General features: G+C 35.8%; 2 protein-coding genes across 2 annotated transcripts; one reads left to right on the top strand and one right to left on the bottom strand.

The window, feature by feature from the left end:
- Positions 1-20,232: 20,232 nt before the first annotated feature.
- Positions 20,233-23,544, top strand: LOC145065547 (ras-related protein RABA1f-like). The gene is made up of 2 exons (XM_079012566.1): positions 20,233-20,616; positions 22,869-23,544. The coding sequence occupies exons 1-2, from the start codon at positions 20,396-20,398 to the stop codon at positions 23,299-23,301; spliced, it is 654 nt and encodes a 217-aa protein (XP_078868692.1). The 5' UTR covers positions 20,233-20,395; the 3' UTR covers positions 23,302-23,544.
- A 30,476-nt stretch (positions 23,545-54,020) lies between these two features.
- On the bottom strand, positions 54,021-57,450 carry LOC145070517 (uncharacterized). Its single transcript, XM_079017455.1, has one exon. The coding sequence runs from the start codon at positions 57,388-57,390 to the stop codon at positions 54,106-54,108; it is 3,285 nt and encodes a 1,094-aa protein (XP_078873581.1). The 5' UTR covers positions 57,391-57,450; the 3' UTR covers positions 54,021-54,105.
- Positions 57,451-72,089: the final 14,639 nt, after the last annotated feature.

Here is a 72,089-nt window from a genome sequence, read left to right as displayed (position 1 = left end):
ACTGTTGCATCAAACTCAGACAGTATTGAATCATATGCACTAGAGGGAATATTAAAATATTGTAAAAGAGAGCGTACCTGAGAAGTCATTGGTGATTTGTTCGAAGATGTCAAAACAAAGCATTTCCCATTTATTTTCTCTTTCTCTTCATCCTCATGCATAGCGAACATCACACCATGGGAAGGATTTCGTGCTTCTTCATCATCTAAGCCAGATGACTAAATTTGGTACCTTCGCCTTCGTCCATACCTTTGACCACCACTGATAAACCTTACGCGTTTGCACACACCTCTTCCATTTTTTCGACATAGTAAGCCTCATCTTTGAGCTTACTTTTCTTCTCATCTCTCTTTCTCAGCATACAATCATTCGCCATGTGATTTTCTCCATTACAATAATGGCAGTCGAATCCTAAGTCTCCTTTTATCTTTTTCTCCTTCTTCTCCTCATCAACACGAACTTCCTTGTTTTCCATCTTCTTCTATTAATTCACAGTCTTTGTAGCGAAGTTTCCTTTTCCATCATTTGTTTTTAACTTTGCATTAAACGGTTTCTTAAAGAACTTCTTTACTTGGTTATTAGAGTAAAATGCTACGGCTTCATCATCTAAATTGACAATGAGACCTTCATCCTCAGAATGCTCTTGCTCAACACTTTCTTTCTCAACTTCTCTCCTTGAAATCTTCGGTACAAGATCCAGTGGACCACTAATACTGATTTTCGACTCTACAACTATTTCATTCACTTCGGCTTCATGAGTTTTCAACAAATTGTAAAGATCATTCAAGGTGAAATAATCAAAACTTTTTTGAGTCTTCACCATCAGACTAACATTTCTCCATTCTTTACAAAGCCCCATAATGAATGTGAGATTAAACTCCATGGTTGACCTGGTGATTCCATATAGATTGCACTTATATATGAGCTCATTCAGACGATCATAATACAATTGAATGGATTAACCTTCTTTCTGTTTAAACTCTCTTAATTCCACTAGACAATGCTTCATTGAATTGATTTTGGTCTTCTCACAACCTTGATACTTTTCTTTCAAAGTATCCCAAAATTCATTGGCAGTTTTGCAAATACATACATAATTATACGCAACTGGAGGAAGAGTGCCTCTTAATTCACGCATACACCTCTTCGCGTTCTTGAACAATCTCTCAGATTGTTCATTGACATTTTGATTTGTTGAAGAAGTTCCAATGTTCTAAACAGCAGCAGGAGGACGAAGATCACCGAGAACACAATTCCAGAGTTCTTCATCAATATCGTTCAAGTAATCTTCCATACGATCAGCCCATTGATCGTACAATTCAGGAATCAGCATAGGAATTTTGGTTGAAGAACAAAGTAGATAGGAATAGGAAGTCATTGTGTTCATGTTGAAATTCGCCATTGATGTACGAACAGAATTTTAGAAAAGCTTCGGGAATTTTGAATATTGACAGATGAATTTTTCAGAAAACACAAACTGAAGACTCGATTAAACAAACTAATCGTAAAATCGAATCAGTACTGAAGATCTAAGAAGATTTTTAGAATCAAAAGAGCAGAAACTTTTGAATCTAGAACGAGATTCAAAATACTTTTGACACAAAAGAAATTCAGATCATTGCAAAATGATTCCTGATCTAATACCAAATGTAGCTGTTACGTAATTAAGTATAGATTATAGAACCAGAATGATATGAAAATGATGAACACAATATCTAAATAATGTCTGTTTGGCTCGATTATGCTTTCAATGAGTACAGAGTGTTTTAGACAATTACATGAAAGTTCTTATCTAACTCTAATACCAAACACCTATTTATAGGGAACTAGAAAGCATACAAAAAAATACAAGGGACGAAACTTGAAAAGCTTCGACTCTAAAGTACCCTTATAATAACATTACATATTAACGAAACTATCCCTTGACCTTCGACACCTCACAACTAATTTCGACATCAACAAAAATATTGAAAAATATTAAATTAAAATTTTAAATAAAATTTATTTAAATAATTAATAATTTAAATAAATTTTGAATTTACAAAACTTGGGAAATTATTCAATCAATCACTATACTTAGTCAAATTACCAAATCACTCCCAAATATTAATTTAAATCGACATTTTCTAGGAAATCGAATTAATCCCGGAGATCACAACTTCACGACAACACATCTCGGTTTTCAAAACGAATCGAAAACCACTCGTTAAGGTGAGTGTTACGGCCCCTCTTTTGTATGTACGTATTTTATGGGAGAATACATGTACTAAGTATTATAAATTATACAAAAATGTTATTACAATACCTTTTAACTGCTTACGATACGGACAATCTGGTTTGAAGGGCCGCATAAGGTTGTTGGATTTCAGAACGACTTAAATGCCAAAATGGTCCTACCCTTCGGTGTTTCATGTCTGGCCTCTGTCTTTACATAGTAGTTGAAAGTATTGTTTAAAACTTATATATTATAAGTAAACAATATCATTTTAAACTTCAATATCCTAGTATGATATTTTGTTATAATTATACAACTATTGAAATAACATATGCCTTTTTCTATAGAGTTTATAAAAGAAACATACTTCGTTATAAGAGTTAGTGCCTTATGCTTTACACACATGTCAAACATACTCGATTTTTATAAACTTGATGTCATGAAATAACATATTCCTTTTACTATAGAGTTTATAAAGGAAACATACTTATAAAAGATAGTGCCTTAAATTATACTTTACACACATGTCAAACATACTCGACTTTTATAAACTTGATGTCATAAAATAACATATGACTTTTACTATAGGGTTTATAAAACAAACATACTTCGATATAAAAGTTAGTGCCTTATACTTTACATACATGTCAAACATACTCGACTTTTTATAAACTCGATGTGATGAAATTCATTTCGCTTGGAACATACCCACAAGTAAGTTAGGGCTGAGAGTTAGTCACAAACTTTTTAGTTACGGGCTTTTTAGTGAGACACTATGTTTTTCATTAGCTGAGTCTAAACACTTAGCATACCCACACTACTATAACCGTTAATCTTCATAGCGAATACATATGTACAGATCTATACGGGGTTGACATCCCCACCTGCGGTTGCTAGCTACAACCTCGACTGATCAATCGAAGCGGGCGATAGATGTCTATAATTTTTACTGCATCGTCCAATGAAGTGTTGTAGTCGGGTACACTCAAGTCACATAGCTCGATTATAGGACTCACTATAAATATTAACTCGAATATATATCTCTCTTACAACAACTTCTACACTTGGTTCGTTTAAAAATCGTTTTAAACATGAAATTTCTTATGTTAGGACACCGTTTGGATTTTTCAAACATTATTTAAATATGGTTTACTTTTAAATAAAATACTTTTTTGAAACGCTTTTAACAGTATTATTAGTGCGGCTAGCAGAAAACCTGTAACTCTTACCAACCTTGTGTTGACCCTCAAAACTACATGTATTCTCAGGAAGTCAGTACTCAAGCAAATTCAGACAACGGATAATCAGGGATCTCAAGCAATTTAGTTTACTACTTTTTATTATGTCTGGCTACTTGTTTAAGGCAATTCATATATTATACTAGAATCTGTAAGAACCATGTACTCAAATGTCACGATGGAATATAAATGATATTTGTTTATTGTTGTACTTGTGCTATATATTTCGATTATCTATGATCCATGAACTTAGTTGCACAGCCCAGCATCTTATGTCGCTTCGGCCGAGGGTGTGATAGTATGGTTATGTGTGGTACTTTGGGGGAACTCAATAATCTCTAACTTATGGTTTAAGTTTATATTTCAGGTACTTCAAATGATCAGGGAAAAGCGAAGGCGTGATTGTACACATCCTTTGATGTTATGTTTTATAGATTTTTGATACATTGATCATGGGAAATATTTGTATTCTAATACTTGAATGTGAGATAGGTTAGCTTGAAAACAATGATTTCCTTTAAATTAAAAATGAAAATTTTAATCGGGTTTTTGGGATGTTACAAAGTCATATCGGTGTTATAAGACAATACTTATTAATGTAAGATCTTTGGTGTAAGATATGAGTAGTGCAACAGAAACATAACCAACCTTATTGATGTTTTCAGGTAATATCCATAAGTAACCTTGGATATATATATATATATATATATATATATATATATATATATATATATATATATATATATATCACCAAGTTTTTGGTAATTGCTCTTGTGGTTTTGGCATTTAAATACTTAAAAATATAAGATATTTTATGGCCCCAACATGGAGGTGATAGCACCACAATGTGGTGGCACCTGATGAAGCACACCTTTTATTTTGGGAACCACGACGTGGCATGGTGTTGGCCATGATGTGGTGGCGGCCAGCATAATAACCCTAATTTTTCAGGCCTTAAGCCCTAAGGATGTTGTAACGTCCCAAAAATATGACCCAAAATTTTTATTTTTTTAAATAAAATAGTATTCCACAAACATCATCGATACAATCCCAGTGAAACTAAATGTATCAACATTATATCAATCATAATAAATCACAAAAGTGAAACTATATGGTGTGCGTAATGCAATCATCTCGATCTCTTCCCCTTGGAACCAGAAGTACCTCAAACATAAACTAAAAATTATAAGCACAAATCTTAGTGAGTTACCCAAACTACCCCGTACCATACATAATAAAATCACATAGTAGGCCCCTCCCTACATCGGGTCCCGTCCTCTATCGAGCCCTGCCCGACATCGAACCCCACTCGGTCTATAGATCTGTTATTCTTAGGCCCAGCCTGACATCGGGCCCCGCACACTATAAACATACAATATATATCACATAATCATGCTAACACATAAAATGAGCACAAAACAATAGCATACGTTTCATTCATTGGGCCTTGCCTGACATCGAGCCTCACCTGGTATACATAGTGGCACATAACACATGCAAGGGTCACGTAGACTCCTAGCATCCTAGCATAAACAATAAGGGCTGGCATTGGTCCCTCAGACCCGCTAAACCCAATGAGGAAACTTACCTCAACTATTGAATCTCACTGAAAATCCTTGGCTGCTAGTCTAACGAATCCCAGAGCTATCAATACAAAATAACACCCGATTAACATTTTGGGTTCCAATCGCAATCCAACAATCCATACTTGGGGTAAAAAGACCATTTTACCCCTCACCTAGTTTGGTCCAAGACTAAGGCCCAAACTTACAATCTAAAAGGCCCAAAAAAATCAACTAATCATCCAAGGCCCATTTATGGCCTAATTTTCCAAATTTGGCCCCAACCCTTACACAGGCCTTACCCTAAAGCCTAACAGATTCTCCTAGTCCAAAACACTTGCACTCAGATGGCCATATAAGAACTCAAACACCCAAGCCTAAACTCGAAGCCTAAAGCATAAAACCCATCTAACTTAGTACATGGGGCGTAGTCAGATGTATGCTAACCATACACATTATATGGCTTGTACGTCGTGCATACAAACTTGTATGCCCAGCGTACTCACCCATTAAGCCAAAATCTTGCTTAAGCACTTAATGCTTAAGACAGAAGCCCAAACCACAGATCTAACTCCTAATAAGCATCTATAACCATAAATTCACTGACTTGGTGACTTTTCATGCCTCAAAAGAACCCCACTTCGAGATATAGCACTTTACTTTCACTAAATGGACATAATCTCATGCATGGGTGATTCTAAACCCTAAAGGTGCCAACTTTGTGGACATTGAATCTTAGAAACACCAAGAGTGGAAACTCATAGCTCCTAGACTGGTATCAAACCACTAGATCTCATTCATGGGACCAAAAAGGGTCCAAAACTCATATAAACTAGATCTAAACTTCTAATGAGCATGGTCATAGCTTTTTACCTCAAACAAGCTAGAAATGAAGTAGAAAATCAGGATCCACAAGCTCTTCCTTTATCAATAATCTTGTACCAAGCTTCTATTTCTTGATTATGGACCAAAACACACCAAAATGGACACAATGAGCTCAAAATACAAAGGAGATGTTTAGGGTTTAAAATATGAGGCTATGAGGTCAATGGAAGCTGAGAAATGAGGGTTTCATGAGCCATAATGTGTTTCTATATTGTCCAACTCCGATATTATGGTTTTCATTAAATAACATGTACGCCCTACGTACATGGATGTATGCCCTGTGTACTTGCTTCACAGTGTGTACGCCAAGCGTACCATGTGGTATGCCCCGCGTACAACGCAAGGACCAAAATGAAACTTATTAAATACATAAGGGGAAATAATGAAACATACCAGGATTCATGTTTTGCAAATGTGATGGCCATAATTTGCTCACCCTCAGCCTCCATCAGCTCCCTTTCAACCTAGAAAAATCCTAGCCTCCATTGTTGACTTTTTTAGTTATTATGGTGGGATTTTGGTACCTTGAAGAAGTAGAAGGTGTCCTTTAAGCATAGTTTCAGTACACAAGATCCCCCACCACATTCGTAGATATATTTTGAACCATTGTAATTCCTTAAGTTCTAATATTTATATGTTATTCTTCTAGATCTATCCTTGCACGCAATTTTCTCCATGTCCGGGTTAATTTGAGTTGAGAGATTCTATAAAATTGATAACTATATTGATCCTTGAAGTCCCTTTGAGGTTTACTGGTCTAGATCTAAGGTTTGTTTGAGTTTTGGTTCCATGCATGAAGTTTTTACCTCATTTTCACCTTGTATGAACTAACCAAGTCAAAGACTCACATTACACATGTATGTCCATAAATCATGAACTTTTATGAATATTTTGAACATTTAGAAGCCTTCTGGAAGTGATGAGTGTGTGGCTTAATAGATTAAGCGCTTAATCTAGTAGGCTGTTTCTGGATAGTTCTCATAATGTGGCAACATGCTCACCACGTCGTGGAGATAGGGTTTATCACAACTACTTTGTCAAGAGACTGTCACATTGTGGCATGGTGCTTGGACACAACGTGGCCACCGACTGAGTTGAATTACTGTTGATATTTGGTCAACTAGAGGGTTTAAGGCTATAGACTATAGATTTTCATCTCATTGCTGTACATTTAGCTTGTAGCACCCGTCTTTCCTTTGTGAGAGCTGTCTTATTGTATGTTACCCTACGAGGTGAGTTTTGTCACTATACTTGTACTATGGTATGTAATGTAGTGACTTGTTAGTTTGGTAGATTTGTTATGATTACTTGTGATTGTTGGTCATGGTTTATTTTTTTGCATATGTTAACATGTTGTGGTTGGGTTTAGGCGATCATGCTTTGTGTTGTAGGTTAAGAGACCTAGGAAATTGAGTTCTTATTGTAGGCTCAAGGAGACCGGTCCAGCCTAGTGTTGTAGGCTCACGAGAGCGGTCCAGGTGTACTGTAGGCCATGCGAGGTAGTCCAGTTAGGCTGAAGGCTTATGTGTGCATTCATTGTATGTGTGTTGCTGTGTGGGGTATTTTGGGGAACTAACAAAGCTTTGGATTATAGTTGTGTATTTAAAAGTTTCGGGTACTTTAGAGGATCAGCGAAGGGCCAAGGTGTGATTGTACACGTCATACAGTAGTTATCATGTTTAGGGAGATAGTATGATTTTATTACTCTAATTTTGATATGTTGTAAAACAATGGTTTTGATGATTTCTGGTTGACGAAAATACAGTTTTTATCTCTTTTACAATCAAAAGTTTTTACTATAGTTTTTGGGATGTTTCAAGCCTAGATCAAGAGTTCTCAGACTATCCTACATGACTACATACAATCCATAAGGAACTTATCTAGATTATCATTGACCTTTTGGTAATCTAACTAACATACCACTACTCCTATATTCTATCATACAAGGATATACACTGCAACACATAGTATAGTGAGGAAACTCACCTGAATCAAAGACCCAAGGAAACACAACAACACCCTCACTCCCTACACTGATCACTCCTATGAACTGACTAGCACCAAATGAATATGAATCCTTAATCAACAACCCAATTCCTTTAATTTTGACCCAAATACAAACCAATCCACGGTCAATCGTCAACAAAAGTCAACGGCCAACCAAGTCAACACTCACCACGATGTGGAGACCTCTTGGCTACATCGTGGGCATGTTAGGAAAAAATAATCGACATACAGGACATCACTATGTCGTGGAATGCCTTTGGACACGTCGTGGTTCATGTCAGAATGACATATTCTTCATTAAGAGCTTAATCCTTATAGATATAAACCCATAACTTCAGATCTAGTCATTTTAATTGACTTAATGGATAAAGTTTCCAACTTTATCCATTAGGACCTCACCCCAAGGCAAGATCTAAACCACTAAGTCCATTAAGTCCTTAATATGACCCAAACTTGATCATGGACACTAGGTGACTTCATACATGACTCTTTTCTCAATCAACAGAAGCTAGAGGCCATAAGATGACCATAACAAGCTTTGGAGTTCCTCAAACTCAAAGAACATCCATGGAAGGGACCAAAACCACCCAAAATGATCTGTAACTTAAATCTAGAAGAAGAACGGCCAAGGTATAAACTTTATACACCCAACAACTTACAAATCTGAAAAGGATGATGGAACTAAGCTAGATCTTTCCTCCCTTACACCAAAATGAACGTCTTCCTTCCCCGAGCTTAACCAAGATCCAAAGAATAAGCTCTAAATCAAGAAAACAAGCTCCCAATCATGCATAGATGCTAGGGTTTCGTATTGAAATGTTGGAGGCTGAAGAGGATGCCCTAAACCTTAAGTTTAAGTGCTCAAATATGGAAGAAACCCTAAAAATCATAGGTTTGGGCTAGATCAGCTGCCACGGCATGACATCCATTTTGCCACATTGTGGCGGCCATCAAATGCGCTTTTCATGGATTCTCCATGCCACATTGTGGTACTGACCAAAAGAATCTTTGAATTTTTGGTTATCATGGTTAATTTATAGGATGAAGTTCACACCATATTATCGGGCACGACCTTGGAGCCTTTGAATTATAGTTAAGGAGTTAGTTTCTCGCAATGTGGCTAATTGAAACATCCCAAAAATCATGACCAAAAAATTCATTTTCAATTATTATATAAAACCATATTTTTCAAAATCATCTCATCAAAAGATAAGTCCAAACATCATAAACGGTATATCCATGTCATAACATCTGTCAAATACATCAGAGTAAACATCTCAGTCTAAACATCATGGTGTATGCAATGCAGTCATCCCGAGCTCTTCCCTTTAGTACCGGAAGTACCTGAAACCAAAACTGAAAATTGTAAGCACGAAGCTTAGCGAGTCTCCCCAAACTACCACATACCATACACATAACACACAACTAGGAGATACGGGCCCCGCCCACACTCGGATGACGGGCCCCGCCCTAAGTGTAACATCTCGAAATATTAAGAGTAGAGTTGAAGGGCTAAAAGTGTTATTTGGGAAAGAGTGACTCGGCGAGTCCATGGCTGGACTCGGCGAGTAGAGTCGCGACTTGGTCGCATGTCAAGTAGCCGACTCGGCGAGTCGATGAGATGGACTCAGTGAGTAGGCGCTGGGTGGAGAAAACCCTAATTCTCGGGGTTGAGCCCTATATAAAGAACATTATGTTTCCTCCCCAGCCCCTTTAGCACCCCTTTGAGTCCCAGAAACCCTAAATCGCGAGGAAACACCATTGTTGAGTGGATTGGAGCTTGAAGAAGTAACTGATTGAAGAAATTTTGGGTGTTTGAAGGTGTGGAACAAAGGGATTTGCTTAGATTCGAGTTTCCTTGCAGTTGGGGCGTTATTTTGAGGTAATATCTCGTTCTTAGGCTATTGCTATCTTGTTCCTTCATTTTGGGGTTTGAAGGAAGCTTATCTTGGGCTACATGGGAGTCTAGAGGTTAGATCTGAGGTTGCTACCTCAGATCTGAGATGGAGAAGGATCAGAGAGCATGAAAGTCCCTATGTTGGAGTATTTAGTGAAGCCTTCATGTCCCAAACCCTAGCCCAATGTGCAAATGGCCTAGATCTCTTTGGATTCACGTAAAGTTTGCCACTTTACGTGATGGATGAGTGGTAGGAGGCTAGATCTAGGTTTTGGAGCAATTGCATGGCCTGGAATGGTTCTGTAGGGTTTCAGACCGGTGGTACTCGGCGAGTCACATGGGTGTACTCGACGAGTTGGTTGAAGATGAGTTGGGACTCGACGAGTTGGAAGAACAACTCGGCGAGTTGGATGAAGATGGTCTGGAACTCGGCGAGTTGTATGAACAACTCGGCGAGTAGGTTGAAGATAGCCTTAGACTCGGCGAGTCTGTTCTTGGACTCGGCGAGTCTTGTCGAAGAGTCCCAATATTTTCTGGTCGAGTCGAGAATCGGCGAGTCAAGGGATGACTCGGTGAGTTGTATGCGAGTGGGCTCAGAGTTGTCGAACTTGACGAGTCTCGGGGTGACTCGGCGAGTTATGTCGCAGATTGAGTGAAGTTCTGATTATGGGAACTCGGCGAGTCATAGGGTTGACTCTGCGAGTAGGGTCAGTCAGGAGTTGACTTTGACCTTGTCTTTGGCCAAGGGTTGACCAGTGGTTTCCAGGGGCATTTTGGTAATTGTTGATTGTTGTTTTGAGTTCAGTGCATTGGCGGTTGTCCAGTGGTGGAGATCGTATCAGTGATCGGAGCAGTTCGGGTTATCTGTTCAGTCGGCAGTTTCGAGGTGAGTTATCCTCACTATATCAACAGGGTCTAAGGCACCAAGGTCGGCCCTTACCGGATTGAGATCCGGGTAGTTGTTGTTATATTGTTGCTATGTTATGTTTGCATCCTGAGAGCTAGGATGGTATTTAGAGACCTACATGCCCCGCCCACACTCGACTATCTAAGAGATACGAGCCCCACCCACACTCAGCTAATAGTGATATTCAGGCCCCGCCCACACTTAGCTAACTAAGAACACATACAAGTATCACACAGACAACAAGTATAACCAAATCTACCAATCCATTCCATATACATACTCAAATAATGCTAAGAAAAGGGCCCTGCCCACACTTAGCTACTAATCAGCACACATAGCATACATGGGTCTACATTGGTGCCTTCAACCCGTTCAATCCAGGAGGAAACTCACCTCAAATGGCAGATGATAGCTAAAACATCTTTGCCCAAAATCAGATCTACCAGCTCCCTACACCAAAGCAATCCCTTAGGTACCATTTCATGCTCATAACCCTTTAGGGTCAACTATGGTCAAAGTCAAGTCTAGGTCAAAGTCAAAGTCAACACTCCAAGTTGAATCAACTCGTCGAGTTTACTCCTCAACTCGATGAGTTCCCATAAATCATATAATCGTGAAATCGCAATCCAACTCGTCGAGTTTTCCTCCAACTCGCTGAGTTCCTCCTTCTCAACAGAATCAGGGACTTTCCCAATACAACTCGTCGAGATCCCTTGTGGACTCGTCGAGTTCCTTCTTTTTCAACAGAGTTGGGAACATTCCAAACCAACTCGCCAAGTTCCCTTATGGACTCATCGATTTCATCAGTCTGTCAATCCTTCTTAGTGTATTATGCCATTATTCTTCAAATCTAAGTCCCATATTCCAGATCTAGACTGGAAATGCCTATAGAAGGGTAAAATTTTCCAACTTTACCCGTTAATACCTTTCCTAAATGGATTAAGCTCAAACCTTAACCCAAAAAGGCCAGGGTCTTAATCCAAACACCATCAAAACTAAAAAAATAGACCATGAGGTCATAGATCTAGACTCTAGGGACTAAATGATCACGTAAAGTCTTAAACTTTATCCATGTGCATGGCCATAGAAGATTCAAAAGATCAAAATGATGGTATAAAGGTTGCATGGGACTTGCATGGCCATAAAGTTGGCACCTTTATGCCATGAAAACTCCTTAAGGACACTTAGGACGTCCAAATCCCAAGATTCATATCATTTAGACCAAAACAAGCAAGGAACTTCAAAAATGGAGATCTAAATGACTACAAAGCAAGGTTCAAGCTTTATACCAGCAAAATGTCATCAACGAAGCAAGGATTCTGCATCTATAAACTCCTTCTTGTGTCCTCAAGCTTCTCTTTCTTCCAATGGCTTCAAAACACACAATAAAACACTTTAAATGGCTCACAAACACTCATAATAGCATTAGGGTTTCGAGATTTAGGGTTTGGGACTTGGAGGCTGGAAATGAGGCCAACACCTTGGGGTTAAGAAGTTTAAATAGGGTGCAAACCCTAGAAATTAGGGTTTCATCTCTGCCAGCCTACTCGTCGAGTTAAGACATCCCAACTCGTCGAGTAGGTTGCTTAATATACGCTACCCATATGATTTCTACTAACACAACAACACAAACATCCAATTAACAATTTGATTACCATCCTTGACCAATGATCCATACATAGCGTAAATGTCCATTTTACCCTTTCCCTAATTAGGCCAAGACCCAAGCCCAATTCTTGATCCAAAAGGTCCAAAGTATTACAAGCCCCATAATTGGCCCAATTTTCCAAATTGGGCCCAACTCCTTGTTAGGCCTATCCTAAGGTCCAATTCTCCAATTAGCCTAAAACACAACAACTCAGATAGTCCATTAAGGCCCTAGAATTAAAGCCCAAAAGGTGGCCCAAAACACAAAGCCCAAATGCGAAAACCCAACAAATGGCATACTTTGGGCGTACCCCAAAGGTACGCAGGGTGTACGTGAGCCTCACATGGACCGCATACGGGGACGTTGACCAAGTATACGGGGCGTACTTCTTCCTACGCAGGGCGTACCCTCGTAGAGCCCAAAACCTTGTTAAGTGCTTAATGATTAAGCACTTAAGCCCAAACTTCAGATCCATGGTTCAAAAGCACTCCCAAATCATAAAGTCTCAAACTTTAATACTTTAAACGTCTAGAAAATCCTTAATACATGGTCTTAACCCATTAAGACCTCCCACAACGAACAAGGGACCAAACTAGCTCAAGGGACCTCATTTTTATGCCTTAGGACCCATCCTAGGGTCTGAAAGCACAGCCCAACACGTCCAAAACAAAGCATGCACAATATTGGGACATTTGGGGCAAGAACACCATAAAGTTAGCAAAACAAGATCTAGCAATCCAAGCATAAAGCTAGAATCTTTTTACCTTTTAGAACTTCTTTATGAAGTGATGATCCAAGATCCACTAGCTTGCTTAGCTCTCCCATCACCCTGATGCAGCTTCTTCTTCTTCAACCACACAAGAAACACACTCTTAGATTACACACACATACACACATACACTAGAGAAGTTAGGGTTTGCCAAAAATGATTCCAAAACTTGGAGGCTGAAAAAGATGTGGGAAACGGGTCCATAATGATGCTTAAATACTCCACAAACCCTAAAAGTTAGGGTTTTCACCTGGACTCACATACGTCCAGCGTACTAGGGCGTACCCTAGTACGCTTAGCATACTCACATGTACTACCAACATACTACTCATGATCCCATAATCACCATTTTGCCACTAGGGCTCCCCATGGCCACTTCTTTCCAATCCAAGGACCAAAAATGACATAATTAAAACCCAATGAATGAATTTGAAATTACTTGAAAGACGGGGTGTTACAAGATCAATAATTAATTTAATACAGTGAAGAATATGATGGTGGCTTTGACTTTGGTCCAGTTCCTTTCAATGTTGAAGATAAACATTTTGGAGATGATGCAATCATGTCTAGTAGGTAGTTTAAGATTCTAAATTCTAAGATGAATATCCTCCTTGATTGTATTTATGGTTCGTCGGGAGCATATAACACAACTCCGTTTATTTCCAAGAATGAAGTAGAAGTCATATTGTCTAATTATGAAGCCAAAATCAAGTCTCTTTTTAAATCTATGGTTGTTGATATTTCTAGAAGAATTGATGATACACTTAAGTCTATTTCATTTAATTTTTCTAAACAGCAAAATGTAGCAAAAGAACATCAAGAAATTCTAGTTAACGCTATGGAGCATCTCAAAGAGTCTATTTCCTTGAAAGTACAAGGTGTTGATGATAAGTTGAGTATGGATGTTAAATCCATAGGTGAACTATCCTCTAGTGTTCAAAAAACTGTTGACAACCTGATTTCTAATGTCAAGACTTTACTTGAAGATATTAGAGTATTAAGTGTTGAATATAAATTTGATTTGGTGAAGAAAGAAGCCAAATTCATAGTTGTGATTGATGAATTTAAGAATCAGTTCAATGCTCTTGAGAAACAAGTTTTTTCTTTGGTTCAAACTTCCTCTTCCGCTACATCTACAAAACATGTCTCTAAGGCTCTATTATCTATCAAAGAGACTTTCAAATCCCAAATTGCTCTTGTTCTTGATTTGGTTGTTAGGATTTAAAACAAATACTCCATGTGCTACTTTGCATCAAGTATAACAAGGGGGGATCGTGGGAATTCATATAGGTTGGGATCTAGTATGGATAAGGTTCAACTGATTAACAAAATATTCTCTTCGACACTTTTAATTTCAACTACTCCAATTCAAACACAACAATAATTGTTACTGCAAGTTAGTTGTAACTCATCCAATTCAAGTTGATATAAGTAAATTGTAGTCAAATAGAGGTGTCATTATCAAGCCTATTAGTGCTTTAATTTTCAAACCAACACATGTTACAGATAAAGGGAAGGAAAATCTGAGGAGCTATTGAAAGAAGAGAATAAGAAGTTAAATGAAAAAGACATAGCAAAACTTAGACAATTAAATAGTTTCTTGAGAAAAAAGAGTAGATGATCCTCCTAGCTTGGAAAATGGTGATATAAACAAGACTTGGAATTATTAAACAATCAAAGATATAGCATACAGTGATGTTGATATGTAACATCATATTTCTCGTATGTACTTCAGGAAATGAGTATTAAATAATATAATAATTTTATAATTAGGGATAAAAGCTATAAAGAACTGTATCGGTAAATAGAACGAATAAAAAGTATTCGATAAATTTCAAGTGATTAAATACTAAATAAAGATAATAAAGAAATAAAGAGAAATAATAATAATAATAATAATAATAATAATAATAATAATGATAATAATAATAATAATAATAATAATAATAATAATAATGATGATGATGATGATGATGATGATGATGATGACAACGATGATGATGATGATGATGACGATGATGATTGTTTTAAGTAAAGCGGTTGAAAGTGCCAAAGTTTAAAGCTACCATTTTTCAAGAAAAGTTTTTGGGGTTAAAAGTGTCATTATAGAAAAATTGGGGAAAAGTGTAAAATTTGAATTTAAGTCTCATTTGAATGTAATAAAGATCTGGGCTCATTCTTGTGGCATACTCTAGCTATTTCATGCATTCTTGGACCAAAACACAACCCTAATTGGTTGGTAGCCTTTTGTTGTTTGTGCGTGTGTGGTACTTACGGTCGAAGAAGAAGTGGGAAAGAAATAAGGCATCTAGAGGGAGATTGAGTTAAGAAGGATGGGCTTTCATGGTATTTTCTAGGGATGGAGAGAGGGAGAAGTCATCTAAGGTCGATCCTAGTCCAAGTAAGTAGGTTAATTCTTCAAAATTCGTCTATTTCCTTTCCTTTGATCCGTTTTTCTTCATCACCACCGTAAAATCACCATGGCCACCCCTGTCAACCATCACTATCTACAATGCTAGGGTGGCAGTGCGTTGTACTTTGTGTTTCCTTTAATTATTGGTTTCATTAATTGGAATATTAGGTCTTAATTTGTGATAGGTTCCATAAATAGCATTATACTTTGTATTTTGGAGGTTTAACCACCAATGACCACCACAACGCCACCACTAGACCATCAACAGGTAATGATGCTATGAAGGACTCAATTTTCCATCAATATGGTGTCATAAAGATCTTAATGGGTTATTCTAGTAACTTAACCCTAATAAGTGTAAAAGTTGATATTTTATGCTAAGTTCCTAACTTTGAACTTTCAGTAAGCCAAGAATTTGGACCTTTGGCTTAAGTTAAATTACATATATTGATAGCCTAATTATTAACCATTCATTATGTTAAAAGTGTTAAAGTTTAAGCTGTTGGGTTATGAGCATAACATCAATCCTATAGTGTATATGCAACCTTAATTGCTTTGATCTAGGTTTTTCTATAATGAACATACAACTATGAATACCAAAGAAATAAACCCTAATGACTAGCATACAAATCCAAAAATCACATATGATTAGGGCTATAAACATTACCTTGATTGTTATGTAGCAATAACGATCATAATCCTTCTGGATCTAGACTTCTGAAAGCCTAGTTCCCCAAGTGTTGCACCTCTAATGGAATCACAAACACTCAATACAAGAAGATGACTTAGGAGAGAGGTGAAATCGACTAGGGCAACTCAAAGAAGACATAGGTCCGATTTCCATATGCTAAGGGATATATTTATAGTTGAGGCAATTAGGGTTTTAAGGTGGAAACCCTAATTCCCTTGCTTAGGCCTTAAGCAATCCATGGAGCCCTTCTAGAAAGCCCCTTGGATGAAATCATAATGGTCTTCCCATAGATTTTGTCCAATGCCTTCTATTAGAAGTCCATAGCCCAACTAGCAACTAACAATTAATTGCAATATCAGTCCTCTTTATTTAATCAATCACTTTTGATCACCAAATTAATTCTGAATTAATTTCTGATCAATACTAATTAAATAATATGATTTCCAAATAATATATTAATCTTTTAATATATTAATAAAACCATTTTGAGTAGGAATTTATTATTCATATAATAAACTCTACTCTTTCTCCTCTTATCATCCTATCGAGTTGCATGAGTGAAGTCAACCCAAAAGGACCATGCTCACAATCAAATCAAGTACATACCAAAAATACTTATGGGCTTAGACACCTAATCCAACAAAAACTTCATCATTTAGTCCTTAATGGAACGCTAAAAGTGACTTATAAGCTATTATGATCAATTTCCATGAATCTGCTCTCCAACTTCTAAAAAAATCATACAAGACGATTGTAAGATCCAAAAATCATAATTTTTAGTTTCTATGGAAAAGATTATGAGTCTAGATTCTCCAATATTTAATTACTTTACCAAATTCCTACTCCTTGAGGGGTATAATTGTTAATATTCTCAGGGTGGTTTGTGTTGTCACAGATTTAATATATTGCCTTTCAAAAATCATAATAAATTTCATTATGACTCTAAATATCAAAATGCCAAAGTCCTGTAATTAGATATGTTACCTTTCTCCATATCAAGGGCTTGGTGTAAATCCTAGTGGATTGTTGTAATTTATTTAAAGAGAGATGAGTGGTCTGAAAAGTTACTGAAATTATACATCAACTTGTGATATGCATAATTAATTCTATAAAACTCCAATTTATGAAAAGTCAAAAGATATGGTTAGGGTGTTATGTCTAGTATACCATGAATTTCTCCTAATACCTAACTTGTAATCTTCCTAGAGTAAAAGTTACCACCCTTGCGAGTGGGTCCAGAAAGTGACAACTCAAAGTTGTTAACTTGTAAAATTGATATAAAATCAACTAGAGACCTTTATATTTTCGGAAAGGTAAGAGACGGAACTATATCAATATAAGTATATTAGAACTAAAGTTTGAGTTGAAAAGTAAGAAATTAAATCTCGAATAAAATACTACAAGTAAAGAGAAGATAAAGAAAAATAAGCACAAGTATTTTAAGAGTAATGCACTTAAGTATATGCTAAATAATGTTATAATTGTTGTGTAGGTTCTTAGAAAGGAAAGTATCCATCTAGCTCCAGCTAGCTATATTTTCAAGTTCAAGAGAGGTGAGTTACACTAACTTTCCTATTATGTTGGCATTACTTGTTATATGTTCTTGTTTACGGATACCCTAATCCGGTAAAGTGAGAAAGGGAAAGACATAAGGTAGTTTGTTATCTAGTGAGACAAGCTACAATCTTATCTCTTATTTCCCTATTAGGGAGTAAGGGGAAAGTTCCTTGAAGGGGAAAAATTAATGGTTGGTACCAACAGTATGTGCTAGGAATGTTTATGCCTTATGTTTATGTGTAATGTGCTATGTTTGTTATGTGTAAGTAAGTGATCTATATACTGGTAGAGTAATGTGTATGCTCACTAAGCATTTTGCTTACCCATTTCTATTTAATATTTTTTCAGGGTCGTCAGGTAATGATAAAGGAAAGAGGTCGATGTGACTACCGGTAACATTCTCTTGAAGAAGTTTATGAAAATACTTTGTTATGTTTTTAAACCTGAGATGCTTTCTGCTTCCGTTAATGTTTTTAGAAATATTATTTTATAAATGTGGTTAGCTATTTTTGGAAACTTAATTGAATAACAATTTGGTTTATTTATATTTAAAAAAATTGGGTCGTTACATGATACTTTTGAGAAAGAACCCAATGAGAGTTTTGTCGTTGAGAATTTTAATCTATTGCAGTTGGATTTTCCATTCAATCCTTTGATGTTCACCTTTCCTCGGTATAAGCTGCCCAATGAATTTCAAGATCAGGATGCACATAAGAGTATCAAAATTTGTTTTCATTTTGTTCTTGGAATGAAAGTTGAAGAAGTACGGTCTTTGGAAAAAATTGTGAAGTTGGTTTTGATATCAAAAGTTGTGCTTTTAGATAATCTTCTTCAAAATTATCGATACAATGTTATTCGAGCTGATAATGAAGCTTATGAGTTTATAATTGCTGACTTCCCCTTAATGAGTCGTAATGATCTCATTCCTGTGGAAAAAATCATTAAAGATCTTGATAATTCACAAGTGATAGACAAGAAAGCTTATGTGATTCGTTATGCTTAGATAAAGAACTTCATAGATTGCTAATTATGATATTTAGGTTTGACTGATTTTGAGTTCGCAAAAGCCTAGAACAAAACCATCTAAAAAGCAAAGCACAGATTTAGAGAATATCAAACAATACGAAGATGGGGAAATTCTCATTAAGCCAAAGGGAGTTGTGTTTTGTGGAAAGAAGATTAAGTGTGTTCAAAAGAAGTATATGTTCTATACTGCCTTAAAGAGATGTTTTCTACAACAAATTTGAACACTATTTTGGTGAGAATTGTTAGTTGTAACAAGAATTATGAAGAAGATAGAAAGGAGATTTGATAGATTATTACTTGGTACATGGAAATAATAATATACACTTTTTGATGGTGTGAAGAGTTTACCTGCAGTTTAAACTATTGTTCTTCAAAAATGAGGAGAATGTTGATTATGGTTTGTTGTGAAGAAGTTCAAATGTCAAAAGTATCTTTAAAGGATAGCCGATGTCGAAGACTTAAGTATCGAAGACTTGTTTTGTTGTTTATACGAAATAGTCAATATTTCAATATATCTCTTTATTTCATATAACACTTTTCAGTTTGTACGTAAGTGTTGAAGTATACATGTATATTTTGGGATTAGTTGAGAGCACTATACATATTGCTTATAAATAATATTGTAGGTTATAGGTTCATTAACTCACTCTCGCACACATACACATCTCACTCCTATTCACTTGTTTGTATTCTCTAACCTCATTCATTATCAATATTGAACTAAAACGTGTTATTTACTTATTGTGTTCTTACATTTCATCATGTCTTAACTCATATAAACTCATCACACTTTAGCCTTTTTTAACCTACGTCATGATAGTTAATACAAATTTAATAGATTTTTTTTAAAATTTCACAATGGTCCTTATATGAAGTTTCAAAAAGTTCATAAATGGTCATTATGAGGACTTAACTTCTCTCTAATGGACGATATACATAAGGATAATGGACGATATACATAAGGACTATTGACAAGCCAGTTTTTGTCGAAAAATTATCATAAATACAAAGGATAAAAAAATATATGTATAAAAAAATAATGATTGTTTTGGGAACAATTTTAAAACCATAAAAAGTATTTCAAAAATTTGTGTGTAAAAGGTAAAATAATAAGACGAAAATTAAAGTTTTATACTCTGATTGAGGATCACTTCACTTAAGAAATTGGCAAATCTATCTTTAAAAATCACAAAAACTATATGATTTTGGTAGTTTGGTGATATAGTACCTTTGAAATAGATACTATTTTCAGAATATATTTGATTTTTTGTTTAAAAATATTAAAAATTAGTTAATGGTTTACTATTATAATAATACCGAAAGGAACGAGATTTGCGTGAAAAATGAAAAATCTAAGCAAAAATCAGCAGCCAAATCTCTTTGAAAGCATCTCGCCCTTCTGTCCTTCACCTCGTTCGCACTTCTCCCTCCCTCTCTCTACCTCTACTGTCTCATAAACCCTCTTGCAGATTTCTATTGCTGTTTTCCCCATTTCCATCGTACAGATCTGCTTCGGATCAAACCCGCAAGCATTTCTTACGCATTTTCATTTTGTTGTGAAGATCATTGTGTAAACAGAAATGGGTGCCTACAGAGCAGACGACGATTATGATTACTTGTTCAAAGTAGTCCTGATCGGGGATTCTGGAGTTGGAAAATCAAATCTTTTGTCGAGATTCACTCGAAACGAGTTCAGTCTTGAGTCCAAATCCACCATCGGCGTTGAATTCGCCACCCGTAGCATTCGTGTTGATGATAAAGTTGTTAAGGCTCAGATTTGGGACACCGCTGGCCAGGAAAGGTACATATCAGATCTCTCTAACGCCCATTTTTATCGATTTCGTATGTAATTGTAGAAATGAAGCATTTATGTAGCATATCGGTTTTGAAATGAGATGGTTTAGATCCGACTGTTCTGTATGCTGCTTCTTTATATGAAGATCGTTCTACTTTAGATCTAGAGTTTGCATTGAAGCTTGATGTCTTCAAAAATTCAAAATGCTTGCTTAAATTCTTAATGTTAAGCGCGTGATTGTCATGGACATAATAAGTTGATCTACTTCGATCAGTCAAATCATCTATCTCCAACTTTAAGTGAACCCTTCTGTATTCGGGTTTACAATTGGAGTAGAAGAGGTAGGATGGATGCATTGTCATGGGTGTCGTAATTGCTATCTTAAAGTTAGTCATTGATTTATTGAGTTTAGTTGAAATGTCTTGATGTGATATAAGTAGCATATAATTCTAAGGCTTTGATCACATTAAATGATGATGCTTATTACACTTCCTAATGATCAAATTATGAACTCAATTCTTAATACACAAAAGCTTTTTATAGATATATCATGATCACAGTTTCATATCTGTCAAAATGACTTTATCCCAATGAAAGTTTGTAGGGTTTAATAACTTTCCAGAAGAAAAGATGAAGATAATCTAATCAAAAGAACATTTTTCTATGCCATTGATTGTTCTTGTTCATATCCCTTCAATCCTTCATGAGTTAGTTCCTTATCAATATAAGTAAATAAAAGAAATGGAAGTTTAGTCTATAACCATATTTTCATATTCTTACATGCTGCTATGATAAGAGGACTTTAGTTTTATTTAATTACTCCCTTAATATTTCTGATGAGACTTGTTCGTTTTTAACACACGCCTAGAAAGACAAATTTGAGGTTGTAGGTTTGTTTTACTAAAAACTTTTGTTCTATTAGTTAAAAAGAAATTTTGGTGGATTAATATTTAAAAAAAAAAACCTTTCTTTTGTTCTCTCTTGATGTGAACAAAAGATGGGTTTATGTTGAGAACACTTTGTTATTGATTCTAAGGTTATTTGCAGTTTTGCACATTTATGCAACAAAAACTTCACCTTTTTCTCAATTCATTCAGAAGTTTCTTTTATCCAAAATATGGAACATTGTATCTGGAATCAAAATATGCAATCATGTTTTATACTTATATCCCATAAATGCTTATTTATTCAACAATGTTTTACTTTTTTACATATTTATGCAACACTGTTTCATTTTTCTTACTCATTTACACTATACTAACTTTTTTTTTACTAATTTATGCAACTGACATGAATTATGCAACCATGAAATGTCATATATTTTCTACAATTTGTTGCATAAATAGGGAAAACCATGAAATGATGTTGCATAAATGCACATTGAACCCTTGATTTTATAGCTATAGTTAATATGATGTATTTTGACCTTCTGGACCAAAGTTTTGTTTGACTTATTGCAGATGAACACTACAACATCCACAATAGGAGCTTTTTCAAGATAAAAAGCTCTTGTAATTTGAAAAAAGCTACAAGAGTAGCTTTTCCAAGTTGCTTGTTAATTAACAATCTTTTCCCATGAGCTTTTTCAATGATTCTGTGGGCCCCATATGTTTTCAACCAATTATAAATCAACTTCTTGTAAAAACAACCCACAAAAAGCTAATTTAAGCTCTCCTATTGTGGATATACAATTAGCCTTTTCATTTGAAACTTTTTCATGAAAAAACTCTCCGATAGTCTCAATATTTTGGGTCAGTTTATAGTTTAATCCCAATATTTTTATTGAACAGAAAAATCCCGATTATCTAATTTTATATGATTTTATAGTTTAATCCCAATATTTTTATTGAACAGAAAAATCCCGATTATCTAATTTTATATGATTTTATAGTTTAATCCTAATATTTTTATTGAACAGAAAAATCCCGATTATCTAATTTTATATGATTTTATAGTTTAATCCCAATATTTTTATTGAACAGAAAAATCCCGATTATCTAATTTTATATGATAATCTGTCATTTTCCATTGAAAAAAATAGAGACCCTTTTGTTAATTTGGGCAAAATATAAAATATTCAGGACTTTTCTGTTGAAAAAATAAAAGTTTGGATTAAACCCGTAAACTGACCCAAAATATTGAGACTTTATCAGAGATTTCCCCTGGAAATAAGGTTTTTCCATTAAGTATTCTGATATCATTTATCCAGACAACACGGTATCCAAACACAGTATTAAAATACCATTTTCTTCTGAAAGGTACCGCGCAATCACAAGCGCATACTACCGAGGCGCGGTCGGCGCCCTACTCGTGTACGACGTGACCCGCCACGTCACCTTCGAAAACGTCTCCCGATGGTTAAAAGAGCTCCGGGACCACACAGACGCCAACATCGTCATAATGCTCGTGGGCAACAAAGCCGATTTGCGCCATTTACGAGCCGTCCAATCAGAGGACGCCACGTCATTCGCGGAAAAAGAACACACGTATTTCATGGAAACCTCGGCACTCGAATCACTAAATGTAGAAGATGCATTCACAGAAGTTCTTACTCAAATTTATCATATTGTTAGCCGGAAGGCTCTAGAAGCCGGAGATGATGCCGCCGCGTTGCCGAAAGGACAGACGATTAATGTGGGCAGCAAGGATGACGTGTCGGCGGTCAAGAAAGGCGGGTGTTGTTCGAGTTAATTTAATGGAAAATTTGATATAAATCATAGTTTTTATTGTTTGGTGAAAATCAAATCAAATCAAATGGATGATTTATGGGGTTATGTTTAATTTGTATTGTTATAATTGATATTTGATAGCGGTCTTCTGAGGAGAATAGGTTTAAATTTCTTTGTGGTTTTTGTTGCATTCAAATTGTAGCAAGATTCTATTGTTATCTATGTATTACGATTGATTATTGTTTAAGTGCATTTATTTCTTTTCCATCGTGGCTTTATGTCTTCCAATTTTTTTTATGTCTTAATAAAGATATAGATCGAGTTGTTTTATTTTGTTTTTCATCCACGTTTAGCCTTTTTGTAACAAATTTAGTTCCATGTCCAAAGGATTGTAAGCCCCATCCCAACGATCGTTCTTACTATCTATACGTACTTATAAATGAACTATATTTTCAAACATGCTATTTGAAAATCGTACTACTATTTAATTTCTTTCTAATAATAATTATAAATTTGTTATAATCTTAAATAAATGCAAAACCTAAATTTTAATCTAAAATTAACTAAACTTGAATATTAAACTAACATTTTTTACTTTTCTTTATAAAATTATGTCTTTAACTTTTAACATATTATACTTATCTTATTAGTTTCGATATGTTTTTGAATGTAAACAATTGTTATTTTAAAGTCCAGCTTTGAATAATATAAAATACTTTAGCTATTAATTTAAATATAACGTTAAAGAGTTCACTTAAATTGAAATTTGAATTAAACTTAAAATAAATTCAAATATTTTTTATAAATAGTTAAATATATAAACTATAGTGTTAAATGCAAAACCTAAATTGCAACCCTAAAATAACTAAAAAAATCTAAAACTATTTTATAATTATTAAGAGTTTCTAAATAAATAGTTTAAAAATAACTTACAACTAAAATAATCAAAAGTAACAATATGTAAAAAATTATATTGTTACCTTCAAAAAGAAAAATAATGTTTGATGTTTTTAAATAATTATAATGATAGAAATTAAAATGTTAAACAAAAAAAATTAAAAATTAATTAATCATGACAAAAATTATAAATAACATTAAACCATATATTATTTTTAATTTTATTTATGAGTAATCCGTGGATAGAACTCATTAAGACGATGGATATTATATACTTTTAATAGATGTCTACGTTGTAATATCATTAAAAATATCAATGTTTAATAACAACTTAGTATAAGAATCATTCTATCAAAATTAACAACAATCTCATTGTTGTAATTATCACACACACACACACACACACACACACACACATATATATATATATATATATATATATATATATATATATATCAACTCTATACTTATATTCAGCACAATGCGTCTAACGTCTGATTCCTGATACGCATTTAATCCATTTATTTATTTATTTTGAAAGAAGGACTCGACGAGTTGCTGGCCCTAATTCGTCGAGTAGAGGTCAGAGTATGCGAGGGATTTTGTGATAACCCGAAATTTCCATTTTGTACAACATACTAAGTCAATAGAAGTCAGAACAGTTACTGTTAATTTTCAGACTATTTGGGATAAGTTTAAGTATTATGTGATTAACACTTTAGGAGATGCCAGGAGAGGGGATGTCCTAGGGCTTATTGTGCAACAAAGACATTTCATACTCCAAGAAATTGGAATTATACGACCCAAACATGGAGTTTGCGGTCCAAAACTATGACAACCCAACGTTTAATCCATTATATAATTTCGTTTCCACTAACGGAATACGTCATCTATAAAAGTTCCGTAATTTGGAGTCATATAATAAATAAATATTTAATTATTTATTTATATTTCATGTGATTATCATTTTAGTAAAAATAAATATAACTCGTTAATGTTAGTTCCATTTAACGAAATAAAGTTATATTATTTTTTCAACCACTTAACCCGGGTAAAAAGTTTAAACCCCGTTAAACTTTAGCATCAGGTAGTCGTGTACCGGGTGCAATACCCGAGGCATATATAAGGAAGGTGAACACCTCTTTGAACTCTTTTACCACTCAAACACTCTCTCTCTCACTACTTTCTCTCTCTAGCTCGTTTTCGGCTCCAAAACCGCAATTTCCGGCTCCCAAACGTAAGATTTTCCTCCCTAACTTGTTCTAAACATGCATCATTGTTATGATAGCTCAAAAATAGTATGAATGGGACATTAACAAGGAGTTTACGGCCTAAGAAACTCCTTAGGCCGTAAACACCCAAAATGTGCCAAAAAGCCCCAAATTTCCTTCTTTTAAGCTTGGATACTAGTTAGGGATTTTACCTAGGAGTGTTTGAGCATCAAAACCATAACTTTTAGGGCATTAAAGAGGGTTTACGGCCCAAGCACATGCTTAGGCCGTAAACACCCTTTTTCCATGTAAAAAGGCCCCAAACACTCTTCCAAATCATTTTAGGCTTGAGATATGATTTAAGGGAATTCCAATTCGAGTTTAGGACAAGTAAAACATCATGCTTGAGGGGTAAACTAGAGTTTATGGCCCAAGCATATGCTTAGACCGTAAACTCCCCTAAACCTCATCAAATGAGGGTTTAAACCCTCTTTTTGGTCTAGTACAATCCCCGAGAACCACTTTTAACCCATAAGACCTCGAATCGATTTTAGGATATGTAAATGTTTTAATAAAAGTATAAGGGGCTAATTTCTTGTAAAACATATATCTCATATGTTAATAGGGTCTTAAAAGGTGTACAAGTCCTTAATTGACACCAAACGCTCAACCGACACTTTCACCCGATTTTCCCGATTTACTCGATTTCAGGTGAGTTCATACCCCTTAAAGAACCTTTTCAACTGTTTTAAATGCTTTAGTGGGGGGATACAAGTCATATGTACAATTTATGGAAATCAATCACACGTGATTTCCAATTCATAGTACAAATCACATGTGATTTATCAATATGCTTTATAAAAGAATTTTACATTTTTACAACTGCTTTGAGAACTAAACTATTTTCAATATCTAAATCCATTCTCTTGTTAAATTGTTATTAAATTATTTTCAAATTGTGTTTAAGTTACTTTTCTTATAAACATGTATCTACACTAATATATTTATATAAGTAAGACTTGAAGGACTTAGGACCAATAGCTCGCCTTATATCCTGTTCTTGTTTGATGTGGTCTTAGGGTATTTGTTATCCGTCCGACTGTCGTTGATTTCTTAGTTATATATCATATATATTAGTGTTAGATATGAAAGTCTTCATACCATACACTACCTTTGTTATTCAAAGGCCGGAAACCATACACTCTAGTTAGCTATAATAGGTATAGCTAAGACTACTACTTGTTACCTCTACTACTGCTATACCCACAATAACGGCTATTACGACAAGTTAATACATGTATAAGAGAACACTCTAAGAACTATACAAAAGATTACTATACTATAATAACGCATGAATCCAGGGTATAACACACTATCTCTCTAAATGACACTCTATTACCACACTATGTGACCAGGACTTTCCGGATGGAAGGCATCACTACACGTATAGATTTATACGGGACAAACACTATTACATCCCGAATGCTAGCTACAGTCCGAGCCGACTAGGCTCAGGGGAGACACTACTTCACTACACTACGCATGACCGAGAAGGTCATCGGGTTCTCTACTACTACACTAGTCTGGTCACCTGAGGGGTTACCCTCTTCACCCAACCTAATACACTAAGACTTGAGTCTAAATTAACATCCCGAAGCAAGTAAATATAAATTACTAATGGAAGATTTCACCACTACTACTGACAACAGGCATAACTTTTCCTTATCCACACTACATACTGGAGATTTACTACTATACTTTAACATCTAAAGGTTTTAAAGGATAAAACTTACATGCAACGCAAAGGATTTCACTTACAACGTACTTTCCGGAAAATATAGGATTTTCTTGGGTTTTCTACTACTTATAAACGTAAATTACAGTTTTTCATACTATAAATTTTAAAACATTTTTATACATCAACCACACTAAATTCTTATGGACTCACCAGCTTTATGCTGATACTCGTTTTCAAAATAACTTGTATCCTCAGGTCAAAGATAGACAGGTACAGGTGCAGCCTTTTGGAGAAGATGGAGCATACAAGATCCATCTCTTATTTTGTTATATTTTTGGTGTCTATTGAAACTTTACAGAACACGCATGTATGTAAACTCACTATGTAAATGAAATGGTTGTATGTTTCTTGTTCTTACTATTATGCAATTGTGATGATACTGTACATGACGTCCTCCACCCCGAAACGTATTCCGCCGTTATCGGTTTTGGGGTGTGATAAAAACCCAAGGGGTATATATATAGTCCTTAGCCATATTTATTCATTTGTTCCATTTCCAACTAGAGAAAAACCCGATTCTCTCTCAAGGATCTTCATGTTTTCATCCCAAATCGTAAGTCCTTCTATCTAAGAGTGTTATAGGGATTGTAATGTGTACTAACATCAAGAAATCACAAGGAAACATCAAGATCAAAGGGTTTACGGCCCAAGAACACCTTGGACCGTAAACCCTTCTTTAAGGGCCAAAAGAGTACCCTAGTCCCTTCCTTTCCTTGTGAAACTAGCCTAGACTCATACCTTAATGTGTATAGGACTTGAAAGCACAAAAATACCATGTCCATGAGAGATTACGGCCGCAATCCCTAAGGAAATTGGTCTTAGGGCCGTGAACTCCTCAAATAGAGGTAAAGTGTACCCTAATCTCTTCCAAGGACTAATCCATCAAGTGAAAACACTTCTAAGGGACATGTAAGGCTTCAAACCATCAAAGGATCATGAGCTTGAGAGATTACGGCCGTAAACTCAAGGGTTTACGACTGTAAACTCATTATGTTATGGTCCTTGGGGAGTAAACTCAAGAAAGGGGTTCTTTGGAACCCTAAACCCAATAGCTTTGTCCTACAACAACTTAGATGCAATCCTTAGGACTTATAACACTTATATAAGGTGTTTAGAATGTTCTAGGATGTCTTAACATTTTCAATTAGTAGTTTAAAGACTAATTGGGTACATATATGTGTGATTATATGTTAACTAGGATCTTTGAGTGTGTATAAGTCTTCACTTGACACTTAGCAATCCTACATCGTTCAGTTCATCCAAACCACCATCTACAGGTGAGTTCATACCCTTAATAAATGTTTTAAATGATTTTAAATTCTTTAATGGGGGGGGGGGAATACAAGTAGAAAACAGCATGTTAATGAATCAATCACATGTGATTTATAACTGTGTTTTCATCCAACTGATTTCACATACTTCAAAATGTGATGCATGAAATGGTTTTCTATCATAAAAATACTTTGTTATCAAATGTATTACTTTTGAAATGTTTATTAAAATGACATCAAGTCATTGTTATTTATTGTTCAAAACTCTTAAATGTCTTACAAAACCATTTTTCATCGTCTTGATCAAAACTATATCTATACACTTATGTTCTTATATGTATGTATTGATATGATAGTTTTCATCCTTCATTCAGTTTCCCACACTCTTGTGTAGCAAGGGTGTATAAACCTTCTTGGACATCAATTACCTTCCAGTAAACTATTATAGGGATAGTTAGGAGATACAAAACATTATTCCTATTACAAGGAATTACACCAGAGTCAGTTCATTCATGAGTCTATACTAAATGCTATATGAAGAGATACACTTACATGGATACTTGTACCTAGATACTATTACATATCATACATGTAGTTTAGTTCTGTCTATCCTAGTACAAAAGGATACTATACGGGACTAACCATTCCGGCACCCACCTGTTAGCAACAGAGGTAATGAACATCTACGGATGCCTACGGTTAATACTTATACTAGCGGTACCTTTACGGGACTAACCATTCCTCCAACCTGCTGTTAGCTACAGAGGAAAATGAATATCTACGAATATTCAAGGTTAATACGTTTCGGCAATCGCGATGTTGTGTTTATCCTAATACAAAATGATAATACTTATATGGCTATATTTTCCCTATTACTTTTATTTTGTGATACATTCAGATAAACGATAAGGTAGACTATATATTGTTAATAGTAGTCATAAAGGGGAAAACTATCTTTGTTACAACAAAACATACAAGTCTTGGTAGAAGACTACTTTCAAAACATACAAGTCTTGGTAGAAGACTACTTTCAAAACATTCGGGTCTTGGTAGAAGACTACTCTTATACTAATAGGAAATATGGGATTTTCTAGGGTTTTCATACTTATATCAAATGTTTCATTCAAAGGTTTACATGGAATTCATAACAGCTTTCCAAAACAGGGCAATGACACTTAAATACTTATGATTTCACCACCTTTATGCTGATATTCGCTTTCAAAATAACTTGTATTCTCAGGTCACCAGTAGACAGGTACGATGACCAGGTTTTGAGAAGACGGAGCACAGACAAGACTCGTCTTTTATTTTGATTACATATTTTGGTGTCTAGTTATAAACAAAGAACACACGTGTATTAAAACTTTATTTTTAATGCAATGGACGATGTTGTTGCTTGTTTACTACTTTACACTGTTATGATACTTCACATGACGTCCTCCACCCATGAACGTTTCCGCCATTCTTGGTTTTGGGGTGTGACAGATTGGTATCAAAGCCCTGTTTATAGTGAATATAGTATATCAACCCATAAAAGATATACTAACTATAAATACATTGGGATTAAAACACTCTGACTAAGAGTTTATACTTTTAAATAATAAAATATATAAGTAAGTATATGTTCCTGCATTCATACTAAAATCGGTGTCACAACGACAAGAACAAAAGTATTACGATTGTTGAATATCACAAGTGAGCCTGGGGATATATGGTCAGTCTTGGGAATGGCATAGCCTGATCAACTATGCTGGTCCGAGGAGCGATTAGCCTATGCCTAAGAATGGTTGTGATGTGGCAACAAGTCTAAAAACTTACCAACACAACCACAAAGAAATACCATAGGGGTATTTGGTCTTACTATAATTATCTTAGTTAGTTCGTCTAGCTAGTTAATTCTTATATCCCTTTTCTCACGTAGATTTTAATGGCTGGATTTCACCACGGCAACCCGTACTTGCCAAACCAAGGCAACGCTGGATGGCTAGAGGACGAACCAGAAGATGATCACCCAATTCCTTTGGATGATCACCATGCTGAGGGTTTTTCTGATAGTTCTGACTCGGAGCCGGAAGTCAACGACCTACCTCCAGCTGCTCAAAACCCAAACCTGAACCCCCGTCCCGCATTTCAAGGACCCACGCCTCTGTGGGCCACGAACTTGAATACATGGAGTCAGGAACAGGGTCAACCTATCCCCTACAATGGAGACAGAAGCTTCTACAACCTCACTGAGGGAGGTTCTGCTGAAAGAGTCTTACCCATCATGGTTTGTAGGATTTCTCAGAACACGATACTGGGTCAATCAACTATCGATCGAGTTTTGGAGATTGACGCCAACTCTGGCGTTAACACAGTCCGCATTCACCAACTAGAGTCTGCTCATGAAAGGACTCTGGTCTGCAATGCAGCTCTGCAGAGAGAACTTGCTGAAACCCAAGCTGAGGTCAGGGAACTTCGAGCTCAGCAAGCGAGAGCTGATAGGCGTATGAGGGACATAGAACACCTACTGTCGGTATCAAGAACTCATGCTAGCAGTTCTCGTTGCCGATAGAATCTCATCGACTCATCTTTTGGATATAACCTAGTTTATGTAAAAACTTTGGTCTAATTTCCTATCTTTGTAAATCTTAGACCCGTTAGGTCTTGATCTAGTCATAGTTCTGTCAAAAATTTTCCTATCTTGGTTGATGAAAGGCCTACTTCTAGGCCATTTTTCCCAAACTTGTTACATCTATAATCCCAGTATTATTGACAGATATCTAATCATATGAAAATTATTATCCAAATGCTATCATCTTCATTCAATCATACTATTCATTGTGTTGTTGGACTATGGAGAGTTAGTCCATGAGTCACTCTCATTATTCATTTATTCTTATCCATGTTGTCATCTTTTAAACGTATACTTAAAAGATGCCGCCACGCAGGAATCCCAGGCGTAACCCAAGTAACGAAACGCCGATACCACCTCCTCCACCTCGTCAACCACCCCAACCACCTCCTCCTTTCGATGCCACTATGTTCCAGGCAGCCTTCACAGCAGCCGTAGCAGCTGCTGTGTCAGCCATCAATGCTCCTATCCCTAGTGGATCGGGAACAGGTGCACATCCCTCCAACCACGGCGAAAGCCATGGCCATCCTCGGGAATGCACCTACAAGGAATTTACGAATGCTAAACCCCGGAACTTCAATGGAACTGGTGGGGTTATGGTCTTAAGGTAATGGATTGAAAAGACGAAAGCGTTCTTTGAAATCTGCGCCTGCCCGAAGGGCAACAAGGTCAAGTTTGCTACTTGTACCTTCTCTGACAGAGCACTAACGTGGTGGAATGGCCATGTTAAGTCTCTGACTATTGTGGTGGCAAATTCCATCAGCTGGGAAAACTTGAAAGCCATGCTGATGAGAGAGTACTGTCCTCAAGGGGAAATACAAAAACTTGAACAGGAACTCTGGGGTCTACAAATGGTTGGTTCCGACATATCAACCTACACAAATAGGTTCTGTGATCTGGCAATCCTATGCCCTGACATTGTTGCTATGGAGAGCAAAAGAATAGAGAGATACATTTGGGGACTGTCGCCCCAGATCTAGTCGAGTGTGTTAGCATCCAAGCCTGCTACTGTCACACCCCAAAACCGGAATGGCGGAAATGTTTGGGGGTGGAGGACGTCATGTCAAGTATCACGAGATATGTATATGGTAAGCAAGTAATGAACAACCATTTCATTTTAGAAAGAAAGTGTTTACAATGTGTGTGTTCACAAAACATAGAAGTCGTAAACAAATAACAAAACAAGACTTGAAGCTGTAATGCTCCATCTTCTAAATTCCCAGCACGAGCACCTTTCTAATAGTCTCCTGAGAATACAAGTTATTTGAAAGAGTTGATCAGCAATTAAGCTGGTGAGTTCATAAGATTTTAGTGATGTGAGTAAGCTGTAAAATGTGGTTGAAAATGTATATGTAAAAGTGATGTAAGCTGTAAGTTCTGTTTTGAAAAGTTCACCTGTTCCTCTAGAAAATCCTATATTTCCTACCTGAATGAAAGTTAAGTAAAATGACACTACAAGCCTTTCTATGGGTACTAAGTGGGTACAAGTTATATATACTTAGAGTAAACAAACAATCGATTATGCGCATCTGCCCCAAGCTCACAACCTAATGGGGAACAGAAAGTAAGGTGGATAGCACACATTCCATTGGTTGTTAGATCGTTGTCATATATAACCCTGGTGTATTCACTTGTTACTCATGGAGTTATTTGAAATGGTTCCTTTATATCTAATGAAAAGTTCTTTAAGAAAACCTATATTCCTTATAGTAAAATAATGACTACGGTGACTACTTTTATAATAGCTTTGTTTATACTGCTATATATAATCTGATATCGAGTAGAAAGTTAATTGGGTGAATCTGCCCTAAGCCCACAATCCAACGGGAACAAGAAGTAAGGCGGAAAACACACATTTAACTATCTATTGGATATTAGTTTTATATATAAACATGGTGTACAAACTAAGGTGTTATAGAGTTACTCACCTAAAGTCTCTAAAACTGTACTGGCATAATAAAATGGATTAAGCCCTTATCTGGGAAATCTCTAGTTTTGTATACCAAAAGTACTGACTTTGAAAAGTAAGTTTTGTACTAGAAAAATTGTGTGTTGACTCTGTGTCCTATGACCTGATCCATACCTGGTACCCTTATGATGACTTAATGTATACTAAGCATATATATATATATATATATATATATATATATATATATATATATAGAGAGAGAGAGAGAGAGAGATTCGGGTAGATAATAGATTGGGTGACCTCATTCCAAGCCCACAATCCAACGAGAACAAGAAGTGAGGCGAAGGGCACACATCCTATTAGCTGTCAGAATCTATTAGTATATATGTATCCTATAGTGTATACATTAAGGAATCATAAAGCTAGCATTATGATCCTAACCTTTAATCATAGCCTTCTACCAAGGCATCTTCTATTCTGTGTTAAATCGGACTATTCCTTTGTCAAATGTAAAAGTATATTCTCCCTAGTTTATAACTATCTTGAATAGAAAATAGATCAACTTTCAAGTGGTACCGACACTTTATGAAAGTAATGGGAAAAGTAAGTACACAGATGTCGTTTATAATGACATGCGGATGTACTAATAACCTAAAAACATATTTGTTTTATTACGGTCATAATGTGAAAGCTAGAACCCCTACTAAATGCTCTCAATGTAAAGAGATTAAGGGAACCAAACGCGACCCTAGCAATTTCTTGCAAGCCGTGTAATTCACATTAAATTTATATGATCATGTATACCCAATATAACTATCACTAATGCGTTAGTGATTCATTGGTATAATTAGATCTTGTTTGTGTGTTCTCATGCTATAGCAACTTAACTTGTTTGTTATGTTCTGTTCTGGTATTGTTTGATTCTCTTCACTGTTTGTTCTGATATGGTATTGATTATTTGTGTGCTTCATTGTACTAGAAGTAATGAATAGCATTCTCCTAAACTATACCTATAATAGTTTACTAATGCTCTACTTGGACTGTTACTGAAAAGACTCATTTCTCTACTTTGTTATGCTTTTACTTTAAAAACAGAGTTTTGTATAACTATAAAGTAACATAACTTTAAACGAGTTTTGAAATGTTTTGACAACTTATAAATAACATAAGTAACATTTTGAAAGATGTTTAACAACAAACATTTACACAATTATCATTGTGTTCAACCTGTATTCCCCCCTTAAAACAGTTAAAATAGTTAAAAGATTCATTACGGGGTATGAACTCACCTGATGTGGGTGATTCAAACGGTTATGCGTGTAAGGATGAGAAGTTCCACGAATGAAGTCCCGAGACACAATAAGTCCTAAATGATATATAAGGACACATATTGACATGAATATAGTGTTTATAAACAACTATATGAAAGGAAACACCTTCCGGGACTAAGAAAAACCTTGACCAAGTGTTGGAATCACATGTGATTCAACAAAGGAAGGTAGAATGACACTCACATGAGTTTACTACCATGGGTTTACATCCCAAGGGAATTTACGGCCGTAAACTCATGGTTACTCATGTGTAAGTGCAAGTTTGAAGGCTATAGATGTTTTAGGGACCTTAGCTCTACCTTAGGATGAAGAAGACCACTTTCTTTGAAGCTATTGGGGTGTTCACGGACATAATGAGTTTACAACCGTAAACTCATGGCCATTTATGTTTATGAGGGTTTTTTAGGGTCCTAAAAGTCATAATGAAGCATCCTAACTTCATTTCTAAGCCATAGGAAGTGTTTGTGGCATCAAAACACCCCTAACTTGAGTTTTCGGCCCATGGACCATTTTGGCATGTGTTTGCGGCCGTAATCACCTATGGGTGATGGTATTTTGATTGCTTTGAGTCCTAAACACATCAAGGTAAAGTGCTAGGCTAGTCTCTAGGCTTAAGGAAGGAATTTGGGGCATCTTTGCACCATAAAAGGGAGTTCACGGCCCAAGAACATCCTTAGCCGTGAACTCTCTTCTAACCCTTGTTTCTTGATGTTTCTAAGGTCTAGACATGTGTAACCTAGTGTACAACAAGTTAGAAGAAGAGTGCTTACGATATAGGAGCTTGAACTAGTCGATTTGGGCAAGAACACTAGTGTGTGTTCTTGGTGTTTCTTGAGTATCTAAACAAACATGATTTTCATGGATGAAATCAATGTAAGAAGCTAGTTAATAAGATGTATTAACTAATCAAGCGATAGAAAACTCACTCTTTTGAAGATCTAAGGAAGAAGGTTGGATGATAGTTGAGAGAGAACCAAGGAGAATTGGCCAGGGAATGAGAGAAATGACTTAACATGACCATTTGCCTTATATATGCTCTTGAGTTTACGGCCACATGAGTTTATGGTCGTAAACTCATGGTCTTGTGGCCGTAAACTCACTTAAATGAGGTTAGGGTTCCTTTTGCTATACTATGGTTCTAACGGGTACTTTCTAACACTTATTCCTTAAGTTTATTAGGCTCAAAACTCTTTAGAATGACCTGTAACCAGGCTAGAACTCTGTACTAAATGATTTTGACACTCAGTTGAGTTGACTGACTGAGCTTATAAAATAAATTTTTTTCGGGTTGCCACAGCTACTTTCGACAGTGCCAAGGAGCTAGCACAATCTCTCATAGATCACGGGAAACATCAGAACCCAACAATCCCTGCACCCGGACCCCAAAAGGACAACAACAACAGCAAGAAAAAGGTGTGGAACAAGAGGAAAAGCAGGGCTTTGCAAGAATCCTACAAGAGACAACAACTTGTGGCGATCAATGCTGCCACAGTAACCCCTGTTGTCCCTGCAAACCCCTTACCAGCAAAAACTTATGCTGGAAATCTTCCGAGGTGCAACAAATGCAACTTCCATCATCATGGACCTTGCAAGGAAATGCAGTGCTCTAACTGCAACAGGAAGGGGCATACAACCGGTTTCTGCAATACTCCAGTAGGACCGACCGCCCAAGTTCCTAACGCCAGTGTGGGCCAAGCTTGTTACGGTTGTGGCGAGGTGGGCCACTACAAGAGGAACTACCCTAAGGCAGGGATGGATGGCGGAGTAGGAAGAGTTATGGCCATGGGCCACGAGGAAGCGGTAGCTGATCCTACGATAGTTACTGGTACGTTTCTCCTCGATAACTCACATGCTTGCATACTTTTCGACAGTGGAGCGGAGAAAAGTTTCGTAAGTCATAAAATTACATACCTACTTAAACAAAAACCATGTGCATTAGATAATTCATTCACGGTAGAAATGGAAAACGGGAAAATGGAAAGTACTAATTGCGTATCCATAGGTTGTACTTTAACTTTAGATGGCCATACTTTCAAGATAGACTTCATGCCGGTCCCAATTAAATGTTTCGACGTTATCATCGGCATGGATTGGTTGAGTCTTCTTCGCGCCGACATCATGTGCTTTGAAAAAGCGGTTCGTCTTAACCTTCCTAACAATGAAACCTTAGTTATCTATGGCGACAAACCTAGTACGAGCCTTCGCATCATTTCGTGCATCCAAGCCCAAAAGTGCTTACGAAAGGAATATCATGCCAAACTCCAACCACTCTGACATAGAAAGACTTAAACATGAGGCAACGGCGATGGGTAGAGATGCTCAGTGCTATGAGTGTGAAATCAGCTACAATCCCGGCAAGGCCAATGTGGTAGCAGATACCCTGAGCCGAAAAGAAGAGTTAAAGCCACAAGATGGAAAGACTCACGTGAACATACATTCAAGAGATAGTACGACTGCACGGTGTACCTACATCCATTATCTCTGAACGAGATAGTCGGTTTACTTTAAGTTTTGGCAATCCGTTCAGAAAGCTCTCAGAACTAAGTTGGACTTGAGAACGGCATATCATCCTCAGACTATCGGACAGAGTAAGAGAATTACCCAGACCCAAGAAGACATACTAAGGACATGTGTCATCGATTTCGGAAAATCATGGAACAACCATTTAACCTTGATTGAATCATCATAGACCTGCATTAAGACTACCTCGTTCGAAGCCCTCTACGGTCGCAAGTACAAGACCCCTTCTGTGCTGGACCGAGATTGAGGACGCGCAGCTAGTCAAGAGATCATTTCCCTGAAAGTGCCTTCTCTGGTAGTTAAAATCACTCGTGAAACCGCCGAGAAAATCATCCAGATCCGAGATCGACTGAGAAGCTTCACGAGACAGACAGAATTGTACGCCGATAAACTACGAAAACTTTTTAAATTCTAGATTGGAAATCGTGTCCTGTTGAAGGTCTCGCCCTGGAAAGACATGGTACGCTTTGGAAGCACGAAAAAACTTAACCCGAGATACATAGAACCTTTCGAGATCCTAGCCAGGATTGGTCTTGTAGCCCATAAACCCCGACTACCTTCAGGACTTAGCTGCATACATCTTGTATTCTACGTCTTCAATCTTAGGAAGCACCTAACCGATGAAACCCTAGTAACAATTCTTTATGAGATCGAGATCAATCAAAGTCTGAACTACATGGAAGAACCATCCGAAATCATAGATCGAGAGACTAGATGTACGAAACAAAGCCGTACCCCGATAGTGAAGGTTAGCTGGAATACCGTGCGAGAACCCGAATTCACTTGGGAGCACGAAGAATCGAATGAACAAAAATAACCACGTTTCTTTCCAAACCCATGATTGTATCTTAATTCTAAATTTCGGGACGAAATTCCCTCTAACGGGGGGGATAATGTGACAACCCGTAAATTGTTCCGTCGCTGTGACCCATTCCGTTGGTAAAACCCGTTTGTCTTTTGATTTTTCCATTAACATTTTGGATTTGGTCATTTAATTTAAGACTTTTATTATGACCTCGTGAGTATCCAAACACATTAGAAACACATGAAAACATCCCTAAATTATTGTTTAGAAAATTTATAGTTTCGACCACGTCGGGTTACAACAACTTAATCGGGTGCGACCAAAAGCCTCGTCTAACGTCAGTATCGGGTAGGTTTCCTCCGGGCCACAAACTCAAGCCTTATATAAAGGATGAGTGGACCTTCATTTAAAGCCTTTTGCCCATCTCATAACTTTGTCTCACTACTCTCTCTCTCTAAAATCCGATTTTGATCCAAAATCATCCAATTCAAGCCTTAAATCATTAAGGTAACTATCCTAACTCATAGATTAGCATCTTTAGCCTTCAAATTCATGTTTAAACGACCCAAATGCACCAAAGACATGTGTTTACGGTTGGGAACACCTCCCAAAACCGTGAACACCTCTAAAGAGGGTTTTGAAGCCCTAAAACCCTTCCAAATCACTTCTAGTGCTTAGTTAAGACCTTTGGACTTGCAGGAATGGACTTAGAGCACCAAAATCTTACCACTTAGGGGGTAAACTTGAGTTTACGGCCCAAGAACATGCTTGGACCGTAAACCCTCATTCATGGACCATAAACATCATTTAAGGTGTTAGTTTGCCCCTAAACACCTCCAACAAGCTTCCATGAGAGTATAGAACCTTATAAGCCTTCAAGAGACGCACCAAAACATACACAAATTGGTCAAACTTGATTTTACGGCCCAAGAACATTCTTAGACCGTAAACACCTCTTCTTAGACCTTAAACTCCTCCAATGGGTGTTAAAGTGCCCTTAACACCTTGTATGGCTTAGAAATGGGTCTAGAACTTAGCATGCTTAACCTTCAACCACCAAATTACATGAATCATGGAAAAACATGAGTTTACTGTCGTAAAATCATGTGTTTAAGGTAGTAAACTCACCAAGAACATCTTCATAGACCGTAAACTCCTTTTCCAAGGTCAATTCAAGTCCCAATCACTTCCTAAGCCATGAAATCAACCTTAGAACCTTCCTTTGTGCATTGTAATTAACCTAGGACCATCAAAACACATTAAGACATGACATATAATAGTTTACGGCCGTAAACTCATAGTTTACTGCCGTAAACTCCTCAAATGGTCCTTAAGTTGTTCAAATTACCTTCCAATGGTTTAAAACCAAGCCTAGTATTACCCACAAGAGTTGTAAGACCATTTAACACCCAAGAACACCCCCACCATGAGTTTACAGCCGTAAACTCATGGGGAGTTGGTCATTTGGGCCGAAAAATCCATAAGGAGTTTATTCTTGAAGAGCAAACTCCATATATATGCCCTACACATCCATAGATGCTACCCGGGTCACTCCAAACACTTAAATTGAAGTGTTTCCACGTCTAGAAGTGTTTATTCTTATTTAATTAATAGAACAAGGTCTAATTAGGTACAAATTATGTATCTCTTCATATTACATAGGAACCTCGCGTGTTTCAAGCCCTGAACTGACAATTAACATCCAACCGGCACATCTCTCGTCTGGTGAGTTCATACCCCTACACCTTTTTCCGTGTTTTTCAATGTTTTCAGGGGGGAGGGGAATACAAGCAAACAATAAATGTTTTCAAAACCTAAAACTAGTGTAATTCTATAAATATTTGGCAAACTTTTAGATATCGTTATCCCGTTTATGCGGAGCATAAGGGATGTTTTACTGAATATAACTAAGTAGATTTCAATTACAGTAAAGGAAACAATCAAATTATTATGGGAATAATTTGGGATCTTCAGTTCTTGTTTTACGAGCATAGATTTATGTAAAGTTAATAGATAAGCTATGTATGATTCAGTTTATCTCTGTTTAATTTAGAGTATTATGCCAGATAACTTCATTATATTAAACTGTTTATACTGTATTATGTTTCAAAACGATTAGTATGTTTGATAACGTCCGAGAACACCGTGAATAATTTAATACTAGCTTGTGAGATTATCTTCATTAAACCCTTTGGGTTATCAGTAAATCCTCCCCGGAAGTGTAACCAGACTCTCCTGGAGGGAGAGCGTGGAATTTGTGAATAGATCTATTTGGGACTGACAATCCCACACCTTAACTGTTAGCTACAATTAGGCGGGCACGCCTGGGGTGACAAATTTTGTATATCGTCCGACGCCTGAAGAACGTCAAGGAGGTCTCGTTGTCGTATTAGCATGGTTACCCGACTCACAATACGTATTAATATAAGTTTATTCACGGATTTTATTTTATATCTATCTTTGATCTATAGATTATATATCTAGTACGGGATGATAATCCCATGGCTTTCAATCTATAGTTTTGGTTATATCTAGTACGGGATGGTATTCCCATGGTTTTCAATCTATAATTTTGGTTATATCTAGTACGGGATGGTATTCCCATGGCTTTCAATCTATAGTTTTGGTTATATCTAGTACGGGATGGTATTCGCATGGCTTTCAATCTATAGTTTTGGTTATATCTAGTACGGGATGGTATTCCCATGGCTTTCAATCTATAGTTTTGTTATATCTAGTACGGGATGGTATTCCCATGGTTTTCAATCTATATTTTTATGTATTAAAAATATCTATTGTTGTACTGGATGGTATTCCCAGTGGTTTTCAATATATAGTTTTATGTATTAAACTATACACTGTTGTATATAACGGAAATTCAGAACTTTAACTAAACTGTATTTATAAGAAAATATGGGATTTTCTTGGATAACAACTTTTCAGAAAACCAAAGGAAACATGTTCATTTTCAGAAAACAAAACACTTATGAACTCACCAGCTTTATGTTGATTTTTAAACTACTTGTATTCTCAATTTCTCCTTAGACAGGTATCTCGCGTTCTTTTGTAGAAGACGGAGCATATGGAAGTTACGTCTTATTTTTGTTTAATCTTATGTATCTACAAAACTTGTATTACTGTACTTTCAAACAAATGTAATGAATCTATGTAATGTAATGTTTTGTGTTTACTATGCTTACTATGTACATTGGTTGCGATACTTCATGACGTCCTCCGCCCCGGAACGTTTCCGCCTTCGGTTTCGGGGTGTGACAGATTGGTATCAGAGCCCTTGTTTATAGTGAACTAGTATACCAAACCTTACATGGTATAAGACTATAAACACTAAAGGGCCTAAGTGCTCTGAACTAAAAGTATACTTTAAAATATAAGTATTTTCAAAAGTATACAAGTATACCTAACCGTCGAAATTCGTAACTACAAGTAGAACAAAACATAAGTAAATGGGTGTTGTACGCTACGGTTAAACCTGGGCAGTTATGTTGTCGTGTCTAGGATCAATATAGCCTGGCCAACTATATTCATTCGAGATACGACCGACATGTGCTTGGGAGTGACTGTGGTATGCGGCATGCCTAAAACTTACCCAATACCCAAACAACGAACCATCGTCACAGCGAAACATAAAATACTCTGGGAGTATTTTAGCCAAAGCCAAATACGTTGTAGAAATTCATTCTGAGTATTGCTACTCATTCTTTCTTTAGCGATAGTTTATCTGCTTTGATAACTCTTTCCTGCTTATCACTTATGGAACCTTATATCTGTCATAAAGAGATATCCCCTGTATCATATCTCTTGATTTAATTCAGAGGACTTACCATCCTCTTTTTCCTAATCATTTTAGATCATCATGCCTCCAAAGAAAGGACCCAGCTCTAGGAACAACAACTCTCCGCCACAATATTTTCCTCCGTCCGACCCTGTCTATTTTTAGGCAGCTGTTACTGCTGTAGTGACGGCTACAATAACGTTATTGTACCCTAGCCGGTTCAGTGGACCAGGAAGTAATATCTACCCCCAAAACCATGAAAATGTTCAGGAGCATCATACTGAGCATAATGAGAGTAAAAAGGTTATCTGGAAAAAGAAGCGAAAGGGTCAGAGTTCACAAGGACCCTCCAAGAGGCATGAAACTGTGGCAATTCAAGCTGCCACTACTCCTGTTGTTGCGTCTACAGCTCAAGCACCTATCACTAGGTATGCGGGTAACCTCCCTTGGTGCAATAAGTGCAGTTATCATCATCTCGCTTCTAGCCCATGCCGAGAAAAGTTTTGCAAAAACTGTGGCCAGGAGGGTCACCTCGCGTAAAGTTGCAGAACACCAACCCAATCGACCAGTCAAGCTTTCGAAGCAGGTATCAGTCAGGCCTGCTATGGTTGCGGCGAAGTCGGGCATTATAAGAGAAACTGCCCCAAAGCAGCAACAACTAGCAACGCTTAAATAGCTCTGGCTATAAAGCCGGAGGAGGCAGTCGCCAATCCCTCCGTCGTCGCGGGTACGTTTCTTCTTGACAATTCTTATACTCGTATTCTTTTCAAATCTAGTATTTGTGACAACCCGATATTTCAACTCTATGTAATGACCTAAAAAGTCAAGTATTGTAGCTACTTTTGAAATAATGAAATTAACTTCAAAAATGAAATGTGTAAAAGTCTTTATAGGGATGTCTATTATGCTAGATAATGTGTCAAGGTTTATAGAAATACTAAGAACACTAAAAACCGAGTTATAACGAAGAAGTTATGACCATTCTAAGATTTCCGACAAAACCGGCAACACCGATTAAACAAAAAACACGAAGTTTCAATACAATAGTTTTTAGCCTTAATTATCTAAATGAAAGTTATAGATAACATCAAACCGTGAGCGTACATAAAAAGAACGTCCAAATCTGACTTCGTATGAGGAAGTTATGATTTTTCCAAGATTCGGGTATAGCAGTAGATAGCTAAAAACTCGAAATAGAGCTCGAGATACTTTTTACCAAAACAACCTAAATGAGAATCGAAGGTATCGACATTAGTAGCGCAACGGCGAAAAGTCTGACGAAAACGGACATCGGATGAAGAAGTTATGGATTTTTAACGGACTTTTCGTATCCCGGCCCGTTAAAAATAAATAATTAAAAATAAAGTCAAAATTTGCCGATGAAGTCTAAACGAGAGTTGTAGATAACATTTTCAGCTATGCGTGCATATAAAGAACGTCGAAAACGGAGCTCGTATGCGAAAGTTACAGATTTTACAAGTTCGGGGTCCAAAATCTGAGGCTGTCAGGCCCCCACGACGTGGCACAGCTTGGCCGCGACCCGACAAGTGACTGAGGGCGTCCAATCAACGGAAGAGGATAAGGCTTGCTCCCCACGACGTGGCCAACCTTAGCCACAAGATGGCACACTAGAAATGCCCCTATAAATAGAACTCTTGGGGTGCCAGGTTTAAGTGCTCCATTCTTCCATCTCTCGTGCTGAAACTCTGCGGTTAAGCTCCCGAAGCCCCGGTTTCCACCTTCAAGTCCCGAAGGAAGGTTTTGTGATCCCGAGATTCCCGAGATTTCCGAGAATCCCAAGATTTTCCCCCATTTTCAACTCTTCCTGTCGAAGTTCTACTCGATTCTTCTCTCAACTACTTCAAATCAACCACTTCAATCAAGTGAGTTCGTACCCCCTTTCATACACTTTCAAATACTTTATAATGTACTTTTAATACATTTCAGGGGAGAATACAAGTAAACATACAGTTATTATCGTGTGTTACATAAAGTTTCACTTTGCTCGTTTTTATCAAATGAATCATATGTGATTCATAACTACTATATGAAAACTCTTGTTATACCTTGCATGCACCAGATTTATACAAAGTACATAGTATCCGAAGTAACCATCATTGTTAAACCATTTTATGCATTCAAAGAACCTATGACTTATGCTTTGTCAAACATTGTGAAAAGGAATAAACTTTGCATACAAAACTACTACTTTAATATAGACTTAGTTGAGAATCCATGAGACGTTTACATCTTCAAATACTACCTTTTTGCCAAAAGGTACCACTTCAAGTCTTGTCTATAACCAGAGTCTCCCGTAGGGAGAACGTGTCAAATGTGTATAGATCTATACGGGAAGTCATGATCCCGCGCCCTGACTGTTAGCTACAGTCCGTCCTTTGGGGTGACAGTTTGTCATAACGCTACGACGCCTGGAGAACGTCGCTACAGGCATATTATGTTTAGTATGGTTATAAAACTCATCGGATATACAATTATTATAGTACTTCTGATTTATGAACGAGTAGTTATTAAAACTATTCTTCATCTAACAACTGCGATCTTCTTATAGTTTTACTATATCAAACTATGCCCCAATCTTTTAAAGCATGTCAGTTGCTTCAGGTTTTCGGTCTTGGACATTAGACTGCTTGTTATTTTAGGAAAATAAGGGATTTTCCTATATACAAAACAATCAACTAATAGGAAAATAAGGGATTTTCTCGATTTAACTATCTACATTTTACAACACAAATATTCTCATGCATTTCATACTTTTATAAGGAAATAAGGGATTTTCTTGGAAAACGCACGAACTTTGGAATGGCATACAATTTCTCAAAACCGCTTATGAACTCACCAACTTAATTGTTTACACTTTTTCTTTGAAATAACTTGTATTCTCAGGGAACCGCTAAGCAGGTTTGGAAATAAACTTTTGGGGATTAACGCGCTGACGTTAATTACTTCTTTTGAAAGATGTCTATGTATTTATCTTTTGAACATGTAACGGATACAATTATGTAGACATTTTGAAAACCTTTATATATATGGTGGTGTGTACTTTCCTTTCTATGAACTGTAATGGTACTAAATATGACGTCCTCCGCCCCCGAACGTTTCCGCCATTCTGGTTTGGGGGTGTGACAATATTAAAGAAGTTCTTAGTAGCCAATCATTCAAACGTCTTCTTAAACATAGTCCTCGTCTAGTTACCGAACCATTTACCGTCGAGATAGCTAACGGTGAGAAAGAATACGTCAACGATAGATTCATAGGCTATACCCTTACCCTGAACGATAATTCCTTTTCCATCGACCTAATGCCAGTTTCCATAGAGAGCTTTGATGTTATCATAGGCATAGATTGGTTGAGTTACAATCATGAAGATTTCCTTTGTTACAAAAAAGCCATCCGCTTTAATCTTCCCTTTGGTCAGACTCTCATAAATCTACGGCGATAAACTTAGTTTCAGCGTTTGTATCATTTCGTACATCAAAGCTCAAAAGGCTTCCCCGAAAGGAGTGCCATAAATTCCTAGCCTATGTGACCATCTAGAAACAGGAAGTTGCATCCCCGAAGAATGCAATTTTCCTAGTGTCTTTTCCCGAAGAGCTTCCAGGAATTCCTCCCGAGCGTCGAGTCGAGTTTTGCATCGACCTAATCCCTGGAGCTACCCTTGTAGCCTAGCTCCCATATCGATTAGCGCCAGCAGTAATGCAAGAGTTATCTAATCAGTTCAATGAGCTACTCAGCAAAGGATTCATCAGACCAAGTTCCTCACCCTGGGGAGCCTTGGTATTGTTGTGAAGAAGAAAGATGGATCCTTTCGGATGTATATAGACTACCACGAGTTGAACAAGTTGACCGTCAAAAACCGATATCCTCTTCCTCGAATAGATGACCTTTTTCAGGGAGCCAATTATTTCTCGAAGATAGACCTCAGATCAGGGTACCATCAGCTTCGAGTTTGCGAGAATGATGTTTCCAAGACAGCATTCAGGACTCGATATGGACACTACGAGTTCGTAGTAATACCCTTTGACCTAATCATTTTCCTTGGTCACGTGATAAGCAAGGAAGGCATACATGTGGACCCGTCCAAAACTTAAGACGATAGAGAATTGGTCAGCACCGAAGACACCCACAGAAATCCGTCAATTCTTGGGTCTCGCTGGCTACTATCGCAGGTTCATCTAGAATTCTTCCAGAATCGCCAAACCCCAACCACTCTGACATAGAAAGACTTAAACATGAGGCAACGACGATGGGTAGAGATGCTCAGTGCTATGAGTGTGAAATCTGCTACCATCCCGGCAAGGCCAATGTGGTAGCAGATACCCTGAGCCGAAAAGAAGAGTTAAAGCCACAAGATGGAAAGACTCACGTGAACATACATTCAAGAGATAGTACGACTGCACGGTGTACCTACATCCATTATCTCTGAACGAGATAGTCGGTTTACTTTAAGTTTTGGCAATCCGTTCAGAAAGCTCTCAGAACTAAGTTGGACTTGAGAACGGCATATCATCCTCAGACTATCGGACAGAGTAAGAGAATTACCCAGACCCAAGAAGACATACTAAGGACATGTGTCATCGATTTCGGAAAATCATGGAACAACCATTTAACCTTGATTGAATCATCATAGACCTGCATTAATACTACCTCGTTCGAAGCCCTCTACGGTCGCAAGTACAAGATCCCTTCTGTGCTGGATCGAGATAGAGGACGCGCAGCTAGTCAAGAGACCATTTCCCTGACAGTGCCTTCTCTGGTACTTAAAATCACCTGTGAAACCGCCGAGAAAATCATCCAGATCCGAGATCGACTGAGAAGCTTCACGAGACAGACAGAAGTGTACGCCGATAAACTACAAAAACTTTTTAAATTCTAGATTGGAAATCGTGTCCTGTTGAAGGTCTCGCCCTGGAAAGACATGGTACGCTTTGGAAGCGCAGAAAAACTTAGCCCGAGATACATAGAACCTTTCGAGATCCTAGCCAGGATTGGTCTTGTAGCCCATCAACCCCGACTATCTTCAGGACTTAGCTGCATACATCTTGTATTCTACGTCTTCAATCTTAGGAAGCACCTAACCGATGAAACCCTAGTAACAATTCTTTATGAGATCGAGATCAATCAAAGTCTGAACTACATGGAAGAACCATCCGAAATCATAGATCGAGAGACTAGATGTACGAAACAAAGCCGTACCCCGATAGTGAAGGTTAGCTGGAATACCGTGCGAGAACCCGAATTCACTTGGGAGCACGAAGAATCGAATGAACAGAAATAACCACGTTTCTTTCCAAACCCATGATTGTATCTTAATTCTAAATTTCGGGACGAAATTCCCTCTAACGGGGGGGATAATGTGACAACCCGTAAATTGTTCCGTCGCTGTGACCCATTCCGTTGGTAAAACCCGTTTGTCTTTTGATTTTTCCGTTAACATTTTGGATTTGGTCATTTAATTTAAGACTTTTATTATGACCTCGTGAGTATCCAAACACATTAGAAACACATGAAAACATCCTAAATTATAATTTAGAAAATTTATAGTTTCGACCACGTCGGGTTACAACAACTTAATTGGGTGCGACCAAAAGCCTCGTCTAACGTCAGTATCGGGTAGGTTTCCTCCGGGCCACAAACTCAAGCCTTATATAAAGGATGATTGGACCTTCATTTAAAGCCTTTTGCCCATCTCATAACTTTCTCTCACTACTCTCTCTCTCTAAAATCCGATTTTGATCCAAAATCATCCAATTCAAGCCTTAAATCATTAAGGTAACTATCCTAACTCATAGATTAGCATCTTTAGCCTTCAAATTCATGTTTAAACGACCCAAATGCACCAAAGACATGTGTTTACGGTTGGGAACACCTCCCAAAACCGTGAACACCTCTAAAGAGGGTTTTGAAGCCCCAAAACCCTTCCAAATCACTTCTAGTGCTTAGTTAAGACCTTTGGACTTGCAGGAATGGACTTAGAGCACCAAAATCTTACCATTTAGGGGGTAAACTTGAGTTTACGGCCCAAGAACATGCTTGGACCGTAAACCCTCATTCATGGACCATAAACATCATTTAAGGTGTTAGTTTGCCCCTAAACACCTCCAACAAGCTTCCATGAGAGTATAGAACCTTATAAGCCTTCAAGAGACGCACCAAAACATACAAAAATTGGTCAAACTTGATTTTACGGCCCAAGAACATTCTTAGACTGTAAACACCTCTTCTTAGACCTTAAACTCCTCCAATGGGTGTTAAAGTGCCCTTAACACCTTGTATGGCTTAGAAATGGGTCTAGAACTTAGCATGCTTAACCTTCAACCACCAAATTACATGAATCATGGAAAAACATGAGTTTACTGTCGTAAAATCATGTGTTTAAGGTAGTAAACTCACCAAGAACATCTTCATAGACCGTAAACTCCTTTTCCAAGGTCAATTCAAGTCCCAATCACTTCCTAAGCCATGAAATCAACCCTAGAACCTTCCTTTGTGCATTGTAATTAACCTAGGACCATCAAAACACATTAAGACATGACATATAATAGTTTACGGCCGTAAACTCATAGTTTACTGCCGTAAACTCCTCAAATGGTCCTTAAGTTGTTCAAATTACCTTCCAATGGTTTAAAACCAAGCCTAGTATTACCCACAAGAGTTGTAAGACCATTTAACACCCAAGAACACCCCCACCATGAGTTTACAGCCGTAAACTCATGGGGAGTTGGTCATTTGGGCCGAAAAATCCATAAGGAGTTTATTCTTGAAGAGCAAACTCCATATATATGCCCTACACATCCATAGATGCTACCCGGGTCACTCCAAACACTTAAATTGAAGTGTTTCCACGTCTAGAAGTGTTTATTCTTATTTAATTAATAGACCAAGGTCTAATTAGGTACAAATTATGTATCTCTTCATATTACATAGGAACCTCGCGTGTTTCAAGCCCTGAACTGACAATTAACATCCAACCGGCACATCTCTCGTCTGGTGAGTTCATACCCCTACACCTTTTTCCGTGTTTTTCAATGTTTTCAGGGGGGAGGGGAATACAAGCAAACAATAAATGTTTTCAAAACCTAAAACTAGTGTAATTCTATAAATATTTGGCAAACTTTTAGATATCGTTATCCCGTTTATGCGGAGCATAAGGGATGTTTTACTGAATATAACTAAGTAGATTTCAATTACAGTAAAGGAAACAATCAAATTATTATGAGAATAATTTGGGATCTTCAGTTCTTGTTTTACGAGCATAGATTTATGTAAAGTTAATAGATAAGCTATGTATGATTCAGTTTATCTCTGTTTAATTTAGAGTATTATGCCAGATAACTTCATTATATTAAACTGTTTATACTGTATTATGTTTCAAAACGATTAGTATGTTTGATAACGTCCGAGAACACCGTGAATAATTTAATACTAGCTTGTGAGATTATCTTCATTAAACCCTTTGGGTTATCAGTAAATCCTCCCCGGAAGTGTAACCAGACTCTCCTGGAGGGAGAGCGTGGAATTTGTGAATAGATCTATTTGGGACTGACAATCCCACACCTTAACTGTTAGCTACAATTAGGCGGGCACGCCTGGGGTGACAAATTTTGTATATCGTCCGACGCCTGAAGAACGTCAAGGAGGTCTCGTTGTCGTATTAGCATGGTTACCCGACTCACAATACGTATTAATATAAGTTTATTCACGGATTTTATTTTATATCTATCTTTGATCTATAGATTATATATCTAGTACGGGATGATAATCCCATGGCTTTCAATCTATAGTTTTGGTTATATCTAGTACGGGATGGTATTCCCATGGTTTTCAATCTATAATTTTGGTTATATCTAGTACGGGATGGTATTCCCATGGCTTTCAATCTATAGTTTTGGTTATATCTAGTACGGGATGGTATTCGCATGGCTTTCAATCTATAGTTTTGGTTATATCTAGTACGGGATGGTATTCCCATGGCTTTCAATCTATAGTTTTGTTATATCTAGTACGGGATGGTATTCCCATGGTTTTCAATCTATATTTTTATGTATTAAAAATATCTACTGTTGTACTGGATGGTATTCCCAGTGGTTTTCAATATATAGTTTTATGTATTAAACTATACACTGTTGTATATAACGGAAATTCAGAACTTTAACTAAACTGTATTTATAAGAAAATATGGGATTTTCTTGGATAACAACTTTTCAGAAAACCAAAGGAAACATGTTCATTTTCAGAAAACAAAACACTTATGAACTCACCAGCTTTATGTTGATTTTTAAACTACTTGTATTCTCAATTTCTCCTTAGACAGGTATCTCGCGTTCTTTTGTAGAAGACGGAGCATATGGAAGTTACGTCTTATTTTTGTTTAATCTTATGTATCTACAAAACTTGTATTACTGTACTTTCAAACAAATGTAATGAATCTATGTAATGTAATGTTTTGTGTTTACTATGCTTACTATGTACATTGGTTGCGATACTTCATGACGTCCTCCGCCCCGGAACGTTTCCGCCTTCGGTTTCGGGGTGTGACAACTCGACTCGCCGAGTTGGTCCACCAACTCGTCGAGTCCCCACGTCCACAAAAGTTACAACCCCGTCCTTATTTGTATCATTATAAAACTTCTATATCAACCAGCTGCCCGTTGATTTATTTTGTCTTTTAACAAATCTTTGCCTTTTGAAAGAAAAAAATATTTGTGTTTTCACATTTATATATGCTTTTGTGTTATTAGCTTGTTGTTTCAAAATCCATCAAATATTAATCTCTATGTCATTTTAATAATTCTTTTCCAAACAATTTATTTAATCAAACACTGACTCTGTGTTTATTATAATATATTTTAAACTATGTTTTGCAAGTTGTTAACAAATTAATATTCATTGTAATATGTGAATAAATTTATGATCAAGAAACTACTAATAAATTATTTTAAGATAATATTTGTATAAGTATTTAAAAGAGTTTTTTAAAACCAAAGTTAATAGAAGGGAAATTATGTCATTTGTCACTATTTATTTTTCTAAATCTTTGGCCTAATTACAAATCATATATATATATATATATATATATATATATATATATATATATATATATATATATATATATATATATAAAGAGAGAGAGAGAGATAGATAGATAGATAGATAAGAGTAAAATTGACTTCATATCATTTTCTATCAACTAAACTCATTTTCTATCAACCGAACTGGTGACACAATTCACTTCCTTCAAATCTTAAATCCTCCAAATTCGAGTTCATTTGGCAAATTTCATTTTTTTCCAAAATATTGTCAAACCAACGGTCCCAAAAAACTATACCCTCAACCAAGTTCTATAGTCAGGGCTTCTACTCTAGCGGTATCCGGTGTTGTCCTCCCTCCATAAGGTTGAGGTTCAAGTCCTGTCGTGGACATAGGTGAATTTAAGGAGTAGTTTAGGAGTAGATTTAATTTGTCGTTTAAAAAAAAAATGTGCTCCTACATATTGTTTAATCACAACATTTTCTCACTCTTAAAATGTGTAATAACTGGAAACTACTAACAAAATCCATTTTTTGTAAACTTGGGATACAATCACTCCTTAGAAAATATGTTCGAAATGGTATCAAACAGAAAATAATCTCTCGAGAAACGTTTATTTTTCTAATAAGCATGTTTGTCGTACTTTTGTTCTTGAACAAAAATATTAAAAAATTTCATGAAGACTGATATTTCAGAACTTATTATTGAAAGACCATAATGTTGTAATGTTATTGGTACAAAGTGGATATAAGAAAAAAACAAGAGACATATAAGATAATGTGAGATAAGAAATAAAGCAAAACCAGTGAAGTTGGAGGAATTTAGTTTCATGAAATGCTTATTGCAATAGGCAAGCTTCAAGCAATATATTGTTTTTAGCAGATGCATGCGTAAAGAATTTGAAGTGCAGATCAATGTTTAGAGGGTTAATATTATAAAAGCCCTAAATTTTTAACCCGTAATTGGAAAAAGCCCTAATATTTTTTTTATTATTATTATGACCACAAGTTTTTCACAAAATTATTACTCTAGCCCACTTAACGAGTTTTATGGTTAACTTGGTTAAATTTTTTGCAAAATCAGTCCTAAAATGTTCAAATTTAGTCCCTGAGGTTTGCAAAAAATTACACCACATGGCTTTTTAACTTTATTTTTTTTTTTGTATACTTTATTTATTTTCGGTTTTTTTATAAATATATATACATTTTTATTTGCTTTTTCTATATACTTTATTTATTTTCATTTTTTAACTTTATTTTTCAACAATTTGATTTTTTACCTTTTATACCTTTTGTTTTCTATTTTATAGTGTATATATAGAGTATATTAGAGTTTTTTTAGTTTTTTTTTTTCATATTTCTTTTCGTATTATATTTTAATTTTTTCATCTTTATATTTTTTTCTTATTTGTTTTCCAATTATTTGTTTTTACTTTTTGTATTTTAAAACACGAATATATCATTGCAATGTAGAATCAACAGGCAATGTTAGCTTGGATATCTTGGAAGAAAATAGTTGGAGTCGCGCTTTAACAATTTCAAAGGTGCTACTTGGTTTGAGATCAATCTTCACCGACCCTAACCCTTGTATGTATTTCATTCTTTTTGTTATAGTTTAATCCTTAAATTCCCTATCTGAATTGTTATATTATAATCTTTTAGCATCTTTAAAAATCTGAAATTTGGATAAAGTTGATAATTTTGTTTTTCAATTGTTGCAGATAAACCTCAAGTTCTAAGAATTGCTCATTTGTACTTGGTAGACAGAAGTAAACATGATGCATTAGCTGCAGAATGGACTCAACGATTTGCAAAGTAAAAATTGAGCATTTAGGAAACCAAATAGTCATGTGTGTTTTTAGTTCATATATTATGTAGGAATTATATTATATATTTCATGTATAAGTATCGGTTTTTCTTGTATATTACATTGTAAAATGGCTTAGGAAGTGCGTGCTTTTTAAATTTGGAAGATTTTCAAAATACTCGGTCCATATAATGTAAAAATACAAAAAAATAATAATAATAAAAACAAATAATTGGAAAACAAATAAGAAAAGAATAAAAAGATGAAAAAAATTAAAATATAATACGAAAAGAAATATGAAAAAAAAAACAAAAAAAAAACTCTAATATACTTTATATATACACTATAAAATAGAAAACAAAAGGTAAAAAGGTAAATAAATCAAATTGATGAAAAATTAAGTTAAAAAATGAAAATAAATACAGTATATACAAAAAAGAAAATAAAAAATGTATATATATTTATAAAAGAAACCGAAAATAGATAAAGTATACAAAAAACGAAAAATAAAGTTAAAAAACCATGTGGTGTAATTTTTTCCAAACCCCAGGGACCAAATATGAACTTTTAGAACTGATTTTGCAAAAAAAAAAAAATTAACCAAGTTAACCATGAAACTCGTTAAATGGGCTAGAGTGATAATTCTGCGAGAAAGTTGTGACCATAGCAATAATAAAAAAAATATTAGGGTTTTTTCCAATTACGGGTTAAAAATTTAGGGCTTTTATAATATTAACCCATGTCTAGAGGGCATTTTGACGTGATGTTGTCAACAAGAAGTGCATGTTGAAAAACTAAATGGAGCATAAGATCATTTTCACCCACATAATGTTTACAAGCATAACAAAGTCTTGTAAGGAACTAAACAAGCCTTATATATATATATATATATATATATATATATATATATATATATATATATATATATATATATATATATATATATATATATATATATATATATATATATATATATATATATATGTTCAGGTTCATTTGAGACCATTCTAATTTTGTGAGACCGTGAGACCAAATCTAAAAATAATTTTAAAATGCAAAATAAATGGAAAAATTCAAAAATTCTTTTTTTAAATATTATTTTCGGAACTTGAATTAACTAAAAAAAATATAAAAAATTAAAAAAAATTAAAAAAAATTAAAAAATTTAAAAAATTAAAAAAAAATCCCGTTTTTTTTTTTTTTTTTGAAAAATACGTGAAATATTCTAAATAGAATATTACACTGACATATTCTAAAAAATAATTTTAAAATGCAAAATAAATGGAAAAATCTAAAAATTCTTTTTTTAAATATTATTTTCGGAACTTGAATTAACTAAAAAAAATAAAAAAAATTCTTTTTTTTTTGAAAAATACGTGAAATATTCTAAATAGAATATTACACTGTACATATTCTAAAAATAATTTTAAAATGCAAAATAAATGGAAAAATCAAAAAATTCTTTTTTTAAATATTATTTTCGGAACTTGAATTAACTAAAAAAAATTTTAAAAAAAAATAAAAAAAACGCGTCTCACGGTCTCACAAAATTAGGCCGTCTCACATGAACCTAACCCTATATATATATATATATATATATATATATATATATATATATATATATATATATATATATATATATATATATATATATATATATATATATATATATATATATATATATAAAATCCAACAAAAAGTTCGAAATTGACACCTTTAAACAACACCCACATTACAAATGTCATAAAAATACAAATAGTACAAATAAGCACAAGAAAAATACCAAAAAGAAACATAATAATTGATAATATACATTTAAGAATTTACATCCATTCCCAGGGATCTATGCGACTTCTCTTCTTTTCTTCTTCTTGGCCAACTCTAATTGCAACAGATATCTTCTCCATACTTTCTTCAGCAAACATGAAAAGCTTCTGTTTCCAGTGCTTCTTGAATAACAAAACTCCAATGACACCACAAAACCCTGTTACAAAACCACACATTATGTCCAGGTATAACCATACCTTCAACATCTTATCAGCTGCTTTGTGTTTCTTTTTGGGCATAATACTTGGGACTTGATGGTTTGTGCAAATCTTTGGCAAGGGATGTCCACATAGACCTTTGTTCCCAGCATATATTGAAGGATCATTAAGGCTCTCCAGTTGAGTTCCTGATGGAATTCGTCCAGACAAGTTGTTGTTTGACAAATTCAGATGGCTCAAAAAAGTCAATTCTGCCATGCTTGAAGGGATCACCCCAGTCAACTTGTTTTTTGAGAAATCGAGAGATTCTAAATTCCTCATGTTTCCCATGTTGTCTGGAATACTCCCTCTGAGATGATTATTAGACAGATTGAGACCAATCAGCATAGAAAGAGCAGTTACCTCCACAGGTATTTGTCCAACAAGTTGATTGCTTGAAAGGTCCATGTTGAAAACGAAATCCCAAATCCATACATATGTAAGATCATCACCTTTTATGGACTGAATCACATTCTCATTAGAATCTGGAGCGATACGATGCAAAAAATCACTATGAACCATGGCATTTAATTCTCCTAGACAATGAGGAATTGTTCCTGTTAAGTTGTTGTATGCAACATCCAAAATCTGAAGATTTGAACTTCTGCACAAAGATCCAGGAATAATTCCGGTGAAGCTGTTTTTATGTAACCTGAAAACTAATAAAGATGTAAGCTTTTCCCCAACCCATTCGGGTATATTTCCATAGAATTTGTTATCACCCAAATCCAAGACCCTTAAATCTCGAAAATCACCCAATTCTTGAGGAAGTTCGCCAGTTAAATTATTGTCATCCAATTGTAACCAAACTAATGGTGAAAAATCAAGAGCAACACAACTTGGAATGACACCTGACAAGTTATTCGAGCTAAATATAATGACATGCAACTTTTTCAGATTCCAAAGACACGTTGGAATGTTCCCAATTAGCCTATTTTCGGAAAGATCAATATATTCCAAGTCTGTCCTTCTACACAATGACCATGGAATCGACTCATTGAAAAGGTTATTTTCCAGATATAATGCCCCTGTAACTCCATATTCAAACATATCAAAACTTATCCCATTAAGAAGATTTGTCAAAGGTCCCGTGAGATTGTTGTGAGAGAGATCTAAGAAAGGAATGAAGGGCATCTTTTGCAACCATGTGGGTAGAGGTCCGGAAATGTTAGCATTAGACAACACCAACTCCTTAAGTCTCCTTTGATTTCGAAGCCAATGTGGAAATCCATTTGCAATATTGCAAGAATGCATTTGAAGAATCACCAACTGGAATGGAGGAATCCACTCCCTTGAAACATTGAACACCAACTTAGTGTTATAAGAAGTATCCAAGTGCTTCAACATTGAAAGATTAGCAAAATTGGCTTCAAAAATTACTCCGTCGAAAGAGTTGTTTGATAAATCTAGAGAATGAAGTTTGGAAAGTTGTCCGATTGAAACTGGAATACTCCCTTGTAACATATTTGAAGACACCGAAATTTCTTGTAAAGAAACAAGTCTCCCTAAAGATGTTGGGATGGGGCCTGTTAACTGATTGAATTCTAGATTTAAATATGTTAAAGCTGCTAATTTTCCAAAGGAGTATGGAATTGAACCATTCAGTTGATTAAAAGAAAGGTCAAGTTTGGAAAGTTTCCCAAGGAATGTGGGAATGGAACCGGTTAACTGGTTATGAGAAAGATCTAATACTTGTAAAAGTTTTAATCTTCTTAGAAATTCGGGGATTGGACCTGTTAAATTGTTGCCCATTAGATGTAAGCCTCTTAAATTGGTCAGTCTTCCAAGTGTTTCTGGAATTTTACCATTTAAACTCAGACTTAAATCCAATCTCTCCAAAGCATATTGGGAGCATTCTGATGTGTTTGTTGGTGAGTCAATCATTGCTTCATCAAAATAATTGAATGCCACACTCAATTGCTTCAGATGACATTGTCTCCAAATTCCAACATGCTCAATTTGATTAAACTTGTTAGAAGAAAGATCAAGCTCCAGAAGATTAGGCATAACAGGAACCGAGGAACTTAACATGTTTCTTGAGAGGTCAAGGACTTTGAGGGAACTCATGTTTGTTAAAACAGATGGAAATAGGCCTTCAAATGAGTTTCTGCTCAAATCCAAGTGTTGGGTGTTAGAAAGGGTACTGAAATTAAGCTGGGAGGAAGAAAGAAACGAATTATCGAGTCCACAACTTGACAAATGCAGCTCTGATAAAGAAGGGATCAAATTTAGCAAGTTGGCAAAGTTCAGGGACATGCTGAGATTATTGTATGAGAGATCAAGGAACGTTAGGGAAGTAAAGTTCTGAAAAAATCCAGGGAGTGGACCTTGGAAAGAATTTCTACTAAGATCGAGGTGTTTGATGTTAGGAAGTATTCTACTCGAATTAAGAAAAGGATCAAGATCAACATTGGAAAGTCCACAATATGACAAGTGTAACTCTTTCAATGAAGGAATCATGTAAAACAACATGTCCCTGTTTTGTGCTCCATGAAGATCTACTGAACTCAAGTCAAGAAGCTCGAGTGACAAAAGGCGAAAAGTCCATGACATATCATCTGTCATCAACTTATAATTTGAACTGAGATCAAGAACCTTTAAATAAGAAAGATTTCCAATGTGAGGAGGAATAATACCTTGAAAACCAGCATAAGAGAGATTGAGGTAGCTCAGCTGTTTGAAAGATCCAATGAAATCAGGGATCCGGCTTCCTTGAAAATCATTCCCACTCAAGTCCAAGTATTTTAAGTGTCTCAACTCTGCCAAAGAAGAGTTCACCTCATTTCCAACTAAGTAGAACTTTTTAGGCTGAAAAACGTACTCCCAGTCTCCTCTAAGATGAAGGTTTTCGACATTTCCAGTGACACCATTACATTGGATTCTTTCCCAAATGCAACAATCATTGCCAACCCATGATGACAACATTCCATAAGAATCTTTGACACTGTGTTTAAATTTGAAAAGAGCAAGTTGTTCTTGCTTAGAGCAAACAGCATTAGTATTTCCGACACCCAAACAAGTATATGTGGTTGCAACCAAAAGAATACATATGAAAATGAGATGGAAACCCTTCGGATTCGCCATTATCAACCCTAACTCAAGTTAATTTAGAAAATAGTTGAAGTAGAAAGATGTGTTGTTATGATGAACTGATGGGTTTTTATGAACAAGAAACTAATTCATTTAGAGAGACTTAGTTAATTATTTCCATGGAAGACTTGGAAGTCAATGGAAGAGACGTGGAAGTCACTGGACAAAGACTTGGAAATCAATGGACGATTTTGGAAGTCAACAAATCAGTCTTTGACCATACACAAATTCTAGAACCAGCCCAGATAGATCTACTTTGAACTAAAAGTTATAAAGATTGTACGTGTGTATGTTTATGTTTATGTTTATGTTTGTGTATGTGAATGTGTATGTATACGTATATTATGTGCTTGTCAAGTGTGACTAAATTATTCGATATATGCATGCTCATATCAATCCCAATTAATTGTTGTAACTTAAGAATTTGAATAGAACACATCATCCAGTCACAACATCGGTTGTTGGTGTCACCATCATGGCTCTCACAGGAACTTCATGACATGTATTCTACTAAGACATATTACTTTCATTGGTTAAAAACTGGTCTAATATTGTATTTGATTTAGTGTCTCGTTATGTGACAACTGATTGTAATGTTTATAAAGGGACAAAAAATGAATTAGCAAGAGTGTGAAATATAATTATATATCCACTTCAAATTCGGTACAAACAGGGCATTCTTGTTAAAGGGAGATTTTAGTTTGTATATGTATTTGAATTTTAATCATCCAAATGCAGAATCTTTAAAGAACAATTCTAGTTCCTTCTGTAAATTATCATGACGCTAGCCATTGAAAAGCATATCAAATGTATATGGCAAAAAGCCCAAAAAGAACAACTCATTAAATTTTTTAAACGAAATCTCCAGGTACATTGAGAAATACATATCACTGAGAGCCACAAACAATTTTTCCTCCTTTTCATAAAGATTTCTATTAAAACCCAAGATGCATATAAACATATTAAAACCCACGTACAAGAAAACCATTAATTAATCGGAACAAACGGATAAGCAATTTTTGTTATGGAGCTTGTTTTTCCAGGAAATATTTTGATATTTTCACTATTTAATTAATATATGGTTTATTATACCCCTTATCCATTTTAATTTTAATTTCGGATAATGAAAAGAGAAAGATCCTTCTAAACCATATACTTTTTTGCGCATAAAAATTCATTTTTTCAAATATATCAGCATGTTACATGTTTATTTATTAATCAGCTCCCAAATTCAAATGTTTGAAATTTATCTCTAAAGGAATGTGTCAAGTATCAAGACAAATACTAGATATTCAATCGAGATTAAATTGAATATAATTCTTTGAAATGAACAAAGAATTATTTTATCAACTTATTTATTCATATGTAATTTCTTTTACATATTTAGAAACTGGACTTTTTTTGGTATGAGACGGTTATTTTACACACTAGGTTACAGCCCGTGGAAACCACAGGTAAAAAATAATAATAATAATAATAATAATAAATGGTAATGAAAAATCAAAGATTTATAAAATTATATTAATTCTAGTATATTAAAGATTTTAATAAATACTGATCATCAACGATCACCTTTATCAAGAAGGAGGTATATATTGATTTTATGAGATCATTTCGGAAAAACAGGAATTGAGATAATGAGCTTCTCATTTAACGGATTAAATATTTTTTTGCGAGATAATAAATATTTGGCGGAAATTGAATTACGTAAGGGCAACATGGTCAAATTAGTTTGAAGGAGGTTTTGTAGTTTGGCTTGTTGGCTGCTGTTTAAGTTCATTGCTATTCTTGGTGGTCATTCAGAAGTATATTGCTGCATTACTGAGGGGGTTTTGGTTTTGTTTCTTATTGTTTTCTCTTCTTCTTGTACTCTCGTTTTTTTTTTGTGTGCAGCTTCTTGCTGTCTTTTATTTATATATATTGCAGTAAAAACATATGTATGATCTAGAGGGTATGCAATAAATAGCAAGATAATTTGAGTAATGATCGATAACATATAATATGTTTTAAAACAAAAAAATAGATATGAGAAAGCTACAAATTTGATCCTTATGGTATTTTGCTTTTTACAATTTTGGTCTAAGGACAAAATGGTCATTTGTAAATAACTAATTTAATAATAGAATGTATTAATAAGTTTAAAAGATATTTAAAATATACTAAGTTGTATAACCTTTATTTGAAAAAAAGAAATCAGAAGTAAAAAAGTTTGTGATAATTTTGAATAGATGTAAGAATTAAGAATTATATAACCATATATTTATATAAGAAATAATTGAAATTACAAATGAGTAAGTATCTTAAGTAATAAAATAACATACTTTATATGATTTATCTATTAGTTCTTTAACTTTCCTTTTGACTAATTCTGCTAAAAAAACATAGATTATTGATATTGCCATCAATTTTGTTAGTGGTTATGCAAACGAAACCATATAATGTAAAGGAAATTTGATATAATATTTTATTAAAAGTTATGTTTTTCAAATGCAAAGTAGAAACAAATACTATTTTTTACCCTACTCTTGTTAAAAAAAATAAAAATTAATAAACTTCACATTTGAGTTTATTTGACATATTTATGAATCATCAAGTCATGACTTATACCAAATCAAACTCTTATTAATACATAACTTACTGATATCGATCCATATGGGACTATTTGCAAAGTAAAAACTGTGATTTGAGTTTACAGGATGATAAACATTTAAATGATGATTGCATAATCTATTGTGCAAAAGAAAAGAATTTTATTTTCCACTGTGTTTTGTAGAACTTTATACTTCTAAAATTTTTACACGTCTACTAAACCTTAGGGTATCCTATATCAATATTTTTCTTCTCCGTTCTATTTTGTAAAAAGATTTTGATTTTGTGATGATACAATTCCCAATCCAACCAGTATCAAATGCATATTATCAAGCCTTATAAACTATCATGATTAGTATATGATGTACATAAAACAATATGGTTTAGTGACATCAAAACACAGAAAACAAAATGCTTTAGTAATTCATGTCAAAATATGGATGAAATATTCTGTAAAAACTTTAAATGAATAACAAAATCATATTGCTTCATACCATACCAATGTAACCCCAACAGAAAAAATGTTTTGGTTTTTAAACCAATAGAATAAATAACAAAATCATCCTTGGGATTTCATTGAACTGTAATTATTTTTTTAATAAACATTGTGCTTTTTGTATCATGAATAGTTTAGAATGTACCCTGAAGACTTTAATCAAGTACCTGTACACTTCATCCTGTAGAATGGAAAAACATCTACAAAGCGAGTTAGTATACCTTCTTAAACTCTCAACGCCATTATTTCATTTGCTCAACCTCTACCAGGAAAACGAATTTATTCAGATGGCACTAATCATTTGTTTGTGGATTTTTCTTCTTTGGCGGTTCAGGTAGGATCATCAGTGATTGCTATAGCAGATCAAGAAAAAATTGAAAATCAAAAAAACTTAGTAAACTTAGGTCATCAAACCTAACATGAACGATATTGGAATCGGTGATGATGAAGGTTAGCTGTTTAATTTATATATAACATCCCAAAAATCGAGACCAAAAATTTTTGTTTTAATTATAATGCTTATAGAACTTGTTTGAAGAAAACATTATTGATAACACATTAAAACCCACGTACAAGAAAACCATTAATTAGTCAGACAGAAGTTAAAACCTAAACTCGAATATGAGAGCACACGGTATGGGCCAACATTTGCTCGTCACCATTAATTAGTCAGACAGAAGTTAAAACCTAAACTCGAATATGAGAGCACACGGTATGGGCCAACATTTGCTCGTTACGGGTGACGTGGACACACCTTAACAGCTGTATCTCGTTATGGGGCATCTTGTTGCCGTTACCACCCGGATGAAACGCGTCTTAATTTCGAATGTTACCACATTTTGACCGTTTACAATATTTAAAAAAAAAAAAAAAAAAAAAAAAAAAAAAAAAAAAAACTATTTTTTTTCTAACTATAAGTACATTTCATTCTCATCCTTTTTATACACAATTTCATTCTTTTTTTTCTATACTTCTATTTCTAACAACAAAAAATGGAGCAAAACCCAAACACTCCAATACAACCATCTGTTGAAACGCAAACGGGAGGGAGGGGGAAAGCTATAGTGGTTGACATGGAAAATGAGGAAGCTCTACATTGGTGGACACCGGATGAAGAAAATGCTTTGGCGCAAACATGGTGTGGTACTTCAAAAGATAAATGTCGCGGAAATAGGATGAAGAAAGGTGTTTATTAGGAGGCGGTGTGCAAAAAATCACACTATATTGAAGAAAAAACCATATCGCAATACGAACATGCTTAGTAGCAAATGGATTCAAATTAGCAACCGTTGCACAAAATTCAATGGCATTTATAATCGGCTTAAGATGCAACAAGAAAGCGGAACCAACGACATGGATTTGTTCAAAGCTGCAAAAGAACAATATCAGGTCGAATTGGACATATGTTTGAGTTCGAAAAAGCGTGGGAGCTGCTACGATTTGATCCAATGTGGAATAAAACTACTACGTCGTAGTAAAATGTTTATGTATTAGGTTTAATTAATATTGTCTTTAATGTTGTCTTTATTATAATCTTAATTTTAGTTTTTTTAAAAATATTGTCTTCTATGTTATTTTTAATTTTTAAAAATTATTTTATTCTATGTTATTTATAATTTTTAAATATTATATTTTATTTATTATGTTATATTTAAAATATATTTGTTTAAATTAAAAAAATTCGAAAAAAATAAAAAAGAAATTATAAAGTGGAAAAAAGTTGGTGTTATAACAAGATGTAACATGATGACCATTTCCTTGTTTGGTGTTATAACACCATTGGTGATGTGACATGTGAGGTGGCACCAAAATAATGATATGATTAATTATTCACACCTAATGCTCTGGTAAAATGAAAGTAACCACAAACCTCATATGGTTGAGACTAATAAAGAGAGAAAAAAAATTCTAAACCATATACCTTTTTTGTTTGGTTACTAAAATGTTACAAACGGATAAGCAATTTTTGTTATGGAGCTTGTTTTTACAAGAAATATTTTGATATTTTCATTATTTAATTAATATATGGCCTGTTATACCCCTTGTCCATTTTAATTTTAATTTCGGATGATGAAAAGAGAGAAAAAAATTTCTAAACCATATACCTTTTTTGCGCATAAAAATTCATTTTTTCAAATATATCGCATGTTACATGAATTAGCTCTTAAATTCAAATGTTTGAAATTTCTCTAAAAGAATGTGTCAAGTTTCAAGACAAATACCAGATACTAGTTGTGAACCTGTATATTATACGGGTTGATTAAAACAAAATGCAGAGTACGAACAATTAAATAGTAAATTTATTTGAATTTGAAATTTGAAATTTGAAATAAGTGAAAATTATGAGAAAAAAACATGCAAAAAATAAATAAATTAAAATTATAAGTTTAGTTATCAGACTTGTGTACTAAACTGGTTAATTATAACAAAATGGTAAACACAAAGGTTTAAATTGTAAATTTATTTGAAGTTGAAGTTGAAGTTGAATTTGAAATTTAAAATTCAAAATTTAAGATTAATAGTTATTATGGTAGGTTTAATTTATGAGAACTAAATTAATGATATATTGGAAATGAAAATTAAAATAAATGACAAGTGAAAAATAAATATATCTCAAAATTATAACAAAATGACATGTGGCCAAGTGAATGAGAGAAGGACATGTGGCAAAATCATTCTCATTTATTAGGGTAGATTCTTTCAAGATTAAATTGAATATAATTTTTTGAAATGAACAAAGAATTATTTTATCAACTTATTTATTCATATGTAATTTCTTTTACATATTTAGAAACTGGATTTTTTTTGGTATGAGACGGTTATTTTACACATTTAAAAAATATGATAATTAAACATTTGTGTTGTTTTTATGTATTTAATCATAATTTTTTATGTGTCTGATAAAACAACTCAAATTTATCTTCATTATGTTGAAAAAATAGTTGTGTTGTTGAACATTATTCCAACTCGACATAAATATATCAAACTCTTCTACGTATACAAAATGTTTCTTGCAATTTGTCAATACAATCTTTTCAATGTGTCAAATACATAAAATGTTTGTTGTGTTCAAAATTACCATGTTTTTGGCATTCACTAATGGCAATCTCGATGTGGCATGATTTTTAGGATTCTTCTTCAACTCATTTAATGTCCAAATATAATTATTTGCATCTCTCTCTCTCTCTCATATATCTTTACTATCTTATAAAACAAATCCCACTATTTCTAAAAATAGATGGAATAAAATAATAATATTTTTTAAGACGTCCAAATCATTAAGCTAATTGTACAACTAATCACTAATAAAATAATATTAAAATTTAAACAAACTCCTATAAATCTTCTCTTCCAAGGTTTTGACCATATCTTTTTTCATCCAAATAAATACTCAACACCCTATAATTTGGTAATTTCATGAATTTTCTTTATTTTTAATATGACATGTTTCCTAAAACAAACTAATGATTGAATTGAAAATAATCATTCTCCATCGAAAAGAAATTAATTGTCGAAACAAACTATTTGTCGTCCGCCGCTTTGCGCAGGTAAACGGCTAGTATATATATATATATATATATATATATATATATATATATATATATATATATATATATATATATATATATATGGCTTGGAGAATATGTAGATGTTATGTACCTAATATATTAGGTATAGAACCATCAAAAACTACATAATTTTAACAAAATTCAATCAAATATTTCTACCATATTTATTGTATCCAATCGAAAGGGGAATCTCCCCTTGGTCCGCTTTCTCTATCTGGGATTCATTCTGTTCGTACACATCTGATCCTTCTTTCTCAACCTTCAACTTCTTTCGATCCTCTTTAAGCAGGAAGTGCGATCTGAAGGCCTGGGTTAAGCAAATATCTTTCTTCAATGACTAGAGCTTATGTTAGGCTTTGTATATATTTTTTATCGAGTCTTATAAGTTTAATTTTGCATCACAAACCTTATATAAGAATATTTTACCAACTACATGTAGTTAGGTATACTGAAATTTATTATAGAAAGCTATAGTCTGTCACACCCCCGAACCAGGACGGCGGAAACGTCTGAGGACAGATGACTTCATTGTATTGTATCATCACCATTGAATATAATTGAAAACATAGCAACCAACACCATACATTAAGGATACCAACATACATTGTTTACAAATTGTATTTGTTCACAAATTTACACAAAAATGACAATAAATATGATGTTCCAAAATGTAGTAAATATCCAAAATCCATAGCCCGGATACCTGCTTACTGAGTCCCTGAGAATACAAGTCGTTTTGGAAAAGCGTCAACTAAAAGTTGGTGAGTTCATAAGCATATTTGTATAAAAGCTTTGTAACATCTTTGATTGTAATAATTTGTAAAACTCCAGGAAATCCAATATTTTCTGTGAAAATTGTTTGTAAGTCTCGTTCCAAAACTGTGTATAATTACATGTGTGTTTTTCTTTTATTCGAAATTGAAAAGAGTGTGTTCCCAGAAAATTCTATATTTTCTGCTTTATGAAAGATTGCAGTCTTAAAACTCTAAGGTCGGGATGGTGATAGTAGTGTACGAAATGATGCGTCGTTTTATAAAACCAGTGAAGTGTACAATTTTGTAAATCCAAAATAACATTGTTAATCCCTATGTGAGTCGTTACAACCATGGTTAATATGACTGTTATGCATGTCATGACGTTATTCAGGCGTCATTTTCGGTAAGATATCTGTTACCCTAGACTGGCCCCGTCTAGCTGTAGCGAACAGCTCAGGTGTCACACCCCGAAAACCAAAGGCGGAAACATTTCCGGGGTTGACTCCACGTTGAGTATCAATTCCAATGTACATAGTAAGTAAAATAGAACAACCATTACATTACATATAAAAGTTTTACAATTGTTTTCAAAAGTAAAGTTGTACAGTTGTGATACATAGTATATATATCTGAACAAAATGAGACGGGTCTTCTGAGCATTCCAACTTCGAGCAAAAAGGATCTTTGGTACCTGTTCTAACGTTGACCTGAGAACACAAGCGGTTTTGAAAATCAGCATAACGCTGGTGAGTTCATACCCCTACCCTTTTTCACTGTTTTCACTGTTTTCAAGGGGGGGAACACAAGCAAAGTACAAGGGTTCTTGTACTCAAAACTTATTTTGTGTGTGTGTGTTTCACAATTCATATGCTTTTAATACTGATATACATAACTGATAACCAGTAGAACATGCAGATCACATAAACATTTATTTGTGAAATGGGTTTTATAAACTGTTATGTTTTATATACTTCACAAATGGTTTTTCCACATTTTAATCGTTCAAAAGCATGAAATTAGAATACATGAAGAATATAAATTGTACACTGTCTTGTCCTCGGTAACATTCCACATAGATACACGAATGGAGGATTATCGTATTATTACTAGTAAATTTGTTATTCCTGTATGATTGGAGACACGTCCTCGGCGAACACTCCACAGAGATACGCGAGTGGAGGACTACACCCGTAACCAGAATCTCTGGGATTTAGAGAGCGTGACTTGAGTGTATAGATCTATACGGGGCTGACTACCCCACACCTGGCTGCTAGCTACAGCCGAACCGAAATGGTTCAAGGGTGACGAAAGTCATAAGGTTGTGGACTACTTATTGCCACAGGTTTAGTCTCTAGTATGGTTATGGAACTCGCAATTAGGATAACAGAGACTTACTTATAGTAATAATGAACCACTTATTACATTTTACAGATAACCAGGTTTTGGTTTACATCTTTTACATCTTTTACATAAGGTAACCAACAATCAGGAAAGTATGGGACTTTCCTGGGGAAAGAACATTGAACATAACATGAATACATCTTTTACAATGATAACCAACATTCAGAAAGGTATGGGACCTTCCTGGGAAACCTTGTACATAACCAGGTCTAACAGAATACATCTTTCACATCGAAAACCAACATACAGGAAAGCATGGGGCATTCCTGGGTAACATATACATAACCAGAAAAGTGTAACAAACTAAATAACATTACATCTTTTACAATAACTAACTTTCAGGAAAGTATGGGACTTTCCTGGGAATACATTGGTATGTAAACAGAATAGTTTAACGAATTGGATAACCAAACTATACTTTACTTTTGTGAAACAACAACCAAGTTTTAAGAAAATGTGGGATTTTCTTGGTGTGTGTTACATTTCCAGAAACAGAAAGGAAACATGTACATTTTCACAAAACAAAACTACTTATGAACTCACCAGCGTTATGCTGATTTTCAAAACCGCTTGTGTTCTCAGGTCAACGTTAGAACAGGTACCGAAGATCCTTTTTGCTCGAAGTTGGAATGCTCAGAAGACCCGTCTCATTTTGTTCAGATATATATACTATGTATCACAACTGTACAACTTTACTTTTGAAAACAATTGCAAAACTTTTATATGTAATGTAATGGTTGTTCTACTTACTTACTATGTACATTGGAATTGATACTCAACGTGGAGTCAACCCCGGAAATGTTTCCGCCTTTGGTTTTCGGGGTGTGACAGATTGGTATCAGAGCCCTTGTTTATAGTGAATAAAGTATACCAAACCTTACATGGTATAAAACTATAAACACTAAAGGGCCTAAGTGCTCTGAAATAAAAGTATCTTCAAACTATAAGTATTTTCAAAAGTATATAAGTATATCGAATCGTCGAGATCCGTAACTATAAGTAGAACAAAACATAAGTAAATGGGTGTTGTGTACTGCGGTTAAACCTGGGCAGTTATGTAGTCGTGTCTAGGATCAATATAGCCTGGCCAACTATATTCATTCGAGACACGGCCAACATGTGCTTGGGAGTGACTGTGGTATGCGGCATACGTAAAACTTACCCTAGCACCACAAACATCGAGCTAGTATCGTAACGAATCATGAAATACTACGGGAGTATTTCTCGAATCTATTCTTTGTAGAAATCCTCGTTCACGTATGGACCCCCAATCATTCCGTTAGCAATAGTTTACCTGCTTCAATAACTCTTTCCTGTTTTATCGCTTATTTGGAATAAATATCTGTCATATCTCTCGATTCAATTCAGAGGACTTATCATACTCTTTTCCTTGATCTTATTAGATCAAGATGCCTCCCCGAAAGAGACCCAGCTCAAATACCAACAACCCTCTGCCACCACCTCCTCCTGAAATTGATCCCGTGTTATTTCAGACAACTGTTACCGCCGCGGTGGCAGCTGCTATGTCCCAATTGAACACCGGTGGTTCCGGTGGTTCAGGGGGTGGTACTCAAGATCAAGAAGATAATCATGGACATCGAAGTTCCTATAAGTACTTCATGAATGCAAAGAAAACATCCTTTGATGGCACTGGAGGTGTCATTTCCCTATCCCGATGGTTCGAGAAAATCGAATCCATCTTCGAAATTTGTGCCTGTGCTGAGTCTGATAAGGTCAAATTTGTAGCCTGTACCTTCAATAATAAAGCCCTGACTTGGTGGAATAGCCTAGTCAACTCTTTAACCCTACCCGTAGCCAATGCCATGGGTTGGAACGCCATGAAAGAACTCCTCCTTGCCGAATATTGTCCCCGTGGTGAAATGCAGAAACTAGAACACGAGCTCTGGAACCTAAAGATGAAAGGTTCCGACATTATTGCATACACTTCCCGATTTGATGATCTTGCCCTTCTCTGCCCTGGTTTGGTCACTCCTGAAAGCAAAAAGATCGAGAGGTTTATTTGGGGGCTAACCAATCCAACAAAAGGTCATGTCTTAGTTGCTCGCCCGGACACATATGATAGTGTTAAGACTTTAGCCCAAGCCATAATTGACCATAGTGATGACGTCGAGGAAGCCACCACTGCCCCTGAGTCGGCTAAAAGCAGTGGTGAGAAAAGAAAATTCTGGAAGAAGAAGAAGAAGGGTCAATCTTCCCAAGGCTCCTCCAAAAGACAACAAACAGTAGCAGTTCATGCTGCTACTACCCCCGTTGTTGTTGCTTCTGTCGCGGGATCCACAGCTCCAACTCCTACCAGTCGGTATGCTGGTAATCTTCCCCTCTGTGATAAGTGTAAGTATCACCACAACCCTGGCCCCTGTCGAGAACTATCCTGTACCAATTGTGGTAAGAAGGGGCACACGGTCCGATTTTGCAAGGCTCCAGCTCAACCGGTCAATCAATCTTCTGGAACAGGCATCGGTCAAGCATGTTACAACTGTGGTGAAGCTGGGCACTTTAAAAGGAATTGCCCCAAAAAGTCTACTGCCGATAACACTGGAAGGGTCCTCGCCATGGGACGTGAGGAAGCGGTCGCCAATCCCACTGTTGTCTCGGGTACGTTCCTTCTCGACAACTCATATGCTAATATTCTTTTCGATTCGGGTGCGGAGAGGAGCTTTATTAGTCATGCATTCAAACATAACCTAAAACATAATTCCCAACCTTTAACCGAAATATTTACTGTCGAGATGGCAAACGGAGAGAAGGAAAGTGCTAGTGAGGTGTTCGTAGGTTGTACCCTTACCCTAAATGACCATTCGTTTCCTATCGATCTTATGCTGGTATCCATAAAGAGCTTTGATGTCATCATTGGCATGGATTGGTTGAGTTCCAATCATGCAGATATCCTTTGTTTCGAAAAAGCCATCCGTCTCAACCTTCCTTCGGATCAAACTCTAGTAATCTATGGTGATAAACTCAGTTCCAACCTTCGTATCATTTCCTGCATCAAAGCTCAGAAACTCCTGCGAAAGGAGTGTATTGCATTCTTGGCCCATGTAATCAATGAGAAGTAGAAAGTTAAATACCTCGCGAGCATCCCCGAAGTCTGTAACTTTCCTGATTTGTTTCCCGAAGAGCTTCCAGGAATCCCTGCCGAGCGTCAGGTCGAGTTCCGTATTGACCTAATTCCTGGAGCTACTCCCATAGCGAAGTCTCCGTATCGTTTAGCTCCAGCAGAGATGCAGGAGTTATCCAGTCAACTCAATGAGTTGCTCAGTAAAGGATTCATTAGACCGAGTTCCTCGCCCTGGGGAGCTCCGATTCTGTTTGTCAAGAAGAAAGATGGATCCTTTCGTATGTGTATCGACTATCGCGAGCTGAACAAATTGACTGTTAAAAATCGATATCCTCTTCCGCGAATAGATGACCTCTTCGATCAACTTCAGGGAGCCAGTTACTTCTCCAAGATAGACCTTCGATCAGGGTACCATCAGCTACGAGTTCATGAAAGTGATGTGTCCAAGACAGCTTTCAGAACTCGATATGGACACTACGAGTTTGTAGTGATGCCCTTTGGTCTAACCAACGCACCAGCGGTGTTCATGGATCTGATGAACCGGGTGTGTCGTCCTTATCTGGATAAGTTTGTCATTGTGTTCATTGATGACATACTCGTCTATTCCCGAAGCGAAGAAGACCACAAACAACACTTGACGCTAGTGTTGGAGACCCTGCGATCCGAGAAGTTGTACGCGAAATTTTCCAAGTGCGAGTTCTAGATTCGGAAAGTAACTTTCCTTGGTCATGTGATAAGCGAGGAGGGCATTCATGTAGATCCTTCCAAGATAAAGGCGATAGAGAATTGGTCAGCACCGAAGACACCCACAGAAATCCGGCAATTCTTGGGTCTTGCTGGCTATTATCGAAGACTCATTCAAAACTTTTCCAAAATCACCAAACCTCAAACTACTCTAACACAGAAAGGTGTACCTTTTTGTTGGAGTGATAAACAAGAAACCGCATTCCAGACACTGAAGAAATCCTTGTGCAGCGCGCCTGTTCTGTCCCTACCCGAAGGGACAGAGGACTTCGTTGTCTACTGCGATGCGTCTAATCAAGGCTTAGGCTGTGTGCTTATGCAAAGGGGAAAAGTAATTTCCTATGCTTCTAGACAGTTGAAAGCACACGAGATCAACTATACCACACACGACTTGGAGCTAGGAGCCGTAGTCTTTGCGTTGAAGATTTGGAGACATTACCTCTACGGAATAAAGTGCACGATCTTCATTGATCACAAGAGCCTGCAACATATCTTTGACCAGAAAGACTTGAACATGAGACAAAGACGATGGGTAGAGCTGCTCAGTGATTATGAGTGCGAAATCCGCTACCATCCCGGCAAGGCCAATGTGGTAGCAGATTCCCTTAGCAGAAAGGAGAGTGCAGGCCGTAAAGTGAAGAACCAGACGATGACCATCCATTCCAAACTACCCATACCAATACGAGAAGCCCAATTAGAAGCCCTCAAACCCGAAAACATACTTATTGAAGCCTTAAGAGGAATGGAAAAGAAACTTGAGATCAGAGGTGACGGAGTCCATTGTTTCATGGATCGGATTTGGATTCCTAAGTTCGGAGAATTCAGAGAGATAGTTATGGAGGAAGCACACAGAACCAGATACTCTGTTCACCCGGGTTCTGACAAGATGTACTTAGATCTCAAGAAACAATACTGGTGGCCAAGCATGAAGGTTGAGATAGCTACGTTTGTGGGCAAGTGTCTGACTTGCGCCAAGGTAAAAGTTGCGCACCAGAAACCCTCGGGTCTGCTCCAGCAACCCGAGATACCTGAATGGAAATGGGAGATGATCACCATGGATTTCATCACCAAACTACCCAAATGCTCGAGTGGGTATGATACCATTTGGGTGATTGTCGATCGTTTGACAAAATCAGCTCACTTCATTCCAATCAAGGAATCATACAATATGGAAAGACTCGCACGGATTTATATCCAGGAGGTAGTCCGACTGCACGGTGTACCTGCATCCGTTATCTCTGATCGAGATAGCAGGTTTACCTCCCGATTTTGGCAATCTCTTCAGAAAGCTCTTGGAACCAAATTAGATATGAGCACGGCGTATCATCCTCAAACAGATGGACAGAGTGAGAGAACAATCCAAACTCTGGAAGACATGCTTAGGGCATGTGTCATTGACTTTGGAAAGTCGTGGGACGCACATCTACCTTTGATCGAATTCTCGTACAACAACAGTTATCACACCAGCATTAGGGCTGCCCCGTTCGAAGCCCTATACAGTCGTAAGTGCAGATCCCCTCTGTGCTGGGCCGAGGTGGGAGATACACAGCTAGCCAAGAGTCGAGTCCCCGACAGTGCTCTCACTGGTCCGGAGATCATCCGTGAAACCACTGAGAAGATCATCCAAATACGAGAAAGACTGAAAGCTTCACGTGATCGCCAGAAGAGTTACGCTGATAACCATCGTAAACCACTGGAATTCCAGGTTGGAGACCGTGTCCTGTTGAAGGTCTCGCCCTGGAAAGGCACTGTACGCTTTGGTAAGCGTGGGAAACATAATCCGAGGTACATTGGACCTTTTGAGATCCCCGCCAAGATTGGTCTGGTAGCCTATAAACTTCGTTTACGTCACGAGCTCAGTAACATCCATCCTGTATTCCATGTTTCAAATCTCAAGAAGTGTCTATCTGATGAAACCCTAGTAATTCCGTTAGACGAGATCAAGATCAATGAAAACCTCAACTTCATGGAGGAACCGATCAAAATCATGGATCGAGAAGTCAAACGTACGAAACAAAGTCGCATCCCATTAGTGAAGGTTCGCTGGAATGCCAAGCGGG

Source organism: Lactuca serriola, chromosome 8 (assembly GCF_051521515.1).
Source record: "Lactuca serriola cultivar US96UC23 chromosome 8, Lser_US96UC23_V15, whole genome shotgun sequence".
Lineage (NCBI taxonomy): Eukaryota > Viridiplantae > Streptophyta > Magnoliopsida > Asterales > Asteraceae > Lactuca > Lactuca serriola.
This window is presented reverse-complemented; position numbering and strand designations above follow the sequence as displayed.

Coding starts and splice junctions, on each gene's coding strand:
- LOC145070517 (XM_079017455.1), bottom strand. CDS start 57,390: ATGGCGAATCCGAAGGGTTTCCATCTCATTTTCATATGTATTCTTTTG.
- LOC145065547 (XM_079012566.1), top strand. CDS start 20,396: ATGGGTGCCTACAGAGCAGACGACGATTATGATTACTTGTTCAAAGTA. Junction 20,617..22,868: donor GACACCGCTGGCCAGGAAAG/GTACATATCAGA, acceptor TTCTTCTGAAAG/GTACCGCGCAATCACAAGCG.